The sequence below is a fragment of the Prosopis cineraria genome, unplaced genomic scaffold (genome assembly GCF_029017545.1).
Source record: "Prosopis cineraria cultivar Desert tree isolate PC_DT_omini unplaced genomic scaffold, ASM2901754v1 PC9, whole genome shotgun sequence".
NCBI classification, from domain to species: Eukaryota; Viridiplantae; Streptophyta; class Magnoliopsida; order Fabales; family Fabaceae; genus Prosopis; species Prosopis cineraria.
This window is the reverse complement of record NW_026555340.1, coordinates 570,772-642,860: the sequence shown is the minus strand read 5'-3', so window position 1 is coordinate 642,860 and position 72,089 is coordinate 570,772. Positions and strand designations below refer to the sequence as shown.

The following is a 72,089-nucleotide window of genomic DNA, read 5'->3' as shown; positions in this document are numbered from 1 at the left end:
AACACCCAATTTACTCTTTCTCACAACATCAACCATACCCAAACACTCTAGCCATCCTATTAAACATTCCAACATACTAAATTCACTAACAAATGTCCCACATTGTCTCAAGATCCTCCAATTATGCCTAAAGTTCATCCAAACCCTTACCAAAAATTTTCAATCACGACAAAACTCATAAACTTAGGGTTAGAAACTTGATTTAACTTTCCAAGATCTTAATAAACTAATGGGTTTGGTCTAAATCCAAGGGAACCAAAATCATAGCCCCCATTACCCCTAAATGTTTAGATTTCACATAAAAGAGGGAGAAGAGGGAAGGTACAACTTACCTAATAGTGATTCAAGCTCTAAATGCCCTCAAAGTAGCCTAGGGATCATGCCCTAGCAGACCATAAGCTCTCTTCTGTCACTCTCTCATTATCTCTCTTTCTTTCTTATGTTTTCGGTCTATTTTCGCGAACTGATAAGTGCTGATTCTGCACGTGTGCCGCAGCGCGTCGACACGCCTGCTGCGGCGCATAGTACAGAAAATCCCATAAAATTTTAAACTCCCTTCCGTGTCATGGCCCGCTTAAACCTCGACCTAGCCCTCTTTTAAGGCTGTCCAAGGATCTAAAAACCATATTAGTATCCATAAACCTTACTAATTAACAATTTATCTAAATTGACCAAATTACCCTTGAAAATACTGATAATTACTAATGAGGAATCTTAGGATGTTACACGTGACTTACCCGATAAGTAACGAGTCGAAAACACCGTCCTTGCTCCTAATTTAGGTTGCCCTAGCAGACCCTTTACACTTCTCCACATCTTATCTCTTCTCTCAAGTGTTTTCCATGAGCTGGACACATCCTATTAATCTAATTTATACTCTATATGTTGTGACGCATCTACCACCCACCTCGACGTGTAGCATAGTAAGAGAAATCTTTACTATGCTCACATGCTCTACTTCGAGACTCTACTTTTCTACTCATATCTATTCATATAATATCCCAATGAGTCAAAATAATACTTCACCACTCAGAACCCTAATCCCACATTAAATTACTAATTCATCCCTGATCAGTCATTAACGCAGGATTAGAAATTCAAGATGTTACATGAAGTGTTTAGGACAGTGATACTTGAGTTATGTGTTATGTTGCATATGTGTATGCATAAGGAGTGATACCCTAGTCTAAAGTAGTGGCTCATGCCCTATTTTATGTAAGGTTAGAAAGTTCTAGTGGTCTAAAGCATTGATTGTAATCCACTAGTAGGACTTAGGAGTGCATGAGCATTCATTGTGAATAAAGGTGGGAGTTCACCTTGTGCAGTTATCCTGACTATGTTCCTGGCATATGTGATGCTTATGCCCTGTGAACTATAGTTAACAAGCATAGTTGGGCTACTTCTTATCACTTTATAGGTGATTGGTAGAGGGAGTATTCGACAACCCATTAATGGGTTAGGGAGATCCATAGTCCAAGGTAGTAAAGAGGTATTAGCCCTACTTCTTCCATTGATGGTGAGCTTGGACCGACTAGAGAGGCCTTGTACATAGCTTTTGGGTTTGGTTGAGAGTTATGGAGGTTTGGTGGAAACTAGTAAAACATACTCATTCCTTTTATCTGTACATTACCTATCACTTATATTTGTATTATTGTGAAAATACTACTACTCTATCCCTTGTGCTTAATTTTACTTGTTAATTGGTATTAAAATTAATTTTACATATGTCTCACTTTGTTACTTTATGTTTATGGGTGTAAAAAGTTCAAGAGGCTAGGAAAGGAAACATAAAAAGAGTAGCTAAGTTATAATAATTGTAATACTACTCTTAGGCCTTTGAATGCATAATTGTATATTAAATGTTTAAGTTGTCAACTAATATGCATACATGTATGTCTTATTTGGATGAATTGCTTGTACTTTTCATGTGTATCTTCACCATTTGTGTAAGTATGTGTAAATGTGATTATGTGGGCGGCTTAAATGCTATTACAAGTAAGGGTGTAGATGTGTTATTTTGTGGAATCTTGCCTCATGTTATGTGAAAAGTGATACTTTCCTAGCTTGTAGTGCCTAGAGTGTGGGTACTTGTGTAAAGCTAGAGGTGTTTATGAATAACCAAGATTTGAGATTCTAAAGTGTTTAATTTGTTCTAACAGTGTGTATATGTGAATTTTTTATAATATGAATGTGTGTGAGAACCCTGTCTATATAGTGAAACGTAGCCCTATATATGCAAGTCAGATATATGTATATGGAACAAGTAAAAACATGTGTGTCAGTATATGCTTTCCTCATGTAAGACTACATATGTGAAAAGTGGCATTTGGAGGTCAAACTGTGTATGAGATGTGTGATGTGTGATTATATGTGTGAATCAAGTGTATGTGTTCCTTTTAAACTTGGTTCAAGGCCCAAAGTGGTCTAATAAGGTAAATGTTGGATTTGAACACTTAGGGTTCTTTTTTTAGAAAAAAAGTAACTTTTTGCACTCAAGTATTCAAATTGAGATCAAATCACATCCAATAGGACATATAACACTTGACTGACCAACTACATGAACAATATCACATATATACACAAGTTTGTTACTCATTTGCCCTTAAGCACATACTAGGGCAAAAGCATACTTTCACAAACATTTACATATCTAAACAAACTTCACACTTCCACATCAACTCAATACATGCATACGCACTCATAATTATACCTTAGCCCTTATTTACAATATTGACCTCAAACACATACACATGCTACAAGGCTAGGTAATATAAACACACACAAGCGCATAACATTGATATGCATATATACATATTTATATAGTCTTATGGCAACTTATATGCAATTTGTAATTTACGACAAATGAATTCAACCAATCCTAGGTGGACTAATAAGAGATCCATTAATTTTGGCCTGACTCTTTCCCTTTTGAGCTCTTGACTTTAGAACTTGTAAAATATTAATAACCATAAGTGAGATAAAAATATTAGTAACTAAAATAATTTATTAAATATCTACTAACATGAATAACCGCATACAAGTAAACAAAACCATTGTAGCATGTATAATTAATAATTATAGATATAGGTATACAATTATAATCACTTTTCATGAAATCAATCACACATTAGTATAATCCTCTATCCACCGAACCTCTAAGTTCCTTGACCAAACCCATAGACTTTCTTGGACCAATCATAAAACCATTGATCTAAGCATACCTTTAATGGTAGAAATACCTGACTAAAGATATTCTATCCCACATCTAGACTATGGATTCCCCTTTTCAAAAAACTGATAATAGTGTCATTGACTCCTAACTCTACCCTCATAGGCACTAGGCAGTTGTTAGATTACCCAAATGTTTCATGGTAACAATCCTAAATAATATACTACACCAAGTATTCTATGGTGCCAACCCGACCATATGGATTTGGTTCAACATATCCCTACACAAACACATAAGGTGAACTCCCATCCACTATTATGATCATGCTACTTTTAGACACATATAATCACATTTACACACTTCCATACTTCTAGGTAAGTATATATATATATATCATTTTCCTTTTTAAAACCATTTAAAACTGAATAAACATTGTCAAATCACTTTGAATGCTAAAACATGCATATTACAAAACACACTAAATCAAAAACCTTGAAACCATATTTTCACATTCACTTATATGCAGTTATGCTAATTAATAAATATAACAAATTATTTAGTTACCTCAACCCTTCTATTCTTAAGAAGGGTTACCCGTGGTGCTATTTATATCCTTAACTTCCTTTTGCTCAACAAACGTTTAAACACACTAATCTACAAATTAACACTATAAGTCAATTATTAAACTGACTAAAAGTACTAATTGTCACAATTAAATATCTAAACTGTTCCATCTACCCATCACAGGTTCTTATTACCTTACTCAATTCTCTTATCACTTCTACTACTTTAATACCCTTCGTATCAAACTTTTACCCATTTTAACTATTAAATCAGGCTAAATTAAGCTTATAAATTCAAAGCTTAGCCATTAACTTTCAAATTAGTCGCAAAGAGTTTTTTTTATTACAAAAGGGTAAGAAAGCAACCCCTTAAAACTTCCTAATTCCACCATACTTGCACGCTTCACTCCAAAATGCTGTTCTTCTACCCAATCCTATCCATTCAATAACTTAAGAAGTCAAAATGTTAATTTACCATCCAAAATCTTAATTATCTAATTAATATACTAAATTACTATTTTACCTTCAAACTAGCAATTAGTTTCTCGGATTAAAATTTTAGGGTGTTATAGTTCTCTCCTCCTTTTAAGAAATTTTTTTCCTAAAATTGAAACAATCACACACACATGTACCTAAGGAAACAAGTATGGGTATTGTTGCCTCATCTTAGCTTCTATCTCCAGGCAGTGTCACCAGGAGTTATATCCTTCCTAAGACATTGAAAACAAAGTATTGTCTAGCTCTACACTAACACATGAAAATTGCACTAATTTTTTTTTCTCTTTTCCAAAATTAACACAAAACACACAAACACAAGAAACACAAATTTTTATAATTTTTCTCAAAAATTTTCTAAATACACTAAAAATGCAAATTAAGCATTTGGTGAAGAAATTAGCCAAGTGATTAAAGTCCCTTAGCCAATTAACCTAATTAGCTAACTTTTCTAGGTCTTAGATTAAAGTCTCTAGTTCAATTAACCAATTGATGAAGAAATTAGCCAAGTGATTCACTCAAACCTCTTCCTCAAATGCCACGACCAAGATAAGGAATCAGGTAACTACAAGATTATGTCAAGCTACTCAACAACTCAAGTATTAACATCACAAGATTATGCAGCATTAACATATGTAATTCACTAATTGAAAAACACAAAATTATGTGCCAAACAAATGGCCAAATTCAGTCATGGCTGTCCAAGGAAGAAATTAAATGAAACAATCCTTTCTCTTTACATCAACATCAAATTCAAACTTTACAAATTAAGATGATTAAACCCTAGATTAAGGAATCTAACTATCTAGTAAGAATAGAAGAGCATAGGAAACAAAATAACTTAGCCAATTTGAAGCTCAAGACTCATCCTTCATCTTCATCTCTCTAGGATTGCACCAAAGAAATTAGCCAATCTTCATCATATTCAAGAACCCTAGTAATTACTTGTAAAGGCCAAACTCGATAGCTCTTGAATGATGAAATGAGCTTCAATCCTTATAAAAGTGAGAGGGTTAGGATGAGATTGAAGAGAGGAGAAGAATGGCATGAGTTTTGTGGAGGTTTGGTGGTTGAAAATGTGAGATATGGTGCTGGAAAATGAAGAACACAAGAGAGAAGATGAAGAACACTATGAACAAGTAATAAAAGATAAAGGAAATGAAATCAGATGAGTTTTTAGATCTGATTTAGGGTGTAAACGGCATGCTTCTAGTGTTTCCCTTCAGCTGAATCCTCAATTAAAAAAATAAGAAAAAAATAGAAAGGAAATGGGAGCCTTATCATACTTACAAGGTAGTACCCTCCTATTAGTTTGTAGATGATTTCAATATGTGCCTAATTTTCATGTGTCATCCACATTTCAAGCTAATTTAATCCCCCAAAAATGGCAAAAATCACATTCCAAATGCTCTACTTTGACCTCAAGGAATGTTGACTTTATTATCTATGTCACGTAAATTACATAATTCAATTAAATAACATGTGATATAATAAAATTTAATTAATATCCAAAATTAAATTCATAATTAGAAGGGAGAATTTATTAAAATAATCAAGTTCTAGGCTGTAGAAAATTATATAAAAATTTTCACATAAAGCAAACCGAAAACTAAGTCAAACTAAGATACTAAAGAAAGTATTGGCTTTTTATTTAATTACTTCCAAACTAAAATGAATTTCAAAAATATAATTTGACCACTCATCAACTGGATATAAAATTTACTTTGTCAATTATTCTTGTACATTTTCTCAAAAGTTCATTTTTAGACCAAAATACCCCTAGCGTACTAAACCTAGACATTTAGGCAATTTTTCAATTCTAGTGCAATGAGTGCACTTTGAGGTGATAAAATATTAATAAAAGGGTCCTAATTGACAAATAAACGTGTGCAACAAATGTGTTTTATCAACAATTTTGGAAGAAGGCTAAGTCAAAGTTTGAGCAGATCGAGGCATAGAGAGAGACCCAAATGTGATTAGCCTTTCTGTGCCATCCACCATGATAGATGCACCATACACCGCAGTAGATAGGAAAAATCTGAACATGTCAAATTGTTTGCATGCAGGAAAAACAAAAGGAGGAGAAGAGAAAATGCGAGAAAGGCGATGGTAAAGGCTTGGCGTCTGCTAAGGCTTCATCTTGGAAACAATTTGGGAGCATTTTGAGCAAAATTCATCCTTGGATAAGCTTCCCATGCCTCTCCCTCTCGCTTTATGTGAAATTTCTTTGGTTTTGGGTAAGCTTCCTATTATGGGGCTTGATTTCATTTTTCTTTAAGTTTTGAACAAACCCATTAACTTAATTAAGATCTTAGGGAGTTAACTGAAGTTCCTAAATATAAGTTTATGAATTTTATAGTGATCTGAAATATTTGATTAAGGTTTGGACAAACCCTAAGTAAAATTTGAGAGTTTAGGAGCAATGTGGGAGGAAATTTGTATTTATTTAAATGTTTAAGTGTTAAATGAAATTATTAGAATGTGATGAAAGTGTTAATTATCACACCCCGATACTAAGGGTATGATCGGTATGAAATATGAGATGAGCTCATATTTCATAAGCTTCAATTAACTAGAAATTAAGTTAAAATATTTGTATATGTAAGTTTTATGCAATAATAAAATTCATAAAGTTTTAAATGTTCTATGAAAATTTCAATATTTTCCCCTTTAATTTGGACCTCTCGAAATTTCAACAACAATAGAACCTATCAACCAAACTTGCAAGGAGACTAGCTCCATTCCAGCAATTTACATGATACAAAATAAGATTAGAACCTAACTATGGTGCACGTGGAGCACTAAGCTATGATTGCAAAATAAAATATATAGTTTTACCACAATAATAGTCACAATAGGCTTCCTCTTTCCAATAAGCAAAAAGGCCCTTCAACGATCTACTGGTGGTGCAGGGTCAACTACAATATCTGAGACTAAAAAAATTATCGGTGAGTAGTATTCCAATGAAAATTATAATTTAAAATACACATATATATAAAGTTAATAACTGATAAATTTAATTCAAAATGACTTAATGAAATCATGAAACATATGCTTTAGCTAACAATAAATAATGAGTTTCCTCAATAATATAATTGTAAAATTAGACAACATTATTAGAATCACATAAGTGTATTAAAATTTGTATTGCTCATAAGATATAAAAATTTTCAATAATGGTGCAATTAGATAAAATGCTTTTGGAGAACTAATCTAAAAATAAAAATCTTAATTTAAATACAAGAGGGCTTTATCAAAATGAATAACAAGCATGGATACACACTCTATGAGGGTAAATAACCAATTAAGCGCGACTGAGAGCCACGAAACAAGCGCAGGTGCAAAGCCCACGAAAGCAAGCATAAGTACCATGCTTATGAATAATCGTCCCTTCATTCCACATGCGTTGGCCGTCGCACAAGGCTAGCACCTCTAATGTACTCTGCTAGCTAGGTGTACCATGATGCGCCAAGAGCTAATGAAACTGCCGTTAGCATCTAGCATTCTGAACTCAATTTTTCTCCTTAAAATCAAGTATATATGAAGCAAGAAAAAAATAGTTTCAAAATGTTCACTTGCAAATATTTTCCAAATTTATGATCATTTCCTCCATGCACAAATTATTGCGATAAAAATTTTATGTCAATGTAAAATTAAATAATTAAACTGCTTATAAAAAATAATACAATTCGTCGTATATTTGTTTCAATCATTGCTGATCAACAATACAAATCCTTAGTAAAATTAACACGTGTTCATAAATAAAACAATTATTAAAAAATAAGATTAACATTTTAACAAAAGTAAAACAATTATTAAAAAAATAATATTAACAAAAATATTTGTACAATTTATAAAAGAATGATAGTGAAATTTAAATAAAGAAATTTTATAAACATGCTACCAAAGATTAATTTGGAACACTACCCACTCACCTGAATTTTTAAAAATCTTATGGTCGAACTCTCTTAATTTCTTGCCTACTTCAATGATGTCCCAATTTAATCTAGCATGTAAACTAATACATTTCATGTCATTATAATTTTCTTTTTTGATATAAGCAAGTGAAATTAATGTTCAAGCTCTTCAGTTATTTATTAAATTTCTCAATAACCTCCTAAATTCTCACCGAACCCTTCAACAATCTCTATCAAATAGTCAATAATATTAGATACATTCACCCACAACCATTAATACAACTATTATTTCGAGCTTAACAAAATTTTAATAATCCTATTCCCATCAATTTCTTCTTTTAACCATACCTACAAATATTTTGAATATATCAAAAATTTAGTTCACAATAATTGTCCAACAATTTAATTAACTTTCAACAATATCTTCATTATCACCATTTAGCTCATCTCCAAACAACAGTATATAGCATCAACTTAAAATACAAATCAATTTCCTCAGAATTAGAACAGCCATTAGGACGAGCAGAGACATGTTCTTTGGCCAGGGGAAGGAGAAAGGATGATTCACGCGACCTATAATTCAAAGGAGAAGAAGAAAGGATCACCGTCTAACCTTGAATAGAAGTGCAGAAATAACAGGCTCTCCTTAGTTCATAGACTACCCCAAAAGATAAAAGAAGAATTCAACCCAACTGCTCCACGTGAAGAAGAAGCAGAATCAGCATATATATATATATATATATTAAAAAAAAATTGAGCTTTTTCTACACACACACGGTGCCTAGCATCAGAGGAAAAAGAAAAACTAAGGCTGAATATGTGTGCTTGCACCTCCTTCGTTAGTCAGCAAACAGAGCAGAAATTCAGCTCATTACCAGATACACACGGACGAACAGCGAAGAGGAAGAGAATGAACGAGTTTTCCAACGAGGAGAAGAGAGGATCAATGATTTACCTCAAACTTGAGTGCAGTAGTAATGGTTCAAGTTCAGCACATAGTCGACGCTGATGAAGGAAGAAGGCTCGGATATACGCACACAGACGATCAACCTGGAAGAGAAGCACGAGATGACAGCAAAGAAAGAGCAGACTCTGATGACTCCTACTTCCAGCTGCCGAGACGAGCCGATACAACCAGACAGTCAGCGGAAGAGCGAGTTGAAATTGAGAAGAAAGAGGCCGACAGTGATAAGAGAAGAGAGCTCAAAGTTGGTGATGAAGCAAAGTAGGAATGCTCTGTTTTTGCTTCTCTCGAAGAAATATAATCTGATCAAATAGGTTTGGGAAAAATTGCAAAGAAAGGAACAAAGAAAATTACAAGAAATACATAGGAAAAATTACAAAATGACCCAAATTCTCCTATAATTTAAAATAAAATAAAATCAAACTTGCTAAAAACTTATTTAAATAAACTATCCTTGGGAGAGAAATTTGTTCAACTAATTTTTAAATTTTTTTAGGTCATAACATTAATGGTGTTAAAGTGAGATCTTGGGTATGGTGGGTGCCCAAAATTAGACTAAAAAGGGGTTAATTAGAGTGATAATTGATTCAATATTTAATCTTGTAGAGTAAATATTGATCGGGTGTTGTCACACTAGTGGACACTAGTGGAGATGACCACGGTAACCCTTTCAGTAATAAAAAGGTTAAGGTAACCAAATTATCTAAACTTATTATTTGCATGTTTGGATAGTTATGTGAAATTGCAAAAATTACTCCATTATTATTTTGAACTAGTATATTATTATTAGAAAATGATTGAAATTTAGAAACCTTATGTGAAGTGGAATGTACATATACCCTTACATATATGGGGTTTTTGAAAGATTTATGCTAAATCATATGTATATGTGTATATATTTGCAAAAATGTATGATTCATTACAGAAATGATTATTCAAGAATAAATCACATGTGTATAACTATGTGTGGAAATGTTTGAGCATAATGTTAAGCATGATCATTATGAGAGGGTGAGAGTTCATCCTAATGTGATCAGGGGACATTGTGTGAAATCTATAAGGTATAGTAGCATTGTGGAGGCCCCAATGTTCAATCATATCCTTGTTTGGAAGTTCCAATACTATTTAAGATAGATTAGGCATACGACATCCCAAGTATTCAAGGAAAGGGAGAATTTATGGTCCATAATAGTTGAAGGAGCCTTTGTCCAAGACTACCTCCCATGATTGGTGAGCTTAAGCCAGTCTAGTCACATGGACTCGATTCTATCAAATTATTAACCCACAAATTTAGTCGGAGGAAATAAGGAGGGTATAAGGTGGTGTGTTGATCATGCATATCATCATTGTATAGCCATGTGTATTTGAAATTTGATATCTAAATCACATGTTTTATTGTCATTTCACATCTTACTAACTATTCTTATGCACAAGTAGTTTAATTAGATTATTTAGTTATTGAGTCCTTAACTCACCTTATGATTATATTTACAGGTGAAGGTTTTGATAAGGGTAAAGAGAAGGAAGGTGCTTTTGAGATTTGAGAGGCTTAAGTTTGTATAGTCCTCTCTTTCTCTTTTTTTGTAATTGTAATGAACTAATATTGATTATGCCAACTTAGGGACATATGTCATGTTTTGAGGTTACTTGCATGGGAAATGTATAATTGTGTGTATCTTGACTTAGGAAAATGTAATGAGATGAAATTGTTGTGAGGGCTTGAGATACCAGTATAAGTGATGTTATTGTCTTATTTGTATGTTTAAATGGTCAATAGAATTGATGTTTTTAGTTATTGTCCTCCCCTGAGTTATTGTGGAAGTTGGGTTTTAGTGACAAATTTATTTTTGGGATACAATTGTTATTATATGATTGGTTAATCAAGTTGGTTGTAATCCATTTGAGTTGGTTCAAATGGTTGTAAGGTTATTGGCACTAAGTTAGTGAGTTTGGACACTCATGTTGTGGTTTTGAATTGAAAATAAACAATTTTATGTGTGGGTGTCTAACTTTTAAATGGTAAAGTGTACGAGTATGAGAATGGTGCCAATAACTAGATAGCTTAAAGAGCCACGTGTGGACACTTGAATTACTCAAATAGTACTTTGACCTTGCTATAAACATCATAAATCACATACATACATCTTGAGGCCCAAAATACACTTTACAAAACACAAAACACATAATGCAAGTAAGATCCAAGATGGATTAATCCTAGTTGGCAATATTAATCATCATATACATATACTACTCAAAAGATAAAAGAGGCCTACTACTAGGATGTCAATCCTATGCCTTTGGTTGTTTTCCTCTGTTTGATCCTCTTGAGCTATTTCATATAATATTGAAGATAGTGGGGTGAGAACAACTATTCAGTAACTAAGGTCCAACTAACTCATACTAATACATATCAATTAATTTAAAATGCAAGTGGCAAGGATAATCAATATCAAATCATAAAACATTCACGTACTTTATCCCACATTCTCGTTCATAAATAAACATACTCGTGAGATATTAATCAAATTATTGTCAATTCACATAGGAACATAACTATCACATGTTTTATTTTACTAGGGTCACAATATAACAACTATGTGCCCTTTTCTTTATATGCATAATCACACCTCCCTTATATCCTCCTCATTCCTCTGACATGAAACCATAGGCTATGACATATTGGAATCGTCTATAATCTAAGACTTCCCTAGCCTAAACATGTGTGAGGGGTTACCTGGCCAAGGTTTTCCCAGCTCACTTATGGGTCATGGTTTTTTCCATTTCTCATACTATGGGATGTCATTCTCCCTAGACTAGCTTCCTCATTGAACAAGTAGATAGCTAGTTAGATTCGAGTCCCTTATTGAACAAGTGATACAATATGAATATAATAACCTAGACAACGCATCAAGCTCAGATGAAAGTCTTACCATGTAGATTTAATTTCTCTACTCCTCTTCATAGGAAAACTCTTACCTCTCGAGATCATGTGTTACACATTAATGCAATGACTCACAGCATGTAAGTTTTTAATACTCAACATGTTCAATCATTTCATTGTATGCTTATCTCACATTTTCACGATTTTATAGAACTCTACCTCAAACATATTCATCAAACTCTCAAGAAACACAATCATGTAACTCTAATTGCACATAATATTGAACTTTGTTTAACACAAAATCATTGATCTTCATTGTTGAATTACGTCATTGAACTCTAAAGGAAATATTTTATTGAACTCCTTATTTACAAATTCATTGAACTTCTCATTTACAACTCATTGAACTCCTTATCAAAAATCCATTTCATTAAACTCTACACATATATCATCATTGAAATCCAAGAAAATTGTATCACAAGAATCCACTAACAATTTTACAAATAATTTTGTATGCAACATTTCATTGAACTTATAAAATCATCATAGTGAATTTTCAAGTAATTTAGGCTACAATTGCATTTCATTCAATTTCATATGTTCAATTTTCAAATATCAATCAATAAATTAATTAACATACAAAAATATAAGTAAGAATTCTCTGATTACCTCAAACACTTGAGAGGTCAAAGGTTTCACTCCTTAAATACTCACTTCTAAAGCTTCCAAGAAGCTTGAATGGTGCCAAAATGATTACTCTACAAACATTTACAACATAATTCATCAATGTTCATCTTTGGGCTAACTCCCACTCTTAACCCAAACACTTCTTCACTCTTAAGATTCATTCTTACTCATATAAAAATTCACATAGGGTTCCTTAGTTTTCTCTAACTCATATTAACTTAATTGAACTCTTTAATGGCCATTTATGGAGCCATATTGCCCCAACCAGTACATTTATGGTGGAATTTTGTTCATTAATTGCTCCCTAACCACCAACCATTATAAATGCTAAGTTTCAATAGCTTAAACAACCCTTATTAATTTTGTCTAAGTCAATGGGTTTGGATTCATAACCTATATAGATCAAAATCATCATTCTCAACCAAACCTTAGCTTCCAACATCAAGAAAATGAAAGAAAGGTACGAAGATTTAGGCTTAGAAACATTATCTCAAATGTTTATAAGCCCTAAGATACTTCAAACCTTCAAACCTTTAAAGCCCTAGAACTACTCTTTTTGTCTCTTTCGTCCCTCCTCTATTTCTCTCTTTTGTTGCATTAATTTTTATGTCCTAATTTTTGCAAAAAAGTGGCCATGCATCGCAGCCTATGGTACAAAGAAGTCCTACTCCAAGTGTATTAGCACATATGCACTGCAACAACCCATCCACAAGCCGTGGTGCATGGCACAGAACCTTACCTTTCAAGTTTTCTTCTTTTTTTCACATCCAAGTGACCCGACTCTCCTTCAAACCCATATCTAAGGCTAAAATTACAATCAATCACGCCTATTAGACCTTTATGGCCACACATCAGACTAAAAAAATTTAATTACTCTAATTCAAGCATAATCAATCAAGTTAAAAATTTGAGGATGTTACAATAGATCTGCTCCTTTTACTGGTATCCACACAAAAAAGATGCAAGCACTCTCCATATTTAATGTTTGTCAATCTGTCAATCAAATTCTCTTTTTGTTTTCTAGGGTATTTTCATAGCTCTTAGATTTTGCTGTTAAGAGACTCACTCACTAGAAAATTTGTCCCTGTCTACCTTATATAGACTAGGGTTTTTTGTCTTCCTTTATGAGCCCACGAAAATTTAATTAAATTTATCTCATAAATTTAAATTATAGAACTGATATGATATCTTCTTATATCATATTAGTTATTAAATTTAATTTACCATATAAAATTAAATTTAAAACTAATATAATAATATAATATAATAAAATAGACATATTATATTATAAATTGAATTTATCTCATAAATTCAAATAATAGAACTGATATGATATCTTTTTATATCATATTAGTTATTAAATTTAATTTATCATATAAAATTAAATTTAAAACTAACATAATAATATAATATAATAGATATATCAATATATATATATATACTGTATTTTGAATTTATATATATATACACAAATATTTATTAGATAAATATTCAAATGCATATATATATATATATATAATTCATTCACCCTAGATAAAACATTATATTCATTGAATTTAGACACATTTTGGATTCAATAAACTTAGACATTATAGATTGAGTTGGGTTGTTCTTATGTGCGACTCTATAGGCTCATATGAAATTGATAGTAGGCCAATAACATTACTAGCCCATATATTACAAGTGACCTCTAGCAAGATATTATAACTACCTAATTTATATAAGGATCAATGATCCAATGTAACATATCATATAATCATATCACATCTCTTTTGTCACATAATATTTCGATCAAGTATGAGACATAAAATTGTCATTCTCCTTTATCTGACTATTACTTTCTTGATCTCTAAGTGGACTGACTATAGTAATCAAAAAATCTTTTTTATTATAGTATGGTCATATATTTTCTTAGTCTTATTCATCAAGGGGCCTAATAGTATCTCTCAATTAATGTGAGAGACAAATTCCATCTTGATCACTTATAATCCTCTTCATGAATATCACTAAACTCAATCATAGCCTTTATGATCACCTAGCTATAGGTGACTTTGACTAGATCAAAGTTTAAAGGTTATCATGTAGGAATCCATGATGATTTTAGGTCAAAAGGCTTGGTGACATAGTTACATATGAGATAAGTTTAAGATTTATACTATGTAACTTTACAAATTATTAAACCTTCCGATAAACTCTTCTTTATCTAGATCCACCTATTTGAAGACATGAAACTCTTTTTCTTTCTCAGTGCAGAAGGAGATCGGAAAGTAATAGTCGAAGAAAATCTTCTTGAACTCTTCCTATGACAACCTTGCACCATCAAGCAGTCTTATTGAATCCCACCGTTTCTTAGTTATTCTGACTAGTTGTACCATAGCTAGAGTCACCTTTTATTTTGAAGTGTAGATTACCACCTTGAATAATCTCAAGGCACTCTATCCACAATTCGACCTCTCCCTCCTTCATGTTACCATTGAAGGTTGGTAGACAAAATCTCACAAAAGTCTTCCACACTCTATTAATAGATGGGTCTACACTGCCCCCAACTTCCTGTCTACTAAATCCCATATATGTTGACCTTGATACCTTTCATAATTTATTTTGTCCTTTTGGTATAGTGATTTCCTTTTGCTTAAGGACAAACAAGAATTCAATTGCAGGGGTTTGATGACTCCAAATATTTTTATGTATTTTTTAGAAATTTTAGATTTATTTTGGAGTCATCTAACTAATTTTTAGAGAAATTGAGACTATTAGTTGAGAAAAACAAAAGAAAAGTGCTTTTGAATATGAGAAGGAAAAATCAATAATATCTTATTGAAATGAATGGATCATTTGAGATAAAATTATATTAATAATGTTATATTGTGTATAGGGTGATCTAAATTATGAGTCAAGGTGCTATATGTAAGTAAAGACTAAAAATGAACAAAAGGTAGGATTTACGCTATAGCATCTTTGAATTACGCTACAGTGTAATGCATAGTGACAAAGTGGTTTATGCCACTGTAACCCAATTATGCCATAGCATAAGCATCAATTAATGAAATGCACAACTTTACAAAAACTGATATTTTAGGGTTATGAACATTTTGGCTCTTTATTCTTCAACTTGGCTTGACTCCAATAGCTAGAAACTAATCATGGAAGAGAGAAAAAACACCATGGATGAGATGAAGAAGCTTAGGAGATTAGTGATTTTCATCTAAAATCACTCAAATTAAGCTTTTTCTTCTCCTTGTTTTTTTCTTAGTTTTGGTGTCTTTTCTTCTCCTTTATAAATAATTTGCTTAGGGAAAGTTACAATAGCTTGTTTCAATCTGGTCATTGTCAGAAGAAAAGTAGTCACTACTTAAATTAAAATAGTCATTAATATTTAATTTTAGGTTAAATTACATTTTTGCTCATGTACCTTCATTTAAGGAGCTCTGAGCACTCTGTACTAGTAATTGAGATATTTTTTTTTTTAAATCATTGTTCGAATAAGCAAAAATCACCTCCATTAATGGATCACTAATAGAGAGAGATTTTTATTCCTTTAAAAAATAATTTTAAAAGATATGTCTCATTTAATACATCAAGGTGTTCAATATTTTTAAAATATATGTATAAAAATAAAAATATATTTTAACTTAAAAAAAAAATTGTCCAAGTCAATAAAATATATGGAAACCATGTGCGCGGCTTGCATTTGTCAACATCTTTTTTTGGGCCAACTCATTGTCACTATCAAACGAACGTGCAATGAAACCGCAATAAAACTCATTGTCCTCATGTATGTATGTATATATATATATATATATATGTTGTTCAAGGCAATTTTATAATTTTCATCACAAATTTAATTTAAATTCAGCACTAAATCCTACAGTAAAATTTTATAAATTAAAGATTTTTTTTATTATATTTGGTCAAGGTCCCTCACAGAAATTTTTCCATTATAAATCTTGAAGAGATTTTGAAGAATAGCGTGGCTGGTAGATAACTTAACTTGCCCCACATACGTCGTTTTCTCTGACAACGCGCCCCAAGTATCAATATAATTCCATCAATAATCCAGAACAAGTCACACATTCCAAGACAACGCGTTTTTATCTTTGGACTTGTTGATTTTTTATTTTGCGGTCAAAGATTGACTTGTTGATTTGAAAAATTAAAACCAACTCCCGTTCACACTTGTTGAAAATTCGATATTTTAAAATATAACATTTTTTAAAAAATAATATTATCCTTTTTATTAAAATCTTCTTTCTAATACTCTTTTGTAAAAAAAGAAATTAAATGAAAAATATTTTTAAAATTTATATTGTTATTTAAAAAGAATAAAATTATAAAGTATATCAATAAACTTTATTTTATGCATTGTTTTATTTAAAAATATTTTATAAATTAAAATAGACTGAATAGAAGAAAGGTGCCTAACTATGCCGCGTGTTGTTGCAAAGCCTTTCTGCACGGTCGCTTAAATCAACAACTAGGTCGCTCTATCCCCAAAATCAAATCGCATCTATCAAAATTATTCATTTCATGATGCAGACAACCACTGCTATCATCTCATCATCATCAATTGCTCTGCTTTCTTTCCTTTCTCATTTTATCATCCTAACTGCTCAGCAAGACTTCATATATCATCGGTGTTACAATGGAGCTGGTAACTACACTAACACAAGTGCCTACCAATCCAAACTCAACCTCCTCCTTTCTAATCTCACTTCCAACAACAAAATTGACTATGGCTACTACACTTCCTCTCAAGGCCAAAACCCTAACAGAGTCAATGCCCTTGGACTATGTAGAGCAGATATCAAGCCAGACTCTTGCCGTAGTTTCCTCAACAACGCCACAAGCCTTCTTCGAAGGCTATGTCCAAATCAGAAGGAAGCATATGGATACAATGATGGATGCATTCTAAGATACGCTAATCGTTCCATGTTTGGGATTAACCAAGATCCAGATTTTTCTATCTTCATGTGTAACCCAAATAACGCGACAGACATTAAGTACAGTGAGGCCCTTGATAGTCTGATGAGAAGGCTGAGAAGTAAGGCGGCGGCTGGCAGTACTCGTTGGAAGTTCGCGGCGAACACGACAACAACTTTGTTTCAAAATATATATGGGCTTGTTCAGTGTATGCCTGATTTGTCTGAGCAAGATTGTGATGACTGCTTGGAGAAGTCGATCTCAAGCATCCCCTACTATTGTAACAACAGGATTGGTGGAAGGATTATCAAAATGAGTTGCAATATTAGATATGAGAATTATCGCTTCTATGATACTGAAGTTGTTGATTCATTATCTTCACCTCCTCCTGCTTCTCCGCCTTCCAACACATCTTCCACACAAGGTACGTTTGTATATAAAATAGTTTTATATAGATCTTAAAAATGACCTATTTATGATGGGTGAATTCTATAGATGTTCATTTAATTAATGCTAAATAACTATATAAAACTTTTCATCTATATCAATCTTGATATATATGCATGCATGCCTGCCTATGCCTAATAAACATATTATTATCAATAAGTTTTTGAATTTAGTTATACACTCCATCTGGTCCCTCTTACAAGGTGCCTTCTAAAAAGATTTTTTTTATCCATAGGGTATTAATCAAGTTATTCTAATATTACTCCTATTTAAATTCATTAACATGATAAATAATGAATTGCAAATTGAAAAAAATTTCATTTAAATAGAGGTATATTGGAAGTTTATTTTATTTTAAAATCTATAGTATTTATAAGTGGTAAAAATGGAAGTCAAAGAATTTTTTACAATTTTAATGATGTAACTAATTTTTCTTGATTAATATGAATTAGTTATAAGTAACTTATGACAAGGATAGGAGAGAATTTCTAGCAAAGTGTACTCACATGTTAAATAATTTTGCTCCCATATCTAATGCATTGACCTCAGCCATAGGGTAATTACTCTCTTTTCAAAAAAGTAGCTCAATGTGGCATGCAACACACCTGCCTATATGACCAAATTCTTCCCCAAGTCCCTTAAATATGGGATGTAACAGCTTTTCTAGCTAATTTGTGACACCCCTACCACGGGTGGCTTGCTAGAAGGGTTCACCGATTGGGTAAATTCGAGTGCAGCTCAGATATTATTTTGTCATGAGGCCATTATTCTCTCTTAAAAAGTTATCTCAGTAGAATGTATACTAGACCTGCTTATATGGTTCAGCCTTTCCCTAGGGAGGAGGTAATAAAGTGAGAATGATAATAAAGTCCCAAAATTGAGAATTTATGAAAGTTAAGTTCTTGGCAAAATTTTCTAAAAAAATGAGTTGCAAATAAGAATCCCAACTGTAAATTGAGAGTTGCATTTAAAATTTCTTATTTGTAGTATAGAATTCCTAAATTTATGATTATTTAAATCAATATTTACAATTTATTTTTCTGAAAATTTTGTTAGGAATCTAATTGTCATAAATTCATTGTTTTGGGATTTTAATGCCACTCTCCCAAAAATAAAGCTTGTGTGTATGAGTGTATGAAAACATTAGTATCTTATTTTTAATCTGATTATTATTTTTGAATCATCTCATATTTAAATTAAAACCTCAAAATGCCATTGTTCAAACGTATTTATAATTTTCATTTGTGAATACACACACACATCTTTTTTAAGAATTGAAATTGTTTTGGAAATTAAAACTCCTTGAGAGAATTGCATGTGTTTCTTTATTATTCTTTCTTATGATAATGAAAAATAGGAAAAACAGAGAAATTAATCCAGATCCTCCACCTTCAAATACATCTTGCTCAATTTATATATATATATATATATATATATATATCAGCGAACGTTAGATAGAGAATAATTTTATATAGATTTCAATACATCCTATATATATTCTTGTAAGTTACTCCCTCATATAATGCATTTTTTAAAAATCTTCCTTGGTTCAAAATATAGGATATTAGGTAATTTTTATAAAAAAAATTTCAATTATATCCTTACTTTATTTATTATTCTTTTTTGAAAAAAGATGTTGCATTGAAAATTTTTAATTATCGTTATCAAGATTCTTATATAAGATATTTAATGAAGGTATAATTAAAAAGATTATGCGCTATATATATTATGGTTTAGAGTGAGTATATATCAATCTAGCTATATATTCCTTCTACTTTCAAATATAAAAAATAATTTACTCACACAATTTAAGAAAATTAGTTATGATAATTATGCTTGAAATTAAAAAAAATTGAATAAATTATCATATAATTAATGAAATTAATTATGTCTAGTAAACATAAATATTGACTTGATAAGGGACAATTTGAGAAAAATTTGATAAATATTTTTTAAAATTTATAGGTTTACTTATAAAAAAATAAAAAAAATACACAATAATATTTTATATTTGAGGACGATGGAGTAACTAGTAAATCTATAAAGGGAAAATGATAATTAAGGACCCCATAAGATCATTAATTTTAATTGACGACCATAAAATATTAAAATCCCAAGGATCATGGTCCTTATTTGGATTTTGAAATTTAAAAAAATATGAATTGTCTTACATGTCCCTTAGGAAAAAATAAAATCACTGAATGAAATTAGCAAATTTTCAAGTCACTTTCGTATATTCATAAGTAACCTTGGAATATTTCAAAAGTGAGTTTCTTTCACATTCAAAAATAATCTATTCCTAACTGTGGTTCCATATTTCTGAATTGACATTAACAATATTTTTATACCACAATAGTGATTTCAACTGTGTTATTTTTTTTTCAAGTAGTAATTATATATAAATAAGCATAAAATTTGACAAGCTAGTCATTGAGTTCATATTCCTAAGTGAAATTAGTAAATTCTCAAGTCACTTTTGCATATTTATAAGCATCATTGGAATGTTTCAGAAGTTAATTTCTTTCATACTGGAAAATAATTTATTCTCAAGTGTGGTTCTTTACTTTTACAACTGATATTAACAATATTATCATGCCACAATAGTGATTTCAACTGTGTTATGTACATTATAGTGTTTAGTAGAGGGTACTTTTGTAAAGTTATGTATGTTTGGTCCTTAATTGGAATTTTAATATTGATGGTTCTTAATTGAAATTAATGACCTTAGGGGGTCCTTAGTTATCATTTTCCCATCTATAAAGCTACGTACTGTATATATAAATGGTCCGTGTAATCCTAGAGGTCCCACCTGTATCTCAATTATTTGCGTTTGCAGATTTCTTTCTAACCAAGTTTCACATGTTAAATAGTTTTCATCCCATTATCCCTTCCCATAAATAAATCATCATTATTTATATTAAACCTATCCAAGTGTACTCACTTGTTAAATAGTATCTATCCCATATCTATTCCCTTGCCAATAGACATCTCTTGTCATTAGAGGCAGTTTAAAAAAGAAATTTAAGTTATATATGTTTGCATATGTTTTGGTTTAATTTTTAAAAAAAGTAATACATTTTTTGTTCTGATTTTTATTTTTGAATTTAAATTTATTTCAAATTTTAATTATACACAAAAATGTGTTATTGTTAAAATATTTAAAATTTCCTTTCGAAAACAATCATCTTTTGTGTGTGTGTGGGGAAAATTGTAACTCTTAGAGAGAATCATGTGTTCTGTTTACATGACCGAGGTGTTATAATAAAACATAGAAGGATATATAGGAAAAAAATGCCCCTCATGCTTTTTGCCATTGAAAAATGTGCATCCCTTTGTCTTTCAGTAAATTCTTATACCCAATAAATGCACCTCATTTTTTTTTGGCTGTGAATTGTTAATTCGTTGAATACATTTTTGGGAAGATTTTTCATATACTGTGTTCGAATATAATTTGGTTGGGTACAATTTTCATCTTCTCAGTTTAATTACTATTGTTTGTGTGATATATATAGCAGGAACGATTGATTCACCAAAAGGTATGTCTTCCTTCGAAGGTTATTAAATTTATGTCTTCTCTCTTCAAAGTACCTAGAGGAAATTAAATTTATCTAATTACTGTTAAACTGCAACTTATTTTATTTTAGAGTTAATGTTCATTTTTACCCCTAAACTATACTTTTAAGGACACCCAGTATCCTAAACTCCATTTTAGTCCATCCTTTCCCCTAAACATTCAATACTGGATCATTGTTGTCCTTGTCATTAATTGGGGTTAAATTTGACTGTTAAGTATTACTGATAGGTTGACTATTTTTCCTTACATGGCATACTGCGGATGCCACATAAGAAATTTTACCAAAAGAAAAATTCCACAAAAGAATCACCCGTCCCAACTTAAAAACCTTGATTCTCCATCCTTCTACAAATTTCCCGGCCTATCTCCCATGTCCTCTTCCATTAGGATTTGGTTCATTTGCCAAACCAGTATAGTGATCATAATTGAGTGTAAGAGGCATTTGGTTGGATTTGTAATATCTCCAATTTAAACCATTTACTTGATGTAAAATCTCCAAGTTCACCCTAAACTTAACTCCTCCTAATTATACTTTAGGTTTGTGATATGATAGTAATTTCAAAACATAACCATTAAATCAAATATTAACAAACTTCAAATAAGTATAAATTAGAGTTGCAATTAAAATCAATTTGGAAAAAAAGATAAAAATGTCATTTCAACATCATATGGAGAGTCTGTAGCGACTATCACTAAATCCATTGCGGCTTGACCTCCTCCATGTCATGTGTCATGACACAGGTGCCACACGCCATGGCGTACTATACAAATTGTGACAGGCAAGAGTTGTCCTAAAACCCATCTCGTGAGCAAACTTCTGATACTTCTCAATTTATTATTCGATGTCCGTTTGAGATGATCTAAATATCTTTAGAAAAATTATTCAAAGATCTAACCCTTAGCATTGGCCTCATTTCAAAATAACAACACATCACAAAGATGAACACTCAGAAACACAACTCCCTTTTTCACACTTCAAAACAACTAAGGGGTTCAAATCTAACAAAAAATGCCCATAGCTTATAACACCATCTAGACCAAGCCTAAAGTACTTAGGACAACCTGTTTAATACACTAAACAAACATATACACCATATCTCACAAATTTCAATTCTCAACCCCAATATGATAAAAAAAAGAAGGGAAGGTAATCAACATAAAATCTACAAAATAATCATATACAATCATCAAAATAATTAACAATATACTTGCACTAGTGTTTGGGTCTTGTTCAGACATTTACGTCCCAATAACATAACTTAGGGCACAAAATACAAGACAACAACAATGGTATGCAGTGGTGCAAGTAATCAAAATAATGTTTCTAATTGGCATTATCAAGCTAATTACACATAATTCAAAAAGTGAACCGAGGCACTACAGTAGGAATAAAATATCTTATGCCTCGAAGGTTTTTCCCTTGTTTGGTCCTGAACGAAGGCCTGTAAAATGTTAAATAAGAGGTGAGTACATCTGATCAATAACAAGGTAGTCTATAACATGCTCATGCAAGTCAAATAATAATAATAGACATGCAAAGTGGACAGTTATAATATAAATCATTATCATTCAATACAAATTAGTGCAATAGATGATCATCATAAACTACTAAACCTCCATCACTACCGACTAAATCCATGAACTACAAATATATAGGAGCTAAACCCATGCGATTGGGCTAGTCCAAGCTCATCAATTATGAGAGGTAACTGGGCTAAGGTCCCATACTCAATCTTAGACTATGAATTCTCCCATTTCGAACACCAAGATGTTGCAAAGACTCTATTACTAACATCACTAGTTGGGGTTTAAGGGTGAGCCACGTTACTACCTTCGCTAGGTGAAGTTTAAGGATATAATAAAAAACCTAACACCATGGCCTAACATTGTTGGTAATCCACATGGACACAATCACTACCCCATTAGGTGAATTCTCGCCATCAATAAGATCATGCCAATATCTCATGCCATTTCACATTGCATATTTCAACATCATCACACTTACCATCAATTACCAAGATTCAAATTGTAAAAATCATCATTTCAATATTTAACAATCAAATTAATAAACAAGTCCCACTTACACATTTTCAAATGAAAACAATAAATAATTTCATATATCTATAACTACATAAAACATAATTCCAACTTCATAAACATCTACAATTACTCAACAAAAATAACATGAAATAGATTTCTCTTGGTTACCTCAAACCTGAGAAGCACGGACACGGCAAAATGGCCGGCGTGTCCATGTCGGATATGTATCCGACACGGACACGCGTTCAGTACGCAGGAACGGGCGCGTCCCTTTTCCCAGTTTCTGGCAACGCAGGCGGACGCGGGTCGAGACGGGTTGACACGGGTCGGACGAAGGTCGGACGCAGGCAGCCGCGAAACTCTGCATTTTTCACTTCCTTTTACTTAGTCCCAGCTCCAGAAATCCGTTGCCCTATCTTTTCAGCTCCAATCAACTATTATTTTACTCAGACCGCTGTTTTCCGCAGTAGCTTCACGATTCACTCTGTGTCGCTGCCTCACCCGCTCATCGTCTGCTCTGCCTCAGTCTTCGTATTCGACCGTCTGCTCTAGCTCAACATCTTCGACCGTCTGCTTTGGCTCAACGTCTTCAACCGTCTGCTCTGCCTCACCATCGTTCTTCAGCTTCATTGGTAATTTATTCAGTTCATGTGGTCGGTCGATGGTCATTTTTCAGCTTCATTTTCAGTTCCTCTTGTGCTGCTAAGTGCTGATGGATATTTTATTATTATTATTATTATTGCATTGCATTATTGATTGAATTACTGATTTGAACGAGAGAACTGATCGCCTGATTGAATTACTGCTGAACCGAGAGAGCTGTCCAAAACCTTGAATTACTGATTTAATTTTTTTTTATTTAGATGGATTATTTTGTTGAGTTAAACATTGATTTATTTTAAATTTTTATTAGCTCTCTTCTTGTTAAAATTGCAGGATATTATTTAAAATTAAACCTGTAATGGCTTCTAATTCTAGACTCGGTAGTAGTTCAGGAAGTGTGAATTCTCAATTTCAATCTAGTAATGAAAGACAGAAAGAGAGTACTCCTTTATGGGCTTATGTAACTTTGGTTCCTCAAGAAAATGAAGGGGATGGCGGAAATAGAAGTTGGAAGTGTAACTATTGTAATAACCAATATAATGGCTCTTATTCTAGAGTTAAATTTCATTTGTTGAGGATCTCTGGAAAGGGTATTGCTATATGCCCGAAAGTTGATGATAGTTGTTTAGGTGAAATGCGAAAAGCTCAAGAGGAGGCTGAGAATAGAACAAAACAAGACATGTGCCATTGCCAACTCCAACTGAGAGCTTGTCTCCTTTATGTCAAAGGGGTTCTACCCCTATTCAAAGTGAACACAATCAGGGAAAAAGGAGGGCAATAAATACAATAGAAAGAGCTTTCCAACAAGGAGCTAGAAATAATTTAACTGCTGAAATTGCTAGAATGTTCTATTCGGCTGGCTTGTCTTTTAATTTGGCACGTAACCCATATTTTATTAGTGCATTTCAATATGCTGCCAACAACATAATTCCTGGTTTTAAACTTCCTGGTTATAATGCACTAAGGTCTACTTTGTTGCAAAAAGAAAGGGCCAATGTTGAAAAGCAACTTGAATCAATCAAAGGGACTTGGAATCATAAGGGAGTAAGTATAGTTACGGATGGTTGGACAGATGTACAAAGAAGGCCATTAATTAATTTTATGGCTGTCAGTGATGGAAGCCCCATGTTTTTGAAGGCAATTGATGTAACTAGTGAGTATAAAGATAGATTTTACATGGCTGACTTGATAAAGAAAGTGGTTGAAAAAGTAGGGCCTCATAAAGTTATTCAAGTAATTACTGATAATGCACCTGTTTGTAAATCTGCTGGTAAGATGGTGGAAGATGAATATCCTCACATCTTTTGGACACCATGTGTGGTGCATACACTTAATCTTGCCTTGAAGAATATATGTGCAATAAAAAATACAGAGGCAAATGAAATTGTTTATGGAGAATGTCGTTGGATCACTAAGGTGAGGGATGATGCAGTCTTTATCCGAACATTTATCATGAATCATTCTATGAGATTGGCCATGTTTAATGAATTCGTGCCATTAAAATTGCTTGCAATAGCCGAAACAAGATTTGCATCAATAATTGTGATGTTGAAGAGATTCAGACTTATCAAAACTTCTCTTCGTATACTGGTTATTAGTGAAGAATGGAATGCTTATAGAGATGATGATGTTGGAAAGGCTGCTACTGTGAAGCACATAATTCTTAATGATCTTTGGTGGGAGAAGGTTGATTATATTCTCTCTTTCACTAAGCCAATTTATGATATGTTGAGATTTGCTGACACAGATAGACCCACAATTCATTTGATTTATGAGATGTGGGATTCAATGATAGAGCAAATCAAGAATCAATTTATAAGCATGAAAGAAAATCACTTTCTGAGCTCTTCATTTTATGAAGTTGTTTATAACATCATCATTGATCGATGGACAAAGAGTGTCACTCCACTACATTGTCTTGCCCACTCACTGAATCCTAGGTGTGTTATTTTTATTTTTTATCATGAAATTCTTTTCTTTATCATTTTTGCATCACAACTCCAATTAATGTTATTATATTATTGTAGGTATTATACAACACAATGGCTTGAAGGTGGACTAAATAGAGTCTCTCCACATAGAGATGCTGAAATATCAACTGAGAGGAAAAAGTGCATTAGAAGGATGTTTCCAGATGAAGAAGAGAGGAAATTGGTTATGAATGAATTTTCAAAATTTTCTGGATGTTCAGATGAGTTCTCTTTTGTTGAATCCATACAAGATAGATATATATTAGAGCCTAAGGTTTGGTGGAGCAATCATGGTGCTGATGCTCCTAAACTTTAAAGGATTGCATTGAAACTTCTCAATCAACCATGCTCATCATCTTATTGTGAAAGAAATTGGAGCACTTACTCTTTTGTTCATTCACTAAAGAGAAACAGGATGCTTCCAAAAAGAGCAAAGAACTTAGTTTTTGTTCATTCAAATCTTCGTCTTCTTTCAAGAAAGAGTGAGAAGTATTCCACTGGAGAAAGTAGATTGTAGGATATTAGTGGAGACTGTTGGGAAATAGATGATGTTGAAAATCTTGAAGTTGCAAGTTTATCTCTAGATGAGCCAATTTTGGAGAGAGAACTTATAGAAGAAAGTGGTGATGTCAATGAAGATGAAGAAGTTTAGAATTACTTTAAGTTGATAATTATCTTTTGCCACTTGATAGTGTTTAAGTACTTGACTATTTATTATATTATATTTTGTGATGACATTAGACATCTTGAAATTGTATTTTTAGACATCCAAATATTTAATATTTAATTATTTATATAGCCGTACCCGTATCCTAAAATTTTGAAAAATAGCCGTGTCCGCGTATCGTATCGTATCGTACCTGACACTCGTACCCGTATCGGTGCTTCTTAGCCTCAAACCTTTGAGGACTCAAAGGTTACCCCCAATAACTCACATGCTTCCAAGCTAAACTCAAGCTCTCTAGTGCTTCACAAAATTAATCTACACATAACATTAACTAGCATCACTAATAATCATTAAAATTAGCACTTCCAACTTTGACTATCACACCTTAATAGCCAATTTTCTTAATTACGAGTATAATCTCACACTTAATGAGTTCATTGACTTTTATTTATTAATTTCATTTAACTCCCAATAGCTTAATGAATAGCTAATATAACACCTAAAATTCCAAAATCATCTTTTAGAGACCTAGGTTTTGTCTAAATCACATAAATTCAAATTTAATGGCCAAACCACCAATAGCTATTGTTCAAAAAGCAAAAACTAACTTCCAACAACTTAATTTAGCCCCATTAATTCAGCCATAAACATCCCATAACTCAAAAATCAACCAAAAGACCAAATTGAAGAGGAACTTAGAAACCCTAATATCAAAATGGAGTTAGAAGGAAAAATGAAGGCTAGGAAACTTACCTCTAATGATTACAAGCTCAAAAATCCCCAAAATTGCCAAAAATCTCATGCCTTAGCAGAGCTCCACACTGCTTCTTTGATCCTCTCTCTCTCTCAATCTCTCTAATTACAAGCTTGAAAATGCCCCAAAACCACCTAAATTAGTGATTAGGCTATAACAAATGATTGAATAGTTCAACTAACATAATACCCCTAAGTTGGCAATAAAGTATTCAAATTACACACGTAAATAGTAGAGACATTACAATAAGAGCTAAGGGTCTCTAGCTTTCGGTGCTTCCCCTTTGCCCTTACTCAGTGTCTCTCCTAAAAATATTAAACAATGAAGAGTGAGATATAAAATCTCAGTAACCAATAAACATAAATTTAAGCACATGTAAGAGAAGAAAATATGAGCAAGTAAAGTGGGAATTTTCATAACCAATGACATTCATGAACTCAAGCATGCATGTAAATGGTATGTGGCATGCATGATCATGGTCCAATCTTATTACTCTCCTTATATTCTCTAATTAAATTAATAGGCTACTAAACATATAGGACTAACCTGTAAGATTGAATTATCCCAACTCTCCAATTGTAAGGGGTTACTTGGCATCTCCCACACTCACTCTCAAATCATGGATTCCCTCTTTTCTAGCAAACTCAGGGGTACCATAGTTGCTTGACCCACACCTTCCCCTTGTAGGAAACCAATGGTAAGCATTTTTAATTAAATTCGTCGACCACCATGCGCAAATCTTGGTGGAGGCCTCAACACATGGATTTTGTAATGTCTTCTAACTACCACATATACTTAACCATAATAATAACAAACTACCATGGTAATTTGTGAAGTGAAAGCAAGTTTGTAAAGCTCATATCAGTCCACTCACTTTCCTCTTTCAACCTATACAATTTAAACACCGTGGTCAATTTTGACACATGTTCCCCAACACCAGTGTACAACGGAGTCCCAAAAGTGCTAACATTATATGGGAGGATATGGCTAAAAAGATACGGGAGGTTGCAAAAGTAGTTTTGGGAGAATCGAAAGGTTCTGGTCCGAGAGATAAGGAGTCTTGGTGGTGGAATAATAGTGTACAGGACAAAATCAAGTATAAGAAGAACTGTTTTAAAGCCATACATTTGTGTAACAATGAGGAAAATTGGGAGAGGTACCGTATGGCTAAGAAGGAAACTAAGAGAGCTGTGGGTGAAGCTCGTTCTAAAGCTTTTGAAGAATTTTATAAGAACCTTGAGACGAAGGAAGGAGAGCAAAATATTTATAAGATTGCCAAGAGTAAGGAAAGAAAATCAAGAGATCTAGAACAGGTAAGGTGTATTAAGGATGAAGAGGGAAGAATTTTAGTTACAGATGATGAAATTAAAAATAGATGGGAGACTTATTTTTCTAAACTTTTCAATGATGGAGAGGATTCATCTAGTAACTTGGAGGATTTAGTAACTGGTGAAGGAGAACAAAATTTGTCATTCTATCGAAAAATACATGATAAGGAGGTAAAGGAAGCTCTTAAGAAAATGGCAAATGGTAGAGCCAACGGACCTGATTGTATATCTATCGAAGCATGGAAATGTTTAGGTGAAGAAGGGGTGAGATGGTTAACTAAGTTATTTAATGTGATTTTACGGTCCAAGAAAATGCCTGATGAGTGGAGGAGAAGTACATTAATTCCTATTTATAAAAATAAAGGAGATATTCAGAATTGTACTAACTATAGAGGGATTAAACTCATGAGCCACACAATGAAATTGTGGGAGAAAGTAATTGAGCACAGGTTGAGATTGGAGACAAGTATTTCTGAGAATCAATTTGGTTTTATGCCAGGTAGATCAACTACAGAGGCGATTTATCTACTAAGGGGATTAATGGAAAAGTATCGTTGTAAAGATAAAGATCTACACATGGTTTTTATTGATTTGGAAAAAGCTTATGACCGTATACCAAGAGAAGTGCTTTGGAAAGCGTTGGAAAAAAGGGAGTACGGATTGCTTATATTAAAACCATACAAGATATGTATGAGGGGGTAAAAACTAGTATAAGAATGCCTAGTGGTCAAACAAAGGATTTTCCTATAAAGATTGGACTACATCAGGGATCATCTCTGAGTCCTTATTTGTTTAACTTGATTTTAAATGTTTTGACGGAACATATTCAAGAGGAAATCCCGAAATGTATGCTCTTCGCGGATGATATAGTTCTTATAGCAGAGACAAGAGAAGAGGTTAATTGCAAACTTGAGTTATGGAGGAGGACATTGGAGTTAAAAGGTTTTCGTCTGAGTAGAAGTAAGACGGAATATTTATATTGTAAATTTGGTAAAGAACTATTCGAAAATAATTTGAAAGTGAAATTGGGAGATCAAATTATACCTCAAGTGGAAAAGTTTAGATATTTGGGAGCCATTATTCAAAATGATGGCGAAATCAGTGGAGATATTTCACATAGAATTCAAGCTGGGTGGTTTAATTGGAGAAAAGCTAAAGGAGTTATTTGTGACCGTAAGGTGCCTAATAAACTCAAAGGAAAGTTTTATCGTACTGCTATCAGACCGGCAATGTTATATAGTAGTGAATGCTGGGCTCTAACGGGACAGCAAGAACATAAAGTTAGAGTAGCAGAGATGAGAATGTTACGATGGATGTGCGGATATACACGTAAAGATAAAATTCGAAATGAGCACATACGCGAAAAAGTGAGGGTGGCACCTATTGAGGAAAAAATGGTAGAAAATCGGTTGAGATGGTTTGGGCATGTACAAAGAAGACCAAGGGAGGCACCAGTGAGAAGAGTGGAACATATAACTTTGAGTCCGATTAAGAGAGGTAGAGGAAGGCCTAAGAGAACACTCTTGGAAGTTGTTGAACGTGATCTCTTAATTAATAATATTTCTAAAAGCTTAATAAATGATAGAGCACAATGGCTTCTTGCAATCCATGTAGCCAACCCCACCTAGTGGGATAAAGGCTTGTTGTTGTTGTTGTTGTTGTATTGAGTTTTGCTTCAACTATATTGGCCATTTGTTCAAGATGATCTCCCTCATCTATACTTGTATTAAAGTCATCTAAACATATAGCTATGACTATTTTTGGTCATATTCCTTGCCACTCCATGCTTATATCAATACTTATAATTTTGATCAATTCCATTAACCACTAAATGATCTTCCAAACTCGCCTCACAAGTTCACATCTTTGATAAGGGCACACAATACTCTCAGTGCCTTCCTCATATTCAACACAACCTTTAGTGGCTCACCTACCTCCAAATATTCATTCAATCATCGATATGCAAACAGTCATTCCTTATCCATAATCCCAATCTACCACAAATTATTGAGGGAAATGTGATAAGTGGCTCAATCATTGCAAGTGCAAGATAAAAAAAAATGAATTAACTGCTAACTCAATGCATTACTCATGAGCTAATTGTAAAAATATCTATTAAGAATTTTCTTTTAGAAGTACTAACCAGTTTTTAGTACTCTTAAATGAAAATTTGGCAGCATAATGATTTGAAATTGAGACTTTCCTGGCCACTTAGCACTCTCTAACAATAACAAACTCTCAAACAAAAAGTTAAAAATATCACTCTCAAACTACAACAACAATAGTCTAGCAATAGATTAGATTGAACAATCTAATTAACTAACAACAGTCTAACATAAGATCGAATTGAAGAATCTAATTAACTTCCAACAACAACAATAATCATATATAATATGGATAGCATCACAGCTCAAGGAAAATTTTTTAAAACATTTGATTGAAGCTAATTGAAACTGGAAAATTAAAAAAAAATTAAGGGCAAACGAATAATCTAGGCAAGTTTAAAAAGAAAAAAAAAATACCTAGGTAGTAATGGAATCAATTGGAGGCGCACTTTAACCTTCTTTCTTTCTTTAAATAAGCGGGAAGAATTTTTCAAGCTAAAATCCAACAACAGAACAGCTTAAAAATGGCACTTTCCTGGGCATTTTGCCCTCATCTCAATAGCAGCAAGAACAATAACATCATCAACAACAAAAAGATTCACAGTAATAACCCATAACAATTATTTCAAAACTATATATAGCCAAAAGTCTCAAAAAGTAAGATTTTTAATTAGCTAATAGTAACTTAAATCAAATCTAATGGTCATGAAATTTGGCAAACTTGTACATTTCAATATGTAAATTCTAACCAACAAAAACCCCGAATAAAATAAGCTCTAGAATTTGAATTATAAAAATATCCATGAAATTCACATAAAATTCATTAAAAAAAATAAACTAACCCTAACATACAATTTCAATCCTAAATTCTTGTCCAAATCATAATTTTTTAAGTTACCCATAATGTCCATTAAAGATTCCCAGCCAAAAAATTAGCTATATTGTTAAAAAACTGAAGAGAATAAGGGTTTTGGTCAAATACCTTCAGCAACATTGAACCTAGAAAAGAAGGGGCATTTCGGTCACACCACGAGCTTGGGGCTTGATTTTCAGAAGCTAGGGTTTCAAATTTCAAGCATTCACAAAGAAATTAGAAAAAAAGGGCAAACAGAAAGTTGGGATGAAGTGAATGATGAAACAAAGACTCATAGATGGCAACGACATCTTCTCTGTCAACAGCATCACAATGATGGGGCTTGAGAAAGGTGGTTTAGACGACGTAAACATGTTCTGGGCAAGAAATCGATGGTAAGGTTGAGAGAACTCTAAGTATAAGCTTGAAGAAGACAAACACAAAATGAATGAAAGGAGGGTTTTGGGATTTAATTTTAAAGCATATATAGGACAATGCTTTGTTTTAACCATCCTATATAACAACACATACAGGATGGTTCTTTCATGGAACTGTCTGGTATATGTTTATATTTTTTTAAAAAATTATTAGATTTTCAAATTCCTAAAACACATACAAAACAGTTGCATGAGGAAACATCATATATGTTGAATATAGGCCAGTTCCTTGTGTAACCATCCCATTTCTCTTCTCAAATTATCGTACCTTTACCTTCATCTCCTCATATAGGATGGTTGTGCATATAATTATCCCATATGAGGATTCCTATATTATTACTTTTTTTAGTAGTAATGCTCAATACATAGCATATACCATTTCTCAATTGATCATTTTTAACACACAGCATATCTCATTTTTCAACCAAATGTATGATCATTATCAAAAAAATCACCTTCAATCTCATCATATTCAAAATCATTATTTTCAATAACTAATGATCACTTCCATCATCCCTTCTTACTCATTTTGTGTTTTCCAAAATACAAATCGTATTCAACATTACATAAAATTTTCTCATTCTCATACAACTCTTTTCAATAATTATTAGCACCTTCAATCATTTTTTCCATTATTTCAAATGGCCACACTTGCATTTTTAAATCTCTAACACATAAAACATATTGATTTAATTATGAAAAAAATGTTTACAATATCCCATGATCAAACAAGCAATAATACAAGAATTAAATTCCCCTAGCTACCTCAAACATTTGGGATCACAAAGGTTATCAAATGGTGTGTAATGTAATTAATCTACAATTTACAACAATAACCATCAATATTACCTCCATTAACACATTTTCAACTCTCTAATTTCATAATAAATCAACCCAAATAGACAATCTCTTTTAATTTCTTACAACCAATATGTGTATTAACTCCTATTAACTTTAATATCACTATTTATGACTCCCAACTTACCAAATTCATCATTTAAGTGCTTATGGTTTGTCCAAAACCCAAAGTCATAATTTTATAGAAACTTCAAAACTAGGAGTAGGAAGCTTATACAACTCCCATCAGTCCCATTAAGGCAAATGGGTTTGGACTCGAAGCCCTAAGGTCTAAAAATCATCATCTCCTCTACAAACCCCAGCTAAAAAATGAAGTAAAGAGGAGAGGAATGATAGGAAAGCTAACCTAAGTGATTTGGAGCTCCAAATCCTCACAAGTCCCACCTAGACAAAGCCCTAGCAAAGCCAAAATGAAGCTCCCTCGTTCTTCTTCCTTTTCTTCTATTTTTTAAACACCCGATTAGTCTCATTTATTTTTGATTTGAGCCATTCATCATGGTGCATAGTACAAAGAAGGCTAGTCCAAATTGAGTCCTCTAATTGGACCCAAACAGCCTACTATAACTCTGGGCTTAATCTGAAGGCTGTAAACCAAATCTAGTAAGTCCATTAGCCATTTCTAACTATCCTCAAATCAATTTATGTTAAAAATTATTTATTTACCCTTAATTAACTCATTTGATCCTGAATTTAAAAATTCAAGATGTTACATACTTCACAATCTCCCATTCATCCATGAACATGTAATAGATAATTCGTGTTCATATGACATATTCTAATGCAAAGCTCATGTTCAACAAACTATAACATATCAACATGCTTGAGACATTGCAAATCCATTTAATCATTTGCAAATTAAGGTATAGTTCAAAAACCCACTTCATCAAATTTCTAGAATAACTTCACACATTGTCATATAATAATCATACATAAATCATAATCACAAATAACAAACATACACAATAATTCAACTTTTGATTACCTCAACCCTTAGTTTACCAAACCAAAAGTACACTTGAAAAGAAAAGCCAATGGAGCCTCCAAACAAACAAGCAAGCTCCAAGAGTAATTAATTTACAATTAGTACCATCAAATACCATTAATAGTTAATAATCATTAATTAGCTCAAATCAAAGTTTAAACCCAAGACTCCAGTTATGGTATAACCATAACCATTTCTAGGTTTTATTAGCTCGGTTAACCTCTCTTTAGACTAAATAACATTGTTACATTACCCCCATTATCGCTAGCTTGGCCACTAAGCTCTAGGGTTAACATCAAACCCATTGTTAACTTTACTAAACACCCTTATTAGCCTAACCCAATAGTTAGAAACATGATCGAGCATCCCATAACTCCATTGAAGTCAGATGAAAGGGTGGGACTTAGTTCTAGCTTCAAACTTAAATACCCAACACCCAAAATCTCACAGAAAACGCATAGAAAAGGGAGGAAATGAGAAATAGAAGCTTACCCAATGATTGAGAAGCCCAAAATAGCCTTTAAATGTTGCTAAAGATAACCCGTAGTAGAGCTCTCCTTGATTCCTCTCATTCCCCCTTTCAAACCCTCTGTTTCTATCTAAAATGTGACTCTTCTAGAATTTAAATTTCACCATTCTGCCACAGTGGATGACATAGACATGAAAAACTTAACTCTGCCCCATTAATTTGGACCCAAGTGGCCCAATAGTGCCTGAAGTCCAATTCTAAACCTCATATAGTGGTCATCCATCCACTATATTAACCCTAAAATAGACCTTAGTTTATCATTTTACTCCTAATTAATTTAATTATCCTTATTGAAAATTTTTAGGATGTTATAGGATTGATATCCACGGATGAAGCTAGATATTTTTTTTTGGGCCAATGGATGAAGCTAGCCTGTTTATGTTTCGAAGGATATAAGAGAATCCAAACAAAGCTCCTCTACACAAATCAACAACATATGCTATCATACCTCTAACATCATAAAAGAGTGAACCTATTGTAGAGTTGATGGATGATTGAGTCAAATCACAAAAAGGTCACAACAGCCATGACCATCTAAAAATTTTGGTTTCACAACATGCAAGAGCGATTGGAAGGCTACGAGCTTGAAACTCTAGGGACCAAGGTCATTTACAAAGATGAAATCTAGAGAATAACACAACTGCACGAGCTAGACCCTATACCTCTAAAAGTCAAAGACATAGCCCTGAAGGTACAAGATTTATTAGAAGAAGTAAACCTCAGGTCCCCATAGGAGCTGAAGATCACTTTCATTAGCTCGTTATTAGATAAGGAATAAAAGAATTCCTTTAAAAGGGTACTACAGGAATTCAAGGATTGCTTCGTATGGGACTGTGATAAAATACCAGGACTAGCGAGATAGTTGGTTAAACATAGGCTTCCTATAAAGTTGAACTACAAACCACATCAACAGCTCGCTAAGAGAATGTCAGTTGAAGTGGAGCTATGAGTAAAGGAGAAGATTAAATGCCTCCTACGAGTTGGCTTTATACGGCCTTGTAGGTATGCTTAGTGGCTCTCAAACATAGTCCTAGTGATCAAGAAAAATGGAAAACTACAGGTTTGTGTAGATTTTTGAAACATAAACACAGCCACACCTAAAGATGTGTATGCGATGCCCATTGTAGACACGTTAATAGATGTTAGGCCAAGAATGCATTATTATCATTTATGGAATATTTTTTAGGGTATAATTAAATATTTATCACAAAAGAAGACATTCACAAAACTGCTTTTAGGTGCTCGGGTTCTATTGGAACATTCGAATGAGTGGTCATGCCATTCAGTTTAAAAAATGCCAGGGCCACTTATCAGCGGGTTATGAATGCCATCTTTCACGATATGATAGGAAAACATTTAGAAGTGTACATAGATGATATAATGATCAAATTGAAAATGCACACGATCATATCGAGCATTTGAGGACAAGCTTCCTTTGAATGAGGAAAGTAGGCCTTAAATTAAATCTACTTAAATGTGCGTTTGGTGTAATTGCACGTAACTTCCTTAGAGTCCTAGTCCACAGAAGGCTACGGGCTTGAAACTCTAGGGACCGAGGTCATTTACGAAGACGAAATCTAGAGAATAACACAACTGCATGAGCTAGACCCTATACTTCTATAATTTAAAGATAGCCATAGAGGTACAGGATTTATTGGAAGAAGTAAACCTCAGGTCCTCATAGGAGCCAAAGATCACTTTCATTAGCTCATTATTAGATGAGGAATAAAAGAATTCCTTTAAAAGGGTACTATAGGAATTCAAGGATTTCTTCTCATGGGACTATGATGAAATACCAGGACTAGCGAGATAGTTGGTTGAACATAGGCTTCCTATAAAGTTGAACTACAAACCACATCAATAACCCGCCAAGAGAATGTCAGTTGAAGTAAAGCTATGAGTAAAGGAGGAGATCAAATGCCTCCTATAGGTTGGCTTTATATGGCCTTATAGGTATGCTCAATGGCTCTCAGACATAGTCCCAGTGATCAAGAAAAATGGAAAACTATAGGTTTGTGTAGATTTTCGAAACATAAAGATAACCATACCTAAAGATGTGTATGCGATGCCCATTGCAGACAAATTAATAGATGTTAGGGCCAAGAATACATTATTATCATTTACGGAATACTTTTAGGTATAATCAAATATTTATCACAAAAGGAGACATTCACAAAACCATTTTTAGGTACTTGGGTTCTATTGGAACATTTGAATGAGTGGTTATGCCATTCGATCTAAAAAATGCCAAGGCCACTTATCAATAGGCTATGAATGCCATCTTTTACAATATGATAGGAAAACATCTAGAAGTGTACATAGATGATATAATGATCAAATCGAAAAAAGCACACAATCATATCTAGCATTTGACGACGAGCTTCTTTCAAATGAGGGAAGTAGGCCTTAAATTAAATCCACTTAAATGTGCCTTTGGTGTAACTACAGGTAACTTCCTTATATTCCTAGTCCATAGAAGGGGGATTAAAGTAAATCGAAACAAAGCACGGGCTATTTTAGAAGCGAAGGTGCCAAGCAATAAGAAAGAGCTCCAAAGGTTTCTAAGCCAAGTTAATTATCTTAGGCATTTCATTCTGAATCTGGCAGGGAAGATGAAGGAGTTCTTCGAGGTTCTAAAACTTAAAGATGCTAAGGAATTCACCTGGCTCGAACGCTATTAAGCAGCCTTTGACAGAATCAAAGGACACTTGACAAGGCCCCCAGTCTTAATAGCACTGAGGGAAAATATCCCATTCTTATTGTATTTAGCTTCTACTGCCACGTTCATAGGATGTATGTTAGCCTAAACTATTGATAGGGGATGTGAGTAGGCGATTTATTATTTAAGTAGGTGTTTGACTCCCACAAAGACTAGATACTCAACTGTGGAAATAGTGTGTTTAGCATTATACTATGCTTGTACCAAATTAAGGTATTATATAATAAACGCAGTTGTGTATGTGGTTTCACATTCTGATTTAATTAAGTATATGGTTGATCATCCAATCATGACAGGCTATAATGGGAAGTGGAGCTTGGCCCTGGCAAAATTTTCATTAATATTCTCGCCACAAAAGTCAGTAAAAGGCCAAGAATTAGTAGATTTCCTGGCTAATCACCCCTTAGCCGAGCTTCCTGAAGTTGAAAAAGAATTACTTATGTTCTCAGTAGATCCGAGGCCCTGGGTGCTTAAGTTCTATGGGTCTAGCACAGAATAAGCATATGGGGCTGAAATAGTAATAACTTCTTCTACGGGTGTAAAAACTATATTATCTCTTCAATTAAATTTCAAATGTACTAACAATCAGGCTAAATACAAAGCACTACTCATAAGGCTTGAGATCCTTTAGGAAGTGAAGGCCCACGAGATAGTCATAGAAGGGGACTCTTAATTAGTCATCAAATAATTAACTGGTGAATATAAGTGTACGAGCCCGGCTCTAGTGATGTATTATGCAGGAGCTTCTCAAATCTTTGAAGATTTTGAAACAATAACCTTGACACATATTCTTTGAGCTCAAAATTGGGAAGCCAATGAACTAGCCCAAACAGTATCAGGGCTAAGGCTTTTACCCGAACTCACTAAAAAAATAATTGTGATGGAATAAAAAGAACATCCTTCGATCTCTCAGCATGGTTTGATGGTACAGTATGGTGCGATCTCACAAGAATTAGCTCAGGATTGGCGAGATGATTTCAAAAATTATTTACAAAATCCCAGCTAATGATATCCCTACAAAACAAGGATACACCCCCAATACTTCATTCTAATTAGAGATGAGTTGTACAAGAAGGGCCCTGACGGGTTATTACTTAAATGTTTGCCTTCACTAAGTACATGGAGGTTTTAAGACAGGTGCATAAAGGAGTATGTGGGGCCCATAGTCAGGGCCAAAAATGCAATGGATGGTGCACAGGCACGAATATTATTAGCTATCAATGACAAAAGATTGCATCAAATATGTTAAAAGATGCAAGAAATGCTAGACTCGTAGGCCAGCATAACAGATACCAGTGTCAAACATGCATCATATCATTAAGCCATAGTCCTTTTGAGGGTGGGCTATAGATCTAATAGGGAAAATTTATCTAATCTCATCCAACGGCTACTCGTTTATATTAGTGGCCACAGATTATTTCACAAAATGGGTAGAGGCTGTCCCCATGAAGAAAGTTGAGCAAGATGACGTTATTAATTTCATATGAGAACAAATTGTGTTTTGTTTTAGAATTCCTTAAACGATTACAACAGATCAAGGGACCATGTTTATTGGAAGCAACTTCAAAACCTTTGCCAAGGAAAGTGGGATCAAACTATTAACATCCTCACTATATTATCCTCAGGCAAATGGGCAAGCTGAAGCTTCTAATAAAGTAATCTTTGGAATTTTAAAAAAGATAATTGAGGAAAACCCTATAGAATGACATGTGTGACTCCATGAAGTATTATGGGCTTACAAAACATCAAAAAGAGAAACCATAGGCATGAGCCTGTATGTGTTGTATGTTACCCATAGAAATAATAGCCCCTTCATTATATGTTGCGAATAGCTTAGGAAGATCCTTTGAGGAATATAATGAAGCCATAATAAATGAGTTAATTTAGTTAGATAAGATATATTTACAAGTGTTGGATCATATGATCACTCAGAAGAAGGAGTTCTTGAGAATATATAATAAAAGAATAAAAAAGTAGTAGTTTCGAATGGGCGAGCTTGTATGGAAACTTGTTTTACCACTTAGTTCTAAGGACCTGACGCTTTATAAATTTTCACTTAATTAGGAAGGACCATTCAAAGCTAGTGAAGTACTTAAAGGGAACGTGTATTAGTTATCTAGTCTCAATAGGATTTCACACAAATGGGCTATAAACGAAAAATACTTAAAGAAATATTGGCCATCGCAATAGCAAATTACAAAGGGTTAGGAACGTAAAAAGTAAATAGATGCAAAGACCTGATGCCTAGAATAGCCTCAGTATGAGTTAAAACAAACAGTAATCTTAAGGAAAATTTGTCCTTTTATTCGTAAAAAATTATGGTACAAGGGGCAATAAAAATTTATTGTGTACAATAAGCCCAGAGGACATCACACGTAGCCAAAGCTGCATCTAGTTTAGCAGTTAGTGATTGATATCAACTAAGAGCCATCTCTAATTCCAACATTAAACGAAGCGAATCTCTAGAAGCTTAAAGCTGGATCTTTTTTTTAAGGCGCTCGGGGTATGGAATGGGGGGTATATAAGGTTTTTTTAGAAGAAGAAGGGTCACTTTGAGTTGTAACATTAATTTTAGGCATCTCACTTACCTCATCTTCATCGTTTTTATATTTGCTTATCCTTTTAGCTTCATTATCAACCTCTTGGAGTTCTTTATCATTCCGTAAGGCAACAGCCATGACTCCTTCCCTTGGATTAACTTCAGTATTACTAGGAAACTTATTTTGGCTCTACCCAATGAGTAAGTTAGCCAAGTTGCTTATTTAGGTTTCTACATTCTTCATAGAATTACCCATTTGTGATTCCATATTCTTCACAGAAGCTTATATTAAAGTGATTGCTTGTTTAAGTTGGTCAATCTCTTGATTCATACTCTTCATACTATTCACTTGGTAATTTTCCATTTGAGCCAAAACTTCCTCCAACTTCGTCGTACGATCTTCAATTGTGTTTCTTTGTTGTTAAAAGCTTGGTGGTGCTTGTGGCTTTTGAGTGGTATAATTTTTCCAAGAGAAATTTAGATAATTTTTCAACCTTGGATTGTATGTGTTAGAGTAGGTATCGTTCCTAGAATTAATTCGATCAGTACCAGTTCCCATATAATTAGCCTCCTCCACATAGTCACTATCACAGCCTATATGAAGCCTAATTATTAGTAGAAGAAAGGGAATTAATAGAACTAAAAGTTTTCAATAATAAATTTAAACTCTTTGTTAAATCCTGTAGCTCGTGTGAGACATCTAATGTAGAAACTTCATTAACCATCGCCCTCCTTCCTCGAATTGCTTTTTGCCTTGAATTTGCTGCTAGCATTTTATAAATCTCCTTCCTTTCTTCAGCCATCATATTAGTTGGATCACCTCGAGTTGCATTATCAACTTTTGATTGGCATTCAGCATTTAGCCCATCATAAAAAAAAAATCCATCAAGAGTATGTGTGGAAATTGGTGATAGGGATATTGGCTTATGAGGACATTATAACGTTCCTAGGCCTCATAGAACAATTCACTATTTTGCTATGTGAAGAAGTGAATCTTGTTCCTTAATTCTGAAGTCTTTTGAGGAGAATAATATGTCAATATAAATTGCTCATACATCTCCATCCAAGAGTTTATGGAAGCTTTTGGTAATCATAAAATCCATTGACGAGCTTCTCCTTTTAAACAGTAAGGAAAGCAATGCAGCTTTAAATCATCATCTGATAGATTATTGAGCGGTAGTGTATCAATTACTGCATAAAATTCTTGTATAATATCCAAGGCTTCTTCAGTTCGGTGCCTATTGAAATTAGGTAGCTTGTTAAGTGAATATTTTTAAATTCATGATTATGTGCTCTAGTACTCAATTAGATGCATGACGGATTAGATGTGATGATGGGCATTGAATATCTCTAAATGTAATGGATGGCTCTAGAATAGTTTCGTCACCCATCTTCTTCTTCTTTGAGATCTATTTTTCGTGCAAAACCATTCAATTTCAAGATTAATAGGAATCAAATTTAAGTCACCAGAAATTCTCAGTTGCAAAAAAAAAAAAGAAAAAAATTTAAAATTTAAAATTAAAATGAACTAAAAATTAAATAGTTAGTAAATTTGTGACTTCCCTGACAATGACACCAAAAACTTGATTGCTCTCGCAAGTGTACGAGATCACAGTAATAAATTACCCAGAGTATTCCAGGTGTCGTACCCACAGGGAAGTTGCACTTTTAGTAACTTAAATAATTAATAGTTCGAGAAAAATAGATAAAATGGATAATTTGATGAAAAGATAAAGAATAAAAATAAATCAAGAAAATAATGATGATAAAAATACAATCACTTAAAGCGTTGGGGTTTAGGATTCACCCTATAGGTTGCTAGTTTCTACCCTTTGAGTTGAATCTAATAAATTATAGTGACAACTATTCCTAAAATGTCCTAATATTCTCTCGAATTATTAGTCCCTTTATAATTAGCATTGAATTCGTTCCCACAATACCCAGGAAACTAATAAACTGTGAAGCTATAGTTTAAGTCACCACAAATTTCTAGAACTATTTGTGGCCTAGTTATTTATGTTTATTTCTCTATATCTAGGTTCTCTCTTCACCTCCTAATCCATCAAGATTACCCATAGATCTGATTAAATGATGGCCAGTCATTAAATCAATATAAAGAATAAGATAAATAAATATAATTGGAAAAATAAAAAATATTCATAAATATAAATGCAAAGAGTCAAAACAAGAAAGTAGAAAACTAGCTCCCTAGTTGGGCTACATCCCTACCCCAATTGGATAATTTAGAAAAAACATAATGAAATCAAATAACACCGTTCTAAAATCTCCAATCATGAAAAACGATCACAGAGAAAATTAAGGAGTAGAAAATAAATAATTATGATTTGTAGAACTTCTCAAGGATCTTACTTTCAGCCTTTTGCTTCTACAAGCTCCAAATATCTCAGAAAGAATTCTTGAGATACTCAAATAAGTGATTGGATGACTCCCCTCTTAATGAAAGGAGTATTTATAGTTAAAGTGAAGGCTCCTTCTCTTGATCCTTCTTGATGTGAGACTTTAATATATGTGTGTGTGGGTGTGTAAACAAATCACATGCAATATATCTCCTTGAATCTTTTGCCTCTCTTTCCACACACACACATGAGATTTGCTTCCTTAAATATGCATCAGATTTTGTGTAGCCACTATTCCTTCTCTCTCTCCATATATATATATATATATATATCTTTTCATTCTTTCCTTTAAGTTGTTTTATTCTTTTTTTCTGCAAAATATAAAAAAAGAAAGATATGAATAGATTTTGTATTAAAATTCTTTTTTATCTTATAATTAAGTGATGAAGGGAAAATATATAAATATCAATTAAATAGATATAAAATCTTAATAAATATAATCAAATCTAAACCAAAATCTATACCTATTTAATTTTAAAATATGCACTTATCAATGGTCTAAACTTATTATTCTCCTTATATTTTCTAATTGAATTAATTCATGGGCTACTAAACACATAGGACTAACCTGTAAGATCGAATTATCCCCACTCTCCAATTGTAAGGGGTTACCTAGGGTCTCCCACACTCACTCTCAAATAATGGATTCTCATTTTTCTAGGAAACTCAGGGGTGTCATAGTTGCCTGACCCACACCTTCCCCTTGTAAGAAACCAATGGTACTAAGCATGTGCTTAGCCTATGCCATCTCCTAAAAGGGGATGACAATACTAAGCATTTTGAATTAAATTTGCCAACCACCATGTGCAAATCTTGGTGGAGGCCTCAGCACATGGATTTGTAATGTCTTCTAACTACCACATATACTTAACCATAATAATAACGAACTACTATGGTAATTTGTGAAGTGAAAGCAAGTTTGTAAAGCTCATATTAATTTACCCACTTTCCTCTTTCAACTTGTACAATTTAAACACCGTGGTCAATTTTGACACACATTCCCCAATGCCACTGTAAAATGGTGTCCCCGAAATGCTTATCAACCTCTCAAGCATTTTAGGACAATCATTGAGTTTTGATTTAATTGCATTGGCCATCTGTTCAAGATAATCTACCTCATCTATACTTATGTTAAAGTCATCTGACATATAGCTATGACTACTTTTGGTCATATTCCTTGCCACTCCATGCTTATATCAATACTTATAATTTTGATCAATTCCATTAACCACTAAATGATCTTCCAATTCCCTTGTAATGACTCACCTCACAAGTCCACATCTTAGATAAGGGTACACAATACTCTCAATGCCTTCCTCATATTCAACACAACCTTAATAAAGTGGCTCACCTCCCCAAAAATTCATTCAATCATTGATTTGCAAACATTTATTCCTTATCCATAATCCCAACCTATCACAAATTATTGGGGAAAATGTGATGAGTGGTTCAATCATTGTAAATGCAAGATAAAAAAATTGAATTAACTGCTAACTCAATGCATTACTCATGAGCTACTTGTAAAAATATCTAATAAGAATTTTCATTTAGAAGTACTAACTAGATTTTAGTACTCTTAAAATGAAAATACATAACAATTTAAAATTGGGACTTTCCTGGCCACTTAGCCCTCTCTAACAATAACAAACTCTCAAACAAAAATTTAAAAATATCACTCTCAAACTACAACAATAATAGTCTAACAATAAATTAGATTGAACAATCTAATTAACTAACAACAGACTAAACATTAGATCAAATTGAAGAATTTAATTAACTTCCAACAACAACAATAATCATATATAATATGGATAGCATCATAGCTCAAGGAAATTTTTTAAAACATTTGATTGAAGCTAATTGAAATTGGAAAATAAAAAAAAAATTAAGGGCACAAGAATAATCTGGGAAAATTTAAAAAGAAAAAAAATACCAAGGTAGCAATGGGATCAATTGGAGGCACACTTTAATCTTCCTTCTTTCTCTCTTTGAATAAGCGGGAAGGATTTTTCAAACTAAAATCCAACATAACAGCTTAAAAATGGCACTGTATTTTGCCCTCATCTTAATAGCAGCAAGCACAAGAACAACAACATTATCAACAACAAAAAGATTCACAATAATAACCCATAACAATTATTTCAAAACTCTATATAGTCAAAAGTCTCGAAAAGTAAGATTTTCGGGTAACTAATAGTAACTTATATAAATCAAATCTAATAGTCATGAAATTTGACAAACTTGTACATTTCAATATGTAAATTCTAACCAACAAAAAGCCGTAATCAAATAAGCTCTAGGATTTGAATTATAAAAATATCCATGAAATTCACATAAAATTCATTAAAAAAAAAAAACTGCCCCTAATATACAATTTCAACCCTAAATTCTTGTCCAAATCATGATTTTTTAAGTTACCCATAATGTCCATTAAGATTCCCAAGCAAAAAATTAGCTATATTAAAAAAACCGAGGAGAAGAAGGCTTTTGGTCAAATACCTTCAGCAACATTGAACCCAAAAGAGAAAGGAGTGTTTCGGTCACATCACAAGCTTGGGGCTTGATTTTCACAATTTAGGGTTTCAAATTTCAAGCATTCACAAAGAAATTAGAAAAAAAAGGGCAAACAGAATGTTGGGATGAAGTGAATGATAAAACAAATGATTCAAACAAATATCTCACAGATGTCGATATATCTCTCTCATAAGCAACAGGTCACAATGAGAATCATTTAGATGGATATTGAACTGTTCTTGAACATCGATGATGGGCTTGAGAAAGATGGTTTACATGATGGAAACGTGTTCTAGGCAGAATCGATGGTGAGGTTGAGAGAACTCTAAGTATAAGCTTGAAGAAGACGAACACAAAATGAATGAAAGGAGGGTTTTGGGATTTAATTTTAAAGCATATATAGGACATTTTAAGCATCCTATATTCAGAACCGGACCGAATATTAAACCGAAAAGGCAATACAACACAACACACCAACAATTTAAACAAGCGTAACATCATACTTCTCTATTCAAGACTTATCAAGATTGGTGGATCCTGATTAAGCCAAGCATGAGTTTCCTGCAAATCATTAACACTATAAGTTTCAACATCTTCTTGGGTAAAAGATCTCAAATCAAGTCTTTCTATGATGGAACATCCCCCCCAGACGAAACCCCCCATTGCCTCCTCCTTCATTATTACCTTTATTAAACAATGTAACAAATCAAATATTAAAATTAAAAAGTAACACATATTATAAAAAAAAATAACATGACTAATACTAGAAAATACCAAAGATCAAACCTTCATCTTGATTGATAGAAACTTGTGGGAATTATTGTATCATCATAAAGCATAGCTTCTTCTATCTCATCATAATTAAGGGTGGGAGAATCTTCATCTTCCATGATCCAATACTCAATGTCACCAATACTTTCATAATCAATAGGATCAAAAGATCTTTTTCTTGTTATAAACTCTAAAAACACTAACTAAAGTATTAAAATTTAGAAGTTAACTTATAATTAAAACTCATGTTAAACAAAGTTTAGTTATAATTAAATAATATACCTATTTCTCAAACAAAGGTTGTAATGAATAAACATAAGATCATTTACCCTTTTATGCTATGCTCTAACCTATTCCTTTTTTTAGAGTGTATTCTTTCAAAAACACTCCAATTTCTTTCACAACTAGATGAAGATGAAGTTTGGGCTCAAGAGTTTCATTGCCAATTTTTTTAACATTTGGTGCACTATCACCAAACATTTTCCACCATTCATCTGCAAAATTTAGCATCAAAGATAAACATAAGTAAGAACTATAAAAACTAAAAAGTATTAAAGTTAAATGAAAAAAGAATTAAAATTTACTTGGCCGCAATGAGTTTATAGATGAAATGGCCAAGGAACAACCGAAGCTGTCAAGTTTATCTTGATACAACAAACTTTCTTGCACAAACTTAGTTTTGTTAGAAGTGATTGTCTTATCCAAACATCAAGAAATCTAGCCATAACCTCTGGCTTTTTACAGAAGCTTTGCTTATCATAAAGAACACAGGATTTAGGAAATAAGCTGCTGCATGAAGCTTCTGACGAAGTTGAGAATCCTACCTTTTCTTGATAATCCTTGTAGTAGGCTTATACATGAGCTTTTTATTCATTAATATATTCTTGATAGTTTTTCTTGCATTATACATGCCATCATATACATACCCAAGTGAAGGCCTCTCATCAGCATCAACAATCCTCAACAACCGAATAAGTGGTAAAACAATTTGGACCATAATTTTACAATCATTCCAAAATTGATTGTCCAGCACTATTAAAGTCACATCTTTGCCTTTTCTCCTTTTGAGTATCTAGAATCTAAAAATATTTTGCTAGTTACTAAGGCTTGCAAATCATGTTTATGCTCATGAATACTTTTCAATGCAATAAAATGGTAGCAAATCGTGTTACCCCAGGGCAAATAATTTCAGTCCAACCTTCTCTTTTTCTCAGCCAAGCAAGCAAAAGGCATGATTATAAACAAACTTTGTCACCACAGATGAACATGTTGCTAAGCCAGTCACAACATCCATTTTACCGATATCTCCTAACATCAAGTTCAAACAATGTGTAGCACAAGGAGACCAAAAAATAGAAGGAAATTTGTCACATAATAACCAACCGCCCAGCAGCTTTATAATAGTTGCATTATTAGTTATCAAGTGCATAACATTTGTAACTCCAACAAAGTCAACCATTTCAGTAAACAAGTTGTACAAATTTTAGGCATCCTTAACTATGTCTGATGAATCAACAGATTTAATAAAAACAATTCCCCTAGGAGAATAGACAAAAAGTTAATCAATTGCCTATTTGCTTGATCTTGCAAACAATTGGCCATGATTGTACAACCAGTATCATCCCAAAAGTTTCTAAAACTATCAACCATTAACTGAACTTCCTTTTTAGTATCAAGCAGTAATTTAGTTCTCATGGCATGATAACTTGGCCCTTTATAACCAGGGCCAATAGCTGTAAACGCATCAATCATAGGTTGAAAGAATGCTAAATTAACAACATTCAATGGGATACAACAATCATACATCCACTTAGCAAAAGCCATGTCTACTCTACGTACAGGTTCTTTACCTATAAGCACACTTCGTATCCCTGGCTATGCTCCTGGGGTTGTTCTTGGTGCAAAATATTTATCAATAGGAGCCTTTCTTTTTCCAAGTTGAGTTTGACTTTGTGGTTGAATTTCCTTGAGGGTTTGAGATTAAGGAGTAGAAATTTCTTCTGAATTTCCATCATGACTTTTTAATGGTGTGACATTAGGGCCATATGGATTGTCCTCTTTATAACTATCTTGCTTCTTGCCTTTATTCTCCCTAATCTCCTTTAAATTTTCTTCGAGTCAGTAGTGAACATCAGTAGGCACCTTTTTGCAACTTATTACATCCCCTTTCTTTCCAGCAAGATGTTGTTTCATTCTATGAATCCCTCCACCAGCAAATTCTTTTGCACAATACAAACATTTTAGGTGAACTTTACTATTTGGGAGCTTGATCTTAGCACAATGCTCCCATATAGGATCTGTCTTTGATCTAACAGATTGTGTTGATATAGTAGTTGAAGCATTTTCAGATGTCATTTTCTACAAGGAAAAATTTAGATTTGTTATTAAGAGACCTAATCAATATATAAAGTATAAACAAAGAAGAGTAAACAAATCAGATCAAGCATTCCATTCCAGTGGTCAGTCTCGAATTGGCTATCAAGTATCAATTAATTGATACATTGTTAATGAATGCTTGTAGGTAGCTTAAAATCCATTACACAATCATTATATGCAGGCATATATAGCATTTAATCAAATTAGATCTTCAATAGATAAGGAATTTGAACTTCTAAGGAATTGAAAATTTGAAATACATAAAAATTAAAACTTACTTAGACCGTTAGACGATGCAGCAGAGCCAGACTAGGAAGAGGATAGCTCGGTGAGGATGAGGAAAAGGAGGAAAAGATCAGTCGTAGGCTGTGGTTGCTCTTGTTGATGCCAATCGATAAAGGAAGATGAATGAAATCGTGCCCCATACTGCCAAAGTCACAGATGAAGGAAATCAGTGAAGTCATAGTTCTGGCAAAAAAAAATTATTGTAGTCATAGCGGTAGAAGAGCTAGAAATTAAAGCTCAAAGTGAAAAAGATAAAGTAGAATGCTAAAAATAGAAAGCCACCACCGCACTGCCAAAGTCACAGAGAATGGGAGGAGAAGAGCAGCGAATTAGCAAAGTCAAAGTGGGAAGCTTGAAATCGAAGCTCAAAGAAAAAATGTGATGCTTGGAAATGGAATCGGAGAATCACAGCTCAAAGAGACAAGGTAGAATCTGAAATCATGAAACACTGAAACTTTGAAACAGGAATCCAGACCAGATGCACCTAACCGTGACTTCACAGCTCAAAGAGACAAGGTAGAGATCTGAAACTGTGAAAGGTGAAAGTAAAACACTGAAAGTCTGAACAGGAAGCCAGAAACGCGGTGCTGAACTGTGACTTCATAGCTCAAGAGATGAGAGATCTAAACCGTGAACAGCCCTGCGAGCTGAGAGCTGAGTGTGTGCCTCTGCGTCTGTGGTTTGCTTTTTCTTTTAGGGTTAAAATCTCAATTCTAAAATATATGGGGTGAAAAAAAAAGAACCGTCTGGCTTTTAAAAACCGAACTCGATTCCTGGCTCAACTTCAGTTCGTGGCCTAACTGACGATTTTGGCCGGCTTAACCTGACTCAATGTCTCACACAGTTTTTCCCTTCTAGCCGAGCTGAAATGTGGACGGGTCGATGGTCGAACCGGTCCGACCGTCCAGTCCAGTTTTAAAATCATTGCTATATAACAACACATGCAAGATGGTTCTTTCATGGAACTATTCTATATGTGTTTTAGGAATTTGAAAATCTAATATTTGTTTTAACAATATATAATAACATATAGAACGTTCCTTGTGTAACCACCCCATTTCTCTTCTCAAATTATTATACCTTTACTTTCATCTCCTCATATAGGATGGTTGTGCATATAATTATCCCATATGAGGCTTCTTATATTATTAATTTTTCAGTAGTAATGCTTAATACATAGCATATCCCATTTCTCAATCGATCATTTTTAACACACACAGCATATCTCATTTTTCAACCAAATTTATGATCATTATCGAAAAATCACCTTCAATCTCATCATATTCAAAATCATCATTTTCAATAACTAATGATCACTTCCATCACCCCTTCTTACTCATTTTATGTTTTCCAAAATACAAGTCATATTCAATATTACATAAAATTTTCTCATTCCCATACAACTCATTTCAATAAATATTAGCACCTTCAATCATTTTCTCAATTATTTCAAAAGGCCACACTTGCATTTTTAAATCTCTAAAACATAAAACATATTGATTCAATTATGAAAAACATGTTTACAATATCCCATAATCAAGCAAGCAATGATACTCGAATTAAATTTCCCCAACTACCCCAAACCTTTGAGATACCAAAGGTTATCAAATGGTGTGCAATGTAGTTAATCTACAATTTACAATAATAACCATCAATGTTACCTCCATTAACACATTTCTAACTCTCTAATTTCATAATAAATCAACCTAAATACACAATCTCTTTTAATTTCTTACAACTAATAGGTGTATTAACTCCCATTAACTTTAATATCACCATTTGTGACTCCCAACTAGCCAAATTCATCATTAAAGTACTTAGGGTTTGTCCCAAACCCAAAATCCAAACTCATAATTTTATAGAAACTTCAAAACTAGGAGTAGGAAGCTTACACAACTCCCATCAGTCCCATTTAGAAAAATAGGTTTGTACTTGAAGCCTGAAGGTCTAAAAATCATCATCTCTTCTATAAACCCCAACTAAAAAATGAAGTAAAGTGGATAGGAATGATAGGGAAAGCTAATCTAAGTGATTTAGATCTCCAAATCCTCACAAGTCGCACCTGGATGAAGCCCTTACAAAGCCCAAATGAAGCTCCCTCGTTCTTCTTTCTTTTCTTCTATTTTTTGAACACCCGATCAGTTAACTCATTTGATCCTGAATTTAAAAATTCAAGATGTTACAGACTTCACAATCTCAACACTCTTAGGTGAACTCCCATTCATCCATGATCATGTAATATATAATTCATGTTCATATGGAATATTGTAATGCAAAGCTCATGTTCAACAAACTATAACATATCAACATGCTTGAGACATTGCAAATCCATTTAATCATTTCCAAATTAAGGTATACTTCAAAAACCCACTTCATCAAATTTCTAGAATAACCTCACACATTATCATATAATATAACAATCATACATAAATCATAATCACAAATAACAAACATACACAAGAATTCAACTTTTGATTACCTCAACCCTTAGTTTACCAAACCAAAAGTACACTTGAAAAGCCAATAGAGCCTCCAAACAAACATGCAAGATCCAAGATTAATTAATTTACAATTAGTACCATCAAATACCATTAATAGTTAATAATCATTAATAAGCTTAAATCAAAGTTTAAACCCAAGACTCCAGTTATGGTATAACCATAACCATTTTAGGTTTTATTAGCTCATTTAACCTCTTTTTAGTCTAAATAACACTATTATATTACCCCTATTATTGTTAACTTGGCCACTAAGCTCTAGGGTTAACATCAAACCCTTTATTAACTTTACTAAACACCCTCATCAGCCTAACCCAATAGTTAGAAACATGATTGAGCATCCCATAACTCCATTAAAGTCAGATGAAAGGGTGGGACTCAATTCTAGCTTTAAACTTAAATACCCAACACCTAAAATCTCACAGAAAACGCATAGAAGAGGGAGAAAATGAGAAATAGAAGCTTACCCAATGATTGAGAAGCCCAAAATAGCCTCCAAATGTTGCTAAGGATAAACCGTAGTAGAGCTCTCCTTAATTCCTCTCTGTCCCTCTTTCAAACCCTCTGTTTTTCTCAGAGGAAGAATTAATGGACCACAGCTAAGCTTAGGACACTAAATGTCCCCTAAGTATAGTTTAGGCCAAAAATGGGTTTTAACTCTTTATTTTATTGTTGTGTGCTGTATCAATGAGAATAGGTTAATTAATCAACTTCTGATCCTGTTTTCCTTTTGTAGGAAATAGCAACACATCAAGAACTGTCACAATCGTAGTTGTGCCACTTGGTGTTTTTATCGCACTTCTTATTTTGATATGCATCTATTTTGCTGTTCGGGAATCAAAGAGAACAGTTGAAAGTAAGTCGAAATAATGTTTTCATGCATGGAAAATTATTCACATGTTCATTGAAAATTGTTTATTTTATGTGAAAAAAGAACATTGTTAATTTGAATATCATAATAAGAAATAAAAATTAAGGCTGCATTACTTTACAAACACACACCTACTACACGAAACTGTAATTTTCACAATTCATAAATACTATATATAAAAGCCAATAATGGAATATAATTCTATTTGAATTAAATATTTAAACTATATGTTATTTGGCAATGATTTAAACAAAACATTTTAAAACTTTAATTACTTCTTTACACATAAATCTTTAATTTAGTACTTTTTGTTTCAAAAATTGTTATTTGGACCCAAATATGACACATAATGAATTGAAAGTGATAAGGGTACGTGATGAATGACAAAGAAAATCTCAGTATGGTGGAGTGAAAAAAAAAGGTTAAACGCGTTAGATTTTTTTCAACAAGTTTAATTATTATACTTTATATTAATTTTTTTTTGGCAAAATAAAAGTAGAGAATCAATATTTATAGATATATTTCATCTAATTTGAAGAAGTAATCTTTTGTTTGAATTTTTTTCTCAGTTGACCAACCTGAAGCAAATGATGATGAAATTAAACCAATCGAGTCAATGCAATTCAATTTTAACACCATCAGACTCGCTACAGATAACTTCTCTGTTGTCAATAAACTTGGACAAGGAGGATTTGGATCAGTGTACAAGGTATAATTATGATATTGTTGGGATAACTATGATAATACTGTCAAAACATTGTCAAATTTAATAACAATTACATTCCCAAGTTTAACAAATGCAGGGTAGGCTTCCCAATGGACAAGACATTGCTGTCAAAAGGTTGTCAATGAATTCTATGCAAGGAGATGCAGAATTTAAGAATGAAGTGCTCTTAGTGGCTAAACTCCAACATCGTAATTTAGTGAGATTACTTGGTTTTTCTTTAGAAACAAATGAAAGGCTTCTCGTTTATGAATTTCTTCCCAATAAAAGTCTTGATTACTTATTGTTTGGTAAGTTATTAAGGCTTTAGCTCAATTTGGATGGTACTTCTATTGCTTCATTTATATTTGATGAAAATCAAAAAGCCTATATTAGATGTAATTTTTAAAAGATAAAGTTTTAAATGGGTAGGAAAATATTGCAGATTCAAGTGAACGTGCTCAATTGAATTGGGTGATACGCTACAAGATTATAGGAGGCATTGCTCATGGTCTTCTTTATCTTCATGAAGATTCAAGACTACGTGTTATTCATCGAGATCTCAAACTAAGTAATATTCTTTTAGATGAAGAGTTGAATCCCAAAATATCAGATTTTGGCATGGCAAAGCTATTTGTTATAGACCAAACTCAAAGTAATACAAGTAGAATAGTTGGAACTTAGTAAGTATCATAAACCTTACAATCAATGACAATTATAAGTCATTGAGTAAATTAATGTCTATTTAACTTTGTTCATCTTGACAATGTCAAAATTAATGTCTAATTAAGCTTATATATTTTTCTTGACATTTAGTGGATATATGGCACCAGAATATACAATGCATGGACAATACTCTGTCAAATCAGATGTTTTCAGTTTTGGCATATTGGTTTTAGAGCTTATAAGTAGCAGAAAGAACAGCAGCATCTTTGATGAAGAGAATGCACATGATGTTTTAAGCTTTGTAAGTCCTTTTCTCATGCACACGCATGCTTGCACTTGTCATCTTTAAGATGACTAGCTAACACTCACTCACACACATTTGTCATCTTTCAACACGCACACACGCACTTGTCATCTTTCAAAAGTATGTAATGTAAGATTATGCTCTTATATATGATGACTAGCTAACATGTATTTGAATATAAGTAAGTTAGGACTAACATCATTCTACATTATTGAGGAACAACTTGCAGGCATGGAAAAATTGGAGGGAAGGGACAGTCATGAATATAGTAGATCTTGTATTAAACGATGGTTCGAGAAATGAAGTAATGAGATGCATCTATATTGGATTATTATGTGTTCAAGAAAATGTGGCTGACAGGCCAACCATGGCTTCAGTTGTACTTATGTTGAATAGCTTCTCTTCGTCTCTCCCTTTACCTTCAAGACCTCCACTTTTAGTGAGTACAACTCAGAGGCAACAAGATCAAGTGAACCAAGAAGTAACACTATTCAAGGTTCAATAAATGAGGCCTCAATTACTGAACTATATCCACGTTAGATTATTGTCTTGAAGTTTTAGTAAGTAAATAAAATTATTAGATATTGACAATTTCCTAGGCATGAAAGTTTAGCCGCATGTGTATATGAATACTTATGCCAATGCAAAATATTGTGGATTGTTAAGCCTTTTCACCGTTAAAAAAAAGTTGAGTTTCTCTTTGCATTTCACTAGTTTTCGTTTGACTACATTTGAAGAAAGATTCCCTACCCATATATCAAAGATGGCTCTCCTTGTGGTTAAAAAGGGGGAGATTGGGGTCTGAAAAGGAGCATTAGAGCCTTTGGCTAGGTACCATCTTCGATTGCCTAGCATCTCAGTTAGAGGAATTAGGAAGAGAATATGGTGGTTGATCACTTGCATGTTGTTATGATCACTTGCTTATTATAGACTATATAAGTTGATATCTTCTTATCTATCTTAGTATGGCTCTGATTTACCGCTAATGTGGCTTGCTTGGCAAACTAAATATAACCTTGTTGATAAAGAAATAAACTGTTTATCTTGCCTTATGGAGGCTGTTTGCATAAACTTACCAAACTGGGTTATTGATTAGCCATGGATACTCTGTAGCTAGTAGTTACTAAGACATTTTAATTTTCTCAGTCCCTTATATTTTTCAGGGAACAATAGTAGAGCTTTGAGAAAGGAACTTACGCAATGACACCAAAACTCTTGAGGGGTATGGTCTTAGAAGTCGGGAATGCTACTACTGCCATATAACATAGTCATCATGTACTTAGTCATTTATTTGATTGATGATTCTATGTATTTAGCTGAGATATTTCAAAGCCTTCGCCCTTCAAGCCCCATAGTCAGGGGATATGGTTAGAGTACAAGTTGTAAAAAACTTTTAGTTCCTATGTTACTTACAGTATTTTGGTTTTTAATCTCCAAATATGCTTATATTGTTTGATCTAATCTACATAGTTGATACGTGCTAGCATGCTAGAATAAGTAAAGCCACTAAAAAAATGACTTTTGTCTCTACTAAATGTATTTTACGATGAATTTTCACAACCAAAAAATTACCACCAAAACTCTTGTCGCTAATAGTTTTTTGTGACAACAAACTATCACCACTAAAAGATTACTTTTATTTGTCACCATTAATTTTTTTTTGCAAACAAAAAAAAAATAAAAGGGCCATTTCGTGTCACGTCACCTGACACATAATGCTATGCCACCCCACCACATGTGGGGCTCCTCATGCCTCGTCAACAACACCCACTCCATATCACCCTCGCCACATGGGTGGCTCCTTATGCCACGTCACGTATCACATTGCCACATCTTCTGCCACGTCATGCGATGTCGTCATAAGCACCACGTCATATATTCATTACAAAATATGCCAAAGTCAATATTTAAACCCTTAACTTCCACCTCCCATGCCTTAAATCCCCATTCTTTACCCGTTGAATTGCAATGCATATGAAATTATTACATGCGAAATTAAATATATGTTATTAAACTACATATACATATATCAAATAATGTATTATTAAAAAGTTATATAGATATTATTGTTTATTTTCATTTATTAATATCGTAAAATAATTTATATGACTATATATGTATATATTATTTACTTAATAAGATATTACTTTCTTACTAGCAAATATTATTTTTGTTAGGGAAATGAACTTAAAATAAAAAATATTAAATATTAATAATTTTCTTATAAACATTTTAACCAATTTTTTTTTTTAGTTTTAAAATGAAATAATTAATTTCAAATTTTTTTATAAATATGGATTATATTAATTTATGTTAAATATCTTTAACTTTTATCTTCTCCATATTTTTCTCAAAAATTAATAAATAAATTATTAAGTTTGTATCTTCTCCTAAATTAAATGTGATGAGCTAGCTAACCTCTATAATTAATCTCTACCTCATAACAAGGTGGATTTGAATAATTTTTTATATTCTTCTCAGTGATAATATGTTATAAGAATATTATTGGTGACTTCTTTTTTCATAATAATGGAAACACAAATACTTGGTAGAATCACAAGGCATCCTTGTTAAAAAGTCATTAACGCTCAGCAAACAAAGTAGACACCATGTGTATATCAAGCCAAGTATCAAATACATAATATGTTAAGTAGTTTGCATTGTCATTTGCATCTCGCCACATCTGCACAACTTTAACGTCCCATTGCCATTTAAATATTTATATGTAAGTAAGTATTTATGTATAACTTAGCTTGATTATTGTAAATGACTCTAAAAGGGGGTGAATTAGGCTAATTAAAAATTTAAACAAACTATGCAGAAATAACAAAAGTAAAGTAGGAATGAAATCACCAATCACAAGAGATAGGAAAGATGAGCTTGACATAGATAATTTATCCTAGTTCAACTCCTACTACTTGAGTCTACGTCCAATTCTTAAGAACTCTTTGAGATTTTCAACTATATTACCAAGATTAGTCCGGGCTCTTGATTGCCTCAATATATTAATAGACTTCTTAATAAGTCTGAATCTCTCCTCTTACAAAGGCAATGACAAATCCCCTTAAGCTCCTTATGCTTAAGTTCCTCTATTTTAAAGAATTATAACTGGGATAAATAGAGTAAGTTCAAGAATGAACTACTACTATTATAAACTCTCTCTAAGAGTAGATATGTAACCAATAAGATGCTTAAATAATAAATCTTTTACAAAAGGTTGGTAAAAATTGAATACACAAATAATGATAGAGATTTGTTCTTATTGGCTCTCTTTCGTTCTCTATCTTTAAGTTTCAAAAATGATTGTATTATAGTTGAGTGTCATAATCCGTTAGACTCATGAAACTTCTCATTAGTGATTGCTTATGTTTCATCTTCATGTTTTCTTAGATATCTGAGTTTGTTTGAGCTTCTCCAGTGGGTAAAGTAATAGAACAATGCGTTAGATCATATGTTTTGATGATTACAAAACCAAAAGAAGAAGTATTTGTTATGTGTGTAGATATAAAGAATCATGGATGAAGATAAAACTTCAAGAGCATGAAGAATCATGAGAAGATGAAGAAGTTTTAGGATAAGTTATTTAAATTCTCTTAAGATTCAATGTGAAAACTTTGAGAGCTTAATCACTTTTCATAATTAATAAATGAATGAATCATATGTCTCATTTATATGCATTAAGACTCATCTAAGTGTATTAAAGCTTGCAAACAATGTCTTTCTTGCGTGTTGAAATTTAGAGAAGCTGTTTACAATGTGAGAAGCAGAATCACGTGTGATTCTGTAGGTCACTCATGAGATTCTATAGGTTAGGCACAATGACTGCTAGATCACATAAGAGTCAGGAAATGATTCATGTGTGATTTATCACTTGTGTTATGTGATGCCTTAAGCTTTGTTTCTATATGTAAAATCACATGTGAGAGCCATTGTTGTCCACGCAAGTTTTAGAAACTATGTTTCATTATATTGTGTCAAAGTGTTGTTTCACGCATGAGTCTGATGCTAGCCACATGTGATTTGTCACTTGTTACACAATCACATTTTGCTTTGTTGAGTCTTAAGTCATCTCAAGCCAAGTTAAAATTATTCACATGCATGATCATTGATTCAAAAATCTATATCTCTTGATCATGCAAAATCTTGCTTGAGTTATGTGCAGTTTTATGTGTGAAAATGCAGCTAGACAAGTTTATACATTATTGCTTGCTATTTCACGCATGATAGCCTTTTAGTCCCTCATAAGTTTTGATTACATAAATTGGCTTTGGCATTTTGCCAGCCATTTCACGTGTGAGAGCAAAGAGTTTTCACGCATGATTTGTCACACAGAACTAATGATAGTTTCTTATGAGCTAATGGTTCACTCGCTCGATTTAGCACTTTAATATGTAAGCTTATTTATAAGTGCAAAATAATGTGAGAGAGCAAAGAGGCACCATGTGAGTTTTAGCACTCAAAACTAAATGATTATTCATAAGTGCAAAACCATGTGAGAGAGCAAAGAGGTACCACTTGAGTTTTAGTACATAGAACTGAATGCTTATTTATAAGTGCAAAACTACGCATGAGAGCAATGAGGTACCACATAAATTTTAGCACATAGAACTGGATACTTATTCAGAAGTGCAAAACCATACGTGAGAGGTCAAGGAGTTCACGTGTGATTTATCACATATACATTTTTGGAACAATCCCAGTGCAATTTCATGCGTGATTTTACCAGTCACTCACAAGAAATTGCTCCAACAGATAGAATCACTATTCCAACGGTCTATCAACTACTAAAACTATTTATGTAATTCATTTTGAGCCAAAACTAGACCTAATGATCCTTGAGTGAACTAATCATTGTTTGAGCATTGGAAAAGCTTTCAAATTGTGCTTTTACATCTTGCATTCATTCATTATTCTTGAAAAGAATTGTGAAAAGCTCTCATAAGTTTATAAGCTTTCAATTATAATTCCATCTACTCTTTAAGAGAGTTTTCTACAAAAACTTATTTCTTTCTTCAAAAATCTTGAAAAGGTATTTTTCAAGTGTTTGTAACAACTTGCTGGATTGTAGCAATGTTTATTGAGCAATTCATGACAAGTTAAGTCTTGAGAGTTGTACTGTGGTGACAAGCACCTATTAAAGCTTGAGAACTTAGTTGAAAATATCAAGTGTGATCTTAAGGACTGGACATAGGCCAAGTTTGAGGCTGAACCAGTATAAATCTTGAGTATCTCATTTCCTTCCTTCACTTTTTCAAGTTTTCAAAAGTTTCTAAGTGGCACCCAATTCACCTCGCTCTTGGGTGCTAGCCTATCCTAACATTTGTTATCAGAGTTTAGACTCTTAATTAAAGACTTAATAGTCTAAGAGGATCTTATGGCTGGTTTTGGTGATAGTGTTCTCCCTAAAGGTGTTGAGATTAATAGGCCTCTAAGATTCAATGGTGAAAACTATACTTTCTAGAAAGTAAGATGAGATTATTCTTTGATGCCTCAAACCTTGACTTATGGGAGACTGTCAAAAATGGTCCTTACATTCCATATAAAACTGTAGAAGGGATAATTTATAAGAAAAGAAAGGAGTGGATTCATAGAAAAGGAAGAAAAACTTGTGCTGCTCAACTCTAAGGCCAAATTGATTATTGCAAGTGCCTTGAGTCAACAAAAGTACTTCCACGTGAGTAATTTAGAAACTGCAAAGGAAATATGGGATGCTCTAGAGATTTTTCATGAAGGTGCTGAAGGAGTCAAGGAGAACAAAATGAGTACATTAACTCAGCAATATGAGTTGTTCAAAATAAAGCCTAGAGAAAGTATTAAAGATATGCAAGTCAAATACACACACATGATAAATGAGCTTACAGTACTTGGAAAGACCTATACTTAAAAAGGAGAAAGTTAGAAATATCATGAGAGGTCTCCCGGCTAAATGACAACCTAAAATTACTACCATTAAAGAAGCAAATAGTGACTCCATAAGATATGTGGCAGCATTGTTTGGAAGTCTTGCCAAGCATGAAGGAAGACTATCCATGCTAAAAGAAGATGTTGATAAGAAAAAGTCACTGGCTTTAAAAGTGATAAAGGAAGAATTTGATTCTGAAACCAGTGATAGTGAAGACTTTGATGAAGAAATGGCTATGTTTGTTAAGAAATTTGGCAAATTCTTTAGGAAAAAGAAGTTTGGAAATAAATTGTTAAAGTAGAAAGAAAAAGAGATAATCTGCTATAAATGCAAAAAGCCTAAACATATTAAGGCTGACTGTCCTCTAAAAAAAGAGAGCAAACGCTACAAGTATGACAAGAAGAAGTTTAAAGCTTACTCTCTTCAATCTGGGGTGACAGTGATGAAGAGTCTACAGAAGAAGAAGAAGAAACCAATCTCTATCTGATGGTTAAAAGCCATTCTGATCAGGTAAATGATTCAGACTTTGACTCTGAATTTGATTTTATGTTCGAAGAATTAAAAATTTCTTTTGAAGAATTGTATAATGAATATTTTCTTCTTATGAAAAATCTTTCCCAAGTTAAGAAGAAGCTTGCTATTTTTGAAAAGGAAAACATGTCTTTCAAATTTGAGAATGATGCTTTGAAAAAGAGTATTTCTGTTTTAGAAAAGAAACTTTGTGTGCTGATTGTCCTCTTCATATTTCAGAAAAGGAAGATTTGAAAAATACTCTTGCAAAATTTGTTAAGGGTAAAGATAACTTAAACAAAATATTGAGTTAAGAAAGTAGTGTATTTTATAAAGCTGGCATAGCCTATAACCTAAGAAGAAGCAAAAATATTACAAGAACTTCTTTGATCCTGCCACTATTACTAACTCACCCAAATCCACTTGTTCCTACTACAGCAAGAAAGGGCATATGACTAAGTCATGTATTCATAAGAAGCAAGGTTGAGTGAAAATATGAAATGGGTTCCAAAGGGGTCTATTAACCCACTAGGACCCAAACAAATTTGGGTACTTAAGAAAACATGACACTTGTGCAGGTATCAAGGAGAGTTACAAATGAAAAATGGTATCTAGACAGTGGCTGCTCTAAGCACATGACTGGTGATAGCTCCATTTTAAAAACCAAAGATGGTGAAACTATCACCTTTGAAAATAATGAAAAGGGAAGAATTCTTGGTATAGATAAGGTTGGTAAGAATTCATCCAACTCTCCTTGTATTGATAATGTTTACTTAGTTGATGACTTAGGACATAACCTCTTGAGCATAAGTCAATTATGTGACATGGGTTATGAGGTTATTTTTAATATTGTGGGTTACATTGTAAGAGATGAACAAACAAGAAAAGCTATCTTAGAAGGAAAGAGTGGTCAGAATGTATACTCAATTAATCTTTGTGGTGATGACTCATTGAACACAAAAATGCCTCATCTTTGTGAATGATGAGATCTTATTATGGCACAAGAGGTTAGCTCATGTCAACATGAAGCAATTGGACAACCTTGTAAATAAGGAACTTGTCATTGGATTGCCAAAGATAAAATTCAAAACTGACAAGCTATGTGATACTTGTATAGAAGGCAAAAAACTAAGACTACATTTCAAAGTAAAAATGTAGTATCTATATCAAGGCCTCTCGAGTTGCTTCATATGGATCTAATTAGTCCTTTAAGGGTAAAAAAGTCAAGGGAATAATCTCTATACCTTTGTTATAGTTGATGATTATTCTAGGTTCACATGAACTCTTTTCATGTCTCATAAGGATTAAACCTTTGATTATTTTGTGGCATTTGTAGCCAAAGTACAAAATGAAAAGGGTTTGAAAATTGTAAAGATAAGAATGACCATGGTGGAGAATTTGACAATTTCAAATTTATTGAGTTTTGTTAAGAATAGGGAATTAGTCATGAATTTTCAGCTCCTAGAACACCTTAACAAAATGGAGTTGTAGAGAGAAAGAATAGAATATTAGAGGAAATGCAAGGAACATGCTAAATGAGAAGAAACTCCTTAAGTACTTTTGGGCAGATGCCATGAGTATAGTATGTTACATCACAAACAAAGCACAAATTCAACCCATTCTAAACAAAACTCCATATGAGCTCTTCAAAGGAAGAAAGCTTAACATCTCTCATTTGTATGTATTCGACTGTAAGTGTTTTGTACTGAATAATGGTAAGGATAATCTAGATAAGTTTGATTCTAAAAGTGATAAAGCCATATTCTTAGTTATTTGATAGAACACATTTGTTATACACTTTTATTTGTCAATTAGGACCCTTTTATTAATGATTTATCACCTTAAAGTGTACACATTGCATTAGATTTGGAATGTTACCTAAGTTTTTAGGTTTAGTGCACTAGGGGCATTTTGGTCTAAAAAATGAACTTTTGAGAAAATGTACAAGAAAAATTAAAAATTTTCATTTTATGTCCAGTTATTGAGTGGTGAAATTATATTTTTAAAATTCATTTTAGTTTGAGAGTAATTAAATTAAAATTCAACATTTTCTTAAGTGTCTTAGTTTGACCTAGTTTTTGGTTCGCCTTTATGTAAAAATTTTTATATAATTTTATGCAGCCTAGAAATTGGTTATTTTAATTAATTCTCCCTTCTAATTATGAATTTAATTCTAGAAATTAATTATATTTTATTATATCACATGCTATTTAATTGAATTATGTGATTTATGTGACATAGGTGGCATGTGACTTGTGCATCAATTGGGCAATTGAAGTCAACACTCCTTGAGGTCAAAGCTGATGGTTTGCAAGTGAATTAGGCTTTATTTGGGGATTAAATCAGCTTGAAAATTTGGATGACACATGGGAAATTACACACACATTGGAATCATCTACAAACCAATAGGAGGTTGCCACCTTGCAAGTGTGACAAGGCTCCCATTTTCCTTTTTATTTTCTTTTTTTATTTTTTAATTGGGATTAGCTGATGGGAAACACCTTGGGCACGCCATTTTGAGTCCCAAATCAGATTCATTTACCCAGTCCTTCATCTCTTTCATTTTCTCTCACTTGTTCATAGTATTCTTCATTTTCTCTCTTTTGTTCTTCATTTTCTAGCACCATATCTCTCATTTTTAGCCACCAAATCTCCATAAAACTCACACCATTATTCTCCTCTCCTCAATTTCATCCTAACCCTCCTACTTTCATACGGATTGAAGCTCATTTCTATCATTCAAGAGCTATGGAGTTTGGCCTTCACAAGTAATTACTAGGGTTCTTGAATATGATGAAGATTGGCTAATTTCTTTGGTGGAATCCTAGATAGATGAAGATGGAGGATGATTCTTGAGCTTTAAATTGGCTAAGTTCTTTTGTTTCCTATCCTCTTATCTTTTTACTAGATCTTTAGATTCCTTAATCTAGGGTTTAATTATCTTAGCTTGTAAATTCTAATTTGAATTTGATGTTGATGTAAAGAGAGAGGATTGTTTCATTTAATTTCTTTCTTGGACAACCATGACTGAATTTGGCCACTCTTTGTTTGGCACATAATCTTGTATTTTTTAATTAGTGAATTACATATATTAATATTGCATAATCTTGTGATGTTAATGCTTAAGTTGTTGAGTAGCTTGACATAATCTTGTGGTTACTTGATTCCTTGTCTTGGCCATGGCATTTGAGGGAGAGTTTTGAGTGATTCACTTGGCTAATTTTTACACCAATTGGTTAATTGAACTAGGGACTTTAATGTAAGACCTAGGGAAGTTAGATAATTAGGTTAATTGGCTTAGGATAATTTTCTTAAGTGATGATAGCTTTAGTCAAGAGGAAAGGAAAGCTAAATTTAGCCTAAGCATGAGATGATAATGAGTCTAAAATCAACTAATCTCTAGGGTTCCACTCTTGTGAAAAAGGGAAGTTTATTTCACTCACTTTAATTAGCATTTTAATTACTTGTGCATTAGGTAATTAGTTAGATAATTAGGTAACTAAATTTCAACTCTTTGGGTGACTTATTACATTACTGTTAAACTTGAAACTATTCCTTGGGAGATGACCTAGGGTTGGCCCTATATTGCATTAGGGTTAGATTTAGTTTAATTTTAAGGATAAGTGACTAAATCCTATCATTATTCCAAAAGAAGCAAAGCTTTTAGAGTCTTTAATAAAAGAACATTATCTGTTGAAGAGTCAATTCATGTTAGATTTGATGAATCCTTATCAGATGAGAATAAGGAAGAAGAAACTATAAATCTTCTTCTTGATGGTCTCTTAGTAAAAGAAAAGGAAAAAAATCAAACCAATAATGATACCATGACTAATGATCAAAATGGACAGACAAATGATCTTCTAAAAGGTTGGAGATATAGTGAGTCACATCCTATTGATTAAGTCATTAGAGAAGTTAGTGATAAAGTTAGAACAAGAGGTTCACTTATAGAAGTATGCCATTTCAATGCATTTCTTTCTAATATTGAACCTTCTGACATCAAAGAACCCTTATCTGATGAACATTGGCTCATAGTAATGCAAGAAGAGTTAAACCAGTTTAAGAGAAGTCAAGTTTGGGACTTAGTGCCTAGACTAAGTGATCATCCTGTAATTAGGATGAAATAGGTCTTTAGAAACAAACTTGATGAAACTAGTATTGTGGTAAGAAATAAGTCCAGGCTAGTAGCTAAAGGTTATAATTAAGAAAAAGGTATTGATTATAATGAAACCTTTGCTCTTATTGCTAGACTTGAGGCTATTAGTCTTTTACTTGCTTTTGCTTGCATTAAAGACTTTAAACTTTATCAAATGGATGTCAAAAGTTCTTTCTTGAATGGACTGATCAATGAAGAAGTTTATGTAGAGCAACCACCAGGATTTGAGGATCCATCAATGCTAAATCATGTCTACAAATTGAAGAAAGCATTGTATGGACTGAAGCAAGCACTAAGAACTTAGTATGACAGGTTAAGTACTTTTCTATTAAATATAACTTCAAAAGAGGAATGGTGGATAAAACATTGTTTTATCAAACTGAAGGTTGTAATATCCTTGTAGTTCAGATTTATGTTGATGATATTATTTTTGGAGTTATTAATGAGGTTCTTTATGAGAAATTTGTTAAGACTATGCAAGGTGAATTCAAGATGTCTATGATGGGAGAACTAAACTTCTTTCTTGGATTGCAAATCAAGCAAATGAGGGATGGAATCTTCATAAGCCAAACCAAGAACACTCATGAATTGCTGAAGAAGTTTGGATTCAAAAATTCAAATCCAAGTAACATACCTATAAGTGCATCAATCAAGATCGATAAGGATGAAAAAGGAAAGAAGGAAGATCATTCAAAATTTAAGTAGATTATTCGATCACTACTCTACTTAACTACCAACAGACCTGATATCATGTTCAGTGTTTGTATGTGTGCAAGATTTCAAGTTGATCTAAGAGAATCTCATTTAAAGGCTGTGAAAAGAATCTTCAAGTATTTGAATAGAACTACATAGCTAAGACTTTAGTTTCCAAAAGGAAAAAAGCCTAAATTGATCACTTATTCAGATGCTGATCATAGAGGATACGAGACAGATAAGAAGAGCTCAAATGAAGCTTGTAAGTTCTCTGATGACTCATTGATATCATGGTTCAGTAAGAAACAAAATAGCATGTCCTTATCATCATGTGAAGCTGAATACTTGGCGGTTAGAAGCTATTGTGCACAAATTCTATAGTTAAATCAGAAATTAGAAGATTTAGGAGTTCATCTCAAGGAAATTCCAATTAGATGTGACAACACCAGCACTATCAACTTAGCCAAGAATCCTATCCAACACTTAAGAACCAAGCACATTGACATAAGATATCATTTCTTAAGAGATTATATGCAAAAGAAGGATATCATATTGGAATTGGTGCCTACTACCAAGCAACTAGAAGATATTTTCACCAAACCTCTGGCTGAAGAATAGTTCACATTTATTAGAAGGGAATTGAGAATAGTAAATCCTAATGAGTTATAAGAATCTTAAACTTAATTGAATTACATTTTGAATCTTTACTAATTTAAGTTTTAGAGTTGTTTTAAATTGTTCTTATAGGGCTTAATCTGTAAATCCTGATTTCTTTGGAATGAATCAAGTTGAATCTTAAAGAAAGAAGTCAAAAGATCAGGTATAACTTGCTTAAGAGATTAGTTATTACTGTTAAAGGATATTTCTTGTAAGTTCACATGCCATATCTTGCATGAAAATGCTTGATTTTGTGATATTTTCTATTTAACTGCATTTTCACTTATGAAACATGCTTGGTCACTTGCGTGAAATAACACTTAGGATATCTTTACTTCAGAATTGTGCTAAATCACGTGTAAAGATGATAGTTCTGCTTGCGTGAAATAGCACATAGTGTGTTATCCTTTCTAAGTTATGCTAAATCACGCGTGAAGAAGGAAGTCTCACTTGCGTGAGATGTCTTTCTGAGAGCATTGTATTCTAACTTGGTCATTTCACGCTTGAAGACCACTTGTGACCACACATAATTCTACTTGTAATGAATATGCAAAATATAAATGTTATCTATATCCCTAAATCACGCGTGAAATAGGTGCTAAATCACACATGAAATAGCTTTCTCCTCACACATGATCCTACACTACCTATATATATCTTGCTTGTCTGCCCTTCATTTTCACGCGTGAACTAACGCTCATTTTTCTAATCGTTATACTTTCTCTCATTCTTAACTTTTTCCCTAAATCTTCTTTAGCCATTTTGGCACTTGAATTGCTTTACCTACCTCTTTTAAACCTCTTTTTGTTCCTCTTCTCATCTAATTTCTTCTCAATCCTTAACCTAAATCTTTCCCTTCTCTCAAAAACCTCTACAATGGCAAGAACCAAGGAGACTGGAAAGAGAGCTAGTAGGAGGTAATAAGGAAGAGGAAATTCACAGAGGCTCTTATTAGTGAAGGAAGTAAATTACCTTCTCAATCGTCCAAGAGGATTAGAACTCCAAGAAAGTCTAAAAAGCCTACTTCAATATCAGAGCCTGCTATGATTGATCAACAAGAAGAAGCTCTAAATTAGACTTGGCTAAGAATTGTCTTAAGATGGCAGCAACGTGCCTCCAAGTAAAGTTTCAAAGGAAAGTATCTAAGAAGGAAAGCTTTTAAGCTCCAAGCATCAGACAAGACTCAACAATTACTTTTTCTTTGCTGTGGTGGTTACCAGTCACTACATCAAATATGATTCTTTTATGAAAGCTCATAACTTTAATATAGATGAATATTTGAATGACTATAGAAGCTTGTTAGAAATTGATCTCTATTACTCAACTAATGTGGTGAAGGCCTTCTATGCTAGCTTCGGATGGGACAAACAGAAGAAGACTTACAAGGCTAATGTTCGAGGTTGTCCTATGTACTTCACTCCAAAACGTTTGGAACACATACTTGGTCTTGAAGTAAGGGGTTTGGAGCTTTAAGAGTTTGATCGTGCAAATCAGAGGAATGTTCCTAGACTTTACTCTAATGAAAAGAAATACAAGGCTATCATGATGACATGGGAAGTATTAGAAGAAGCATTGAAGCTTGGATTCATTTTCAGACCAACTTCATTCCCATTCAAGTACCGGATGCTAGCATATGTTGTAGCAAGATTTCTAGTTAATAAAAGGACTTCTTTCAACACAAGCACTGAGTTTGAGACTAATTTCTGACAAGGTTGATAAAGAAGCAAAAGATTAATATGTGTCACTACATATTGACTAACATGCTGTATGCCTCTAAGGTTGACACCAAGACAAAGAAGGAACAGAAGAAGGATAGAAATCTCTATTTTGCAATTGTTGTTTTTGCAATCTTGAAGAGATTTCATGTCAAATACACTAAAGGAGAAATGCTGGAGCGAGAAGAATCCAAGGATACTGCTCTCCACAAAATGAAATTCAAGCTGGAAGGGAACAACTTTGTTCCAAAAGAAGAAGAAGAGCTTGCTGATCCTGTTGTAGTATGGAAGAAAAGAAAATTACCAAAGAAAGTTGCTATTGGAACATCTGAAGCTACTAGAGCTTCTTCTTCTTAGACTTTTCCTTAAATGCCCACTCTACTTGACATGTCAAATGCTTTCCTTTACAAAATTCTTAATGGAATTGAAGGAAAGCTTGATCAAGCAGTGGTATATCTCAAGAATGACATTAAGGGCCTTGGTGACATGATGCTATACTAAAATAGCAAATTGGATAGAATCATATATCACCATGGTACTTCTAAGGCATAAGAAGGGATTGTCAGACAAGAAGATAAGGTTGGTCCCTCAAGGTTCAGAGAAGGTTCGGTTCATACAGTTGATTCATCCTCAACCTCTAAAATCCATTCTAACCCACCTCACTCTCCATTCCATATGCCTTTGCCAGTTGACCCTTCCTCTCAAGAGCAAGAAAATCTTCTTTCTCAAAGGGAGCAAATATCACCTATCCACCTTTACCTAGAAAATCCACCTCATGATTCAACTCAACCCACTATGTAATATCCTGATTTCCTAATCCTGCGATTAGTTGTTAATAAAGGGTAAATTAGTAATTGTGAAGTGATTAAGGTTTTGAGTTATAATGTGATAATTTGACTCATTAGGATGTTAAATGAATAGATACGGGTAAGAGGATTATGTTTCGGGTCAAACCAAGTGTGCATGGTGAAAATTCTTCTCACTGTGCCACACGCCACGGCTAGTGCTACATGTCGTGGAGCATGGACTAGAAAGTGACTTCTTAAATCATGAAATTTCATGATTTTTAGAAGGGAGAAATCAAAAACATGTGAGAGGGAGTGGGGAAGAGTGAAGGGTTAGTTAGGGCAAGCTATTTTGGAACATTGGAAGGCATCTTTAGCTAGTAACTTATTGGGTAAGCTACGTATAACCCTTACCTTCCATTCTACCTAAATTTCTCTAAATATGAGTTATAGAGAAATTGAATTAATGAAATTTTAAGGGTTTGTTTCATGCCCAATAGTAATAAAAAGGTTCTCGAGAGTTAAATTAGAGCTTTGCAACTAGTTTAGAGCTGGACGATAGAGCTTTGGACTCGCAGGCTCAATTTGGCCCTAATTTGGAGGAAAATAGGGGTGGAAATCATGTTTGAATGAAATGAGACTAGTTGAGGTGATGTAAAGTGGTAATCAAGTAGTAATGGACATAAAACGGATAAATGGAAAAAATGGATTGTTGAATTTAGCCATGAGTACTAATTATGTGCTTTTGGTCAAATTAGACCAATTGATTAAATTGTGCCAATTATGTTTAGATTGGCGTATTTTGCATGTGAGTTAAGGATTGAAGCTTGTGATGAGCTGTAGTGATAGTTAAAATCCATGAGTAACCTTTCTAGTGACAGAAAGGTTGAGGTAATTGAATAACTTCCTGTTTGACTATTTATTGTAACCGTGTGTAAGTATGCTATATAGTGCATGAAATTGTTTTAAATTGAGCATGTTTTGTAGCATTGAATGTTTATTGCATAAAAAGGGGTTTTTGGTTAAACAAATAATGAAATTATGTAATTTGATATAGAAATGTGTATATGTATATATACATATGAGTAAAGTGGGTGATTGGGAACTTATGAATGGTTCAAAAAGCATGATCATAGGGGTAGGAGTTCACCCGTGTGGAGTGTGGTGATAAGACTATATGGGCATATTCTCTTTAGCGCCCAATGGGGTGCGGTGTTGAAGAATTGTATCTCCTTAGTGCCTTTCGGGGTGCAGTGTTGGAGATTACTCTTTAATGCCTGTTGAGGTACGATGTTGGAGATTTGGACTCCTTAGTCTCTGTGTGATATGGTGTTAGAGTCAACGGCACTTCATTGTGTGTATTAGGGGAATCATAGTCTGAAAGTGAGATAGAACACCTTTGGTAGGGTGATTAAACCACGGAAGGTGAGCTCAGGGCTAATGAGAGTGTTTATTAGTCTAAGGCAAGTATATGGTTCCAAGCTTACCCTTATGGTTACATTTTTACAAGACAAAGTAATGATCAGGGTAAGGGAAAAGAGTTTAGGTCAGCACAGTAGTATCGTGACTATGAGACCTTTGAGTTTGTGTAATGAATTGAATCTTAGTGAAAATTATGTAAATAAGTTACCATAGGAGATTGCATGCATGTTTGAGTTGTATTTTATGGAAAATGTAGTAAATTTTGGTGAATCTTAGCCTATGTGTGAAGTTATACGATGAAATGAGTAATTGGGGCTAAGATTGAATAGTAAATATGATGTGAGTATATAAAGTAGTGAATTTGTGGTGATATGTGGTGAGACAAGGCCAAGTGGGCCAAATTGTGTTAAGTGGTGAAATTTTGTGAAATGTGAAAATAGGCTGTTGAACGACTGGATTTTGATATACATGTGTATATGTGATGAAATGTGGTCAATCAGGTATAATAGGTCCTTTTGGACTTAGTTTAAGGCCTTGTGTGGTCTAATGAGATAATGGGATTGATTTGAATGCTTGGGTGCATGAAATTTTTATAAAAAATGACTTTTTACACCAGATGACTAAATTTTGATTGGACTGTTAGATCATTTCCAACCTATCTCATTAGTTAGCTTATGATATAAGTTTCATGTGGGTGCTTGAATTACTCCGATCAGATGTCATATGTGAAAACGACGCACGCCAAAAGTTCATCATTTTTGCTGTGAAATGACAACAATTTCAAACATGTACGTCGCGGTGCATGACACAAAGGAAGTCTGGGCGTATGGCTCTATGCCATATGCCACGGCGCATGTATTGCATGTCGTGACATATGGCCCATAATCTGACCTGATTTTGTAAGTTTTGAGGCATGCAATTGTCATTGTGAATGCATATAATGTGTTTCTGCTGTGTATTGCTCAAATGTGTTGTGATTTCAATGATTTTGCAAAATAAGTCTTGGGCCCAAGCTTTTCAAATAGAGTTTGATTATTTTGATTTGAGTGTGAGTGATGATTTAGTTAATCTGTATTTGGAAGATATAGAAGGAGGTTACACACTGACTCTTAGCCTGAATATCAAAGTTATCAAGACACCTCAAAGCCTATTCATCCCTTTGATGGCATGCCACTCCCTTATATTCCCACTATACCAAAATCTTCTGACACAGCTAAAACTGCTGAAACACCATTCTTTAACGAGCTTTATGAAGACATTGATGATATGAGTCTTACCAAACTTGTTGGTAAACTCACCCAAAAAGTTGGAGAGCCTGCCACATCCTCATCTATGCCAATGCCTATGACTTCACCTGCCGTCTCCTCTGCTCAATCAGTAACCAAAACATTTTAAAGGAAGAAATCCATCTCCAAACACAAATAAACCAAACCTTTATTTAGCTAAACTATTAAGGAACCAATTATTGAAGAACCTGAGGATCAATGACCTAAAGATCAGCCTCAGTAAAGTCAAGCTTTTCTACCTCCTGAAGGACAAGTTGAAGATGCTAATTAAGAATTGCCTCTACCTTCTCCTCGAGCTACTGATGGCTTAGCTGAAGCATTGGATCCCATTCCTCCTATGGATCCAAATGATTCTTCCACCTGGGCAATGGTTCTGTCAACTCCTGCCTTTAACCCAGAGTCCCTATCTGATAAAGAAATCCTAGAAGTCCATCTCAGATATTGTGTTTCCTCTCTCTTAGGAAGGCCTACATCTTTTTGATGGCTAAAGGGGAAGAAGATATATAAAAAGATAGGCTAGGCTTAAAGGGAGATGTATGAATTAGCCTTTTATGAAGAAATCTTTTTTTATAGCTCTTTTTCATTGATAATCTATTATGCTATAACTTGTAATATATTTGTTATCAATGAAATATTCATGTTTGTCATTCATGTGTTCAATTTCTTTATTGCATGTTAAATATTTCTATACTTTTAACTTTTAATTCTCACATATCAATTTAAGGGGGAGTTTTATATTAAACAGAACTAAGAACCTTAATCTTAAGGTTTTGTCATCATAAAAAAGAAGAAATTGTTAGATCATATGTTTTGATGATTATAAAACCAAGAGAAGAGTTATTTGTTATGTGTGCAGATATAAAGAATCATGGATGAAGACAAAACATCAAGAGCATGAAGAATCAAGAGAAGATGAAGTTTTAGGATAAGTTATTTAAATTCTCTTAAGATTCAATGTGAAAACTTTAAGAGTTTAATCACTTTTCATAATCATTAAATGAATGCATCATATGTCTAGTTTATATGCATTAGGACTCATCCAAGTGTATTAAAGGTTGCAAACAATATCTTTCTTGCATATTGAAATTTATAGAAGCTGTTTGCAGTGTGAGAAGCAGAATCATGCGTGATTCTACAGGTCACTAATGAGATTTTGCAGGTTAGGCACATTGACTGCTAGATCACATAAGAGTCAAGAAGTGATTCACATATGATTTATCACTTGTGTTATAGGATGTCTTAAGCTTTGTTTCTGCATGCAAAATCACGCGTGAGAACCATTGTTGTCTATACAAGTTTTAGCAACTATGCTTCATTACATTATGTCGAAGTATTGTTTCATGTGTGAGTATGATGCTAGCCACGTGTTGTTTGTCACTTGTTGCACAATCACATTCTGCTTTATTGAGTCTTAAGTTGAGTCGGTAATTTGGGTTAAGCCCGACGGGGCAACCCAAACCTGCCCGAAAAATTTAGGCCCAAGCCTGAATAAAATAATAATTTTTTATTATTCGGGCCTATTCGGGCGGCCCGAATAGGCCCAAGAAAATTAAGCCA

The 72,089-nt window shown here is 33.2% G+C and overlaps 2 protein-coding genes, 2 long non-coding RNA genes and 1 other non-coding gene across 8 annotated transcripts in view; 3 read left to right on the top strand and 2 right to left on the bottom strand.

The window, feature by feature from the left end:
- LOC129319277 (uncharacterized) overlaps positions 1-9,353 on the bottom strand; it is a 22,478-nt gene extending 13,125 nt beyond the window's left edge. For 2 of the 3 annotated variants that reach the window (XR_008595473.1, XR_008595472.1), the window contains exons 1-3: positions 9,100-9,353; positions 8,758-8,836; positions 7,066-7,154 (exon numbers count right to left, since the gene is read on the bottom strand). This is a non-coding gene — a long non-coding RNA (uncharacterized LOC129319277). Of the gene's footprint in view, positions 1-7,065; positions 7,161-8,757; positions 8,837-9,099 lie in introns of all 3 variants that reach the window. The other variant, XR_008595474.1, reaches the window with a different exon arrangement.
- Positions 9,354-17,122: 7,769 nt separating this feature from the next.
- On the top strand, positions 17,123-54,802 carry LOC129320587 (cysteine-rich receptor-like protein kinase 10). 2 transcript variants are annotated; one of them, XM_054966111.1, is made up of 9 exons: positions 17,123-18,020; positions 21,556-21,579; positions 51,599-51,718; positions 52,303-52,442; positions 52,537-52,747; positions 52,882-53,119; positions 53,253-53,403; positions 53,636-53,902; positions 54,570-54,802. In XM_054966111.1, exons 1-9 carry the CDS (start codon positions 17,204-17,206, stop codon positions 54,588-54,590), a joined length of 1,989 nt encoding a protein of 662 aa, XP_054822086.1. In that variant the 5' UTR covers positions 17,123-17,203; the 3' UTR covers positions 54,591-54,802. The 2 variants fall into 2 exon arrangements, with proteins under 2 accessions (XP_054822086.1, XP_054822087.1); XM_054966112.1 differs by lacking the exon at positions 53,636-53,902.
- Positions 22,769-23,945, bottom strand: LOC129320590 (uncharacterized). Its single transcript, XR_008595808.1, has 2 exons — positions 23,826-23,945; positions 22,769-23,059 (listed from the first exon to the last, which is right to left on the bottom strand). It is a non-coding gene; the product is annotated as an uncharacterized LOC129320590 (long non-coding RNA).
- Positions 24,967-26,972, top strand: LOC129320588 (putative transcriptional regulator tpeD). Its single transcript, XM_054966113.1, has 2 exons — positions 24,967-26,200; positions 26,288-26,972. The coding sequence occupies exons 1-2, from the start codon at positions 25,104-25,106 to the stop codon at positions 26,544-26,546; spliced, it is 1,356 nt and encodes a 451-aa protein (XP_054822088.1). The 5' UTR covers positions 24,967-25,103; the 3' UTR covers positions 26,547-26,972.
- Positions 40,904-41,010, top strand: LOC129321143 (small nucleolar RNA R71). The gene has a single exon (XR_008595932.1). It is a non-coding gene; the product is annotated as a small nucleolar RNA R71 (small nucleolar RNA).
- Positions 54,803-72,089: the final 17,287 nt, after the last annotated feature.

Bases quoted from the DNA above. Each gene is read 5' to 3' on its own strand.
- LOC129320587 (XM_054966111.1), top strand. From the start codon at position 17,204: ATGATGCAGACAACCACTGCTATCATCTCATCATCATCAATTGCTCTG. The intron at 52,748-52,881 runs GTAAGTTATTAA...AAAATATTGCAG, and splicing joins TCTTGATTACTTATTGTTTG to ATTCAAGTGAACGTGCTCAA. The intron at 53,404-53,635 runs GTAAGTCCTTTT...AACAACTTGCAG, and splicing joins CACATGATGTTTTAAGCTTT to GCATGGAAAAATTGGAGGGA.
- LOC129320588 (XM_054966113.1), top strand. From the start codon at position 25,104: ATGTTCTATTCGGCTGGCTTGTCTTTTAATTTGGCACGTAACCCATAT. The intron at 26,201-26,287 runs GTGTGTTATTTT...ATATTATTGTAG, and splicing joins GCCCACTCACTGAATCCTAG to GTATTATACAACACAATGGC.